The sequence below is a fragment of the Psammomys obesus genome, unplaced genomic scaffold (genome assembly GCF_907164565.1).
Source record: "Psammomys obesus unplaced genomic scaffold, mPsaObe1.curated_primary_1811, whole genome shotgun sequence".
In the NCBI taxonomy this organism is placed as follows: Eukaryota; Metazoa; Chordata; class Mammalia; order Rodentia; family Muridae; genus Psammomys; species Psammomys obesus.
Window position 1 is genome coordinate 329,518 of NW_026594354.1, and position 60,848 is coordinate 390,365.

General features: G+C 37.8%; 1 pseudogene; it reads left to right on the forward strand.

Annotated features, from left to right (window-relative positions):
• Positions 1 to 18,422: 18,422 nt before the first annotated feature.
• Positions 18,423 to 51,094, forward strand: LOC129685228 (protein DENND6A-like; annotated as a pseudogene).
• The last annotated feature ends 9,754 nt before the right edge of the window (positions 51,095 to 60,848 follow it).

A 60,848-nucleotide genomic window follows, 5' to 3' on the forward strand; every position in this document is an offset into this window, starting at 1 on the left:
ATATATATATATATATATATATATATATATATATATATATATATATATACTCACTTATAAGAGCATATTAGACATATAATATGTGATGAATGCACTAAAATCTGTACAGGTAAATAAGCTAAATAATATGCAGGACACTAGGTAAGATGATCAATGCTCATTCAGAAAAGCCAAAGGGATAGAGATAGAGGGAGAAAACAGCGAGTAGGACAGGAGTCTACTACAGAGGGCCTTTGAAAGACACCTAGCCAGAAAGGTATCAAAGCAGATGCTGAATCTCATAGTCAAAATTTCAGTAGAGTGCGGGGAATCTTATGAAAGAAGGGGGAGATAGAAAGACCTGGAAGGGACAGGAGTTCCACAAGGAGAGCAACAGAATAAAAGTAAATAAATAAATAAATAAATAAACAAACAAACGAACGAACAAATAAATAAATAAATAACTAAATAAATAAATGAATGAATGAATGACTAAGTGAATAAATGAATAAATAAAAAGAAAAACAAAATCTGGGTGCACGGGTCTTTTTTGATACTGATACTCCAACCAAGTATGGAGATAACCTAGAACCCTGCACAGAAGTAGCCCATGGTAGCTCAGTCCCCAAGTGGGTTCCCTAGTAATGGGAACAGGGACTGTCTCTGACATGAACTCAGTGGCTGGCTCTTTGATCACTTCCTTCTGGAGTGGAGGGAGCAGCCTTACCAGGCTGCAGAGGAAGACAATATACAGCCAGTCTTCATGAGACCTGATAGTCTAGGGTCAGAGAGAATGGGAGGAGGACCTCCCCTATCAGTGAACTTGGGGAAGGTCATGGGAGGAGATGAGGGAAGGAGAATAGGATTGGGAGGGAATGAGAGAGGGTGCTACAGCTTGGATACAAAGTGAATAAATTCTAATTTATTTAAAAAATAAAGAAATAATTGAGAAACAAAAAAGAAGAACATACAAAAAGATAAGTCAGGAGAGAAAAAAAGAAACAAAAATAAATTGACAGAAAATTTGTTAAAATGAGGATAAATAACTTGAAATATGTCCCTTAATGAAACATTTTTATAATTTTTATTCATTATACTAGTAAAAACAGTCTTGCAGCCTATTAAACAGATCAAGTTCAAGTCAACAGAATTTTTTTTCAATAAATACCTTGAACATTTTTCAGGAGAATATATTCTTTATTTTTTCATTAATTAGTTAATTCATTTCATTTACATCCCAATGGTAGCCCCATCCCACACTCACTTCCTCTTTTTCCTTCCCCTCTCCTATTCCTCAGAAAATGAGAATCTTCCTACTCACCCACTGCAGCTCATCAAGTTGTCATATCATGCCTGAGCTCATCCTCTTCCCCTGTGGCCTGGCAAGGTAACCCTGCCAGGGGAAGTGATCAAAGAGCAGGCAACAGAGTCCAGGTCAGAGATAGCCTCTGCTTCCCTTACTAGTGTAATGACATGAAGCTTGAACTGCCTGTTGGCTACCTCTCTGTAGTGGGTCTACGCACAGTCCATGCATGGTCCCTGGTTGGTGATTCAGTCTCCTCAAGCCCCTCTGTGCCCTGGTTAGTTGGCTCTGTTTGTCTTCTTGGAGCCCTATCACCTCCAGGTCCTTCTACACTTCTACCCATGTTTTCACAAGATTCTCTATACTTTGTCCAATGGTTGGCTGTGAGTCTCAACATCTGTTTCATTCCCTGGCTGGGAGGAGTCTCTCAGAGGACAGCTCTGTTAGGCCCTTGTCTATGAGCATAGCAGAAAATCATCAATAGTATAAAGAACTGGCTCTGAATCATGGGTTGTGTCTCAGGTTGGGCAAAACGTTGGTTGGACATTCCCTTAATCTCTGTTCTGGCTTTATCCCTGCATACCTTTTAAGCAGAGTAAATTTGGGCTGGAAAGATGGCTCAGCCATTAAAAGCTAGGCTCACAACCAAACTGTAGGAGAATATATTCTAATGATCTTTTCCACGTGAGTTAAGAATTTAAGGAACAAAGTCCCTGAGGATAAAGCATTCTAAATTAGTGCATTAACTATAGAAAAATGTATCTAAGGTCTTCACATTTTTTAATAGAGCTACCATATGATCTAGCAAAATTCTGTATAAATCCAAATTCATAAGACCAGAGTCTGGATGAGTCTATTGAAGCCCTAGTCACAACAAACAAAATGCTGAAACCTGTGTTCATCGATTGGTACATAAATAATACAATAAATAAACTGTGGTATAGATATACAATTTTGTTCAGCCATTATAAAGGAATGAAATTTTGTCATATGTGACAATATGGATGGACTGGAGACTAAACCATTACATTTGTAGTACACAAATATGTACTATCTATCCTAAAGCTATAAGAAAGGGTTATGGAAAGTTTTCACCACAAATAAAGCATATATTCTTGATAAGATAATATATATTTAATGAGATTTAAATAAAGGCATACATCAATCATGTGCATTCCTTGGACATTATATAGTAGTCTATTCATATGAGTATGACTTTTATATCTCCGTGTATTAGTTAACACTTAGAAAAGTAAAGCACCAGGATATATTACCAACCATCATATTTAAATTCAGAATTCACAATAGACTATATTTCATATAATAGAGTGTTATAACTGAAAAAAAAAAAGTGGTAGTGGAGCTGAAATAATGTTTCTAGCAAGCGTTAAGCCAGAAGTCTACCACTATGCAACATTCCCTCCCTCATTCATTTTATTTTTTTTATTTCAGAGACAAGGACTTGCTACACTGATCAGGCCAAGCTGAACTCATTGTGTGGCCAGGCAGGTTGTGAACCTGCATTCTTTCTGCACTGGCCTCCTAGTAAGTAAGACATGAGTCACCATACACAGCAAGACTTTTAATTTTCGTTGTTGACTTGGTTTTACTCTTTACAAGGTGCATGTTTGTGGTAGTACATGTATTTGATGGAAAATATGCTAAAATTTTGAGGGGGTATTCAGCACTAAGATTTTCACAGTGATTTTTATGGGAGGAATAAGCTATCAGTAAACTGGGGGAGTTGTAAGGTTGAACATTGCCACTTGATACATAAATTATTTCTGCCTAGTATTACTCTAATGAGCAATTTAATATTGCTATCATTGTACTTTAGCTGAAAATCTATAAATAGAAAAGTAAGAAAAACTTAAGAGGTAAGAAGGGAATAAATGTAAACTATTTGCCCACTCTATGCCATTTTTCCTTCTGAAATTGCTTCCCCATGCATAAGAACTTAGATTTTTATTCTTCTCTATTGGAACCTACTTTTCTGTAACATAAGCTATGTAAGGCCCAATTACTATCATAAAGACACATGATACAGGAAGATTTATTGATAGTGACCTTCCTAAGAAAACTGAACTGACTTTGTAGAGGACTATAGATTTGAATTAACTGTGTCACATATTTAAAGGTGGTATCTTGATATGATATAAATAGATCAGTACGTTTGGACTATTCATTGTGTTGTGGACTTTGAAATACTAGGTTACCCACTCTTCTGAGCTGGAGGACATGACATGCTTTTTGTGAGATGGTAGGGTCATTAGAAAAAAAAAAGAATAATTTCTCAAGTGTTACAGGTGGACATATGGTTTCATTGATCTGAAAATGCTTTACTGACTTAGACATCAGAAAGTGCAAAAATAATTATTCTGGGCAAAGGTTAATTTGTTGTACTGCAGTGTTTGGCACCAAAGGTACACTGTTATCATTCTCTGTTGCTGCAACTGTGCATCGTTTCCAGCACTGGGTGTGCATTTGATTGTCCACCAGCGGCAGGCTGCTGAGATGCTAGTTTAGCTGGGGCCAGCTTGTAGCTATTACAATAATTTGACACTTTAGCCCAAATTCAGTGTCAGGAGAGTTGAAGCCTCATTAGTTAGGAATAGTATCAAGGGGATAGGGCTGCGCATTCAAAATTGTCATTTGTTGTTATTTAATCTTAAAAACCAAAGCCACATAGATGTATCAATTCAATCTGAATACTTTTGAAGTGGTCATGGAAAATTTGGGAAAAAATTGGACATTTATTTTTTTCATGGTGGCCTACCTTGGAAAAGTTTTGAGAAAAAAAAGTTTTCTTCATTTGTCTAGATTTTATATTATGCCACTGTTTAGTTCCTTTCTGAAAATTGCCATTTGAGCTTCATATTTTGTTCTGTAACTCATTGAACCTATACATCTTCTAAGATATACCTTCTCAATGAAATTTCCATTTCTTTCTTTGTGAACTATTTGGCTTTAGAATTAAATCAGTATGAACATCCATCTTTTCTGATTCTTCAGCAGTCTTCCACATCCACTTTCTAATTGTTGGTTAGGATATTCAGATGTTATAATGCTAAGGATATTCTAATTCCTGAAATTGACTACACTTACTTTTCTTCCAAAGCACTGAAGTTTTTCTTCTTTAGATTGAGACTGGGAAGAAAGATGGCCTTTGTCTGATAGCTAATTGGAAAATTTTAAGAGGTGATTTCAAGCTTTAACTAGGTCTTTGTGCTGCTAACAGAGTGGTCATTAAAAGGTATATGGCTTAGTAATGGGCCATTTCTTATTCTTGGCAGGCTCAAAGAGGTACAATTTGATAGAAGGGGGTTAAAGAAAGTAAGTAACGTTGTTTTACATAACAATACGATGTATTAACTCCTTTGTAAGAAGGCTGACCGTGTAAATTATGGAATACTGGAAAAGTATTCACATTTTCCTCATTACTGGGATCATTTTTATCCTCTCTGTGAACAAGTACACACATAGGTATATGTTGGAGTAGTTAACCGTTGAGCAATCAGAAGAGAAGATTTAACCATAACCCATAACAGACAAAAGGCTCAGATTACAATATAAGAGCAGTTCCAATATAGACTAGGATGCTTCCATGGGACAAGTATCATGCCTTTTTGACCCTGAGCCACAATTTCAGAGTTATTAATAAATGAGAAAGCAGAGAAATATACCCTAGGCAGAAACAAGACCTGTGTGTAACACCATTCTGAAAGGTGAGTAAAGATTTTCATAAGCATTAGTATGGAATTTGAACATTCTACCTCCCCACCCCCCGTATATACTTGGTCTTTTCATTCTGGGCAAGCATATTTTGCTGTTTTTTGTTTTGTTTATTATTGGAGGTAATGGTTTTCTTTTTTCTTTTCTTTTCTCTTCTCTTCTTTTCTTTCTCTTTTTCTCCCCTTGGGATTGTTTCTTTTGGCATCTCAACTGTAATTCTCAACCATTCAAGAAATTCAAATATGTGAATAGCCTTAAAGCATCTAACACCTAGAAAAACAGAAGAAGCAACTGTCCTATCTTAGATTTTCTGTTCTCTGTGGTGCAGTCCATTAGAAATTACCGTCCAAAGTTCATGCAAGGACTGTAGTGGATCATCCAGAAGGGCAACACAGAGAGGTTGGCAGTGGAATATAACACAATAGACACATTGCTGTGGACAACAGGTTGGAGAAAGTGGGTACTTCTTCAAGATATGGCTTGCCACTTTCAGTAATGTTTGTGTTGTAAACTTATTAGATCTATTGATAGCTTTCTATTTCCCTCAGGAAAATAAACGCACAGTTTAGAATAAAAACTCTAAAATACAGCACTTCAGTGACTGAAAAATACAAAGACTAAGGTAGCTCTGACTTTTAAGCTTTTTTTCCTATGGAGTGGGGTGATAAGAGAATTCTTTGAAAGTAAGTCAACCAAGAGTCAGTTGTGAGTCACGATGTGGGGAGTAGTATTTGAACCCGGGTACTATGCAAGAGTGGTTTTAACCACATAACCATCACTCCAGGCCTCCAAAAGAACATAGTCAAAGACCATTTATTCCCCAAAACATATTAAGAATGTTTTATTATTACATTATCATTATTATGTTTACCATTAAATATAATTGACAGTGTCAAATGTTGTAAAGGTTTTATGATATTTTCCTGCCCATTTGTTTCAAGGTCTACTACAATTTTGATTCTGCCCCCATTGCTTTAATTTTATTTAATGTCTTCTTAAATCTTTATTCTATGTGAACACTGCCAAAGTGAAAATATTAAAGGTATCATTTACAGCATCTCTTGCACAAACTGCTAAAATAGCACTATGAGTTGAGAAAGGACTGACCTGAAAGTTGTAGAAGGAATCTTTCTAGTGTTATTAAAATATATACTTGTATATTTTTGTTAATTATATATTACATAGGTTTTTCTCCCACCAAATATATTATAGCTACTTCTTGCCAAGCACCACTGATTTAATTCCTTCCATTCTGTTCTGTGATTTCTATTTGTCTTTCTCACTACTTTATAATTTGAAGTTAAATTTACAAATTCTTATTAAGTGTATATTTCAACCTGTTTTAACACACACAGAGCCATACCACTTATGATATAAAATAACAATTATCCATTCCTCATAACTGTTTTAATATCTACAGTATTATTATGATAATACACTTTCTGTTTCCTCACCTTTTTCTCAAGAAATTTGATAAAGTATGCCCATTATAATATTTGTTATTATTTGTTCAAATTACCAAGATACTGCATATATAATTCCTTAGTAGTGCTTTTGTATTTCAAAAATTTCCTTCTTTTCTTAATGTTTTTTCTCATTTATTTATTTTATTCCCTTTACATTCTTGTGGCCCCTTAAGATTCACTGGAGAGGACAATTGCTCCAAAAGGAGAGCAACAAAACCAAAAAAAAATCTGGGCACAGGGGTCTTTTCTGAGACTGATACTCTAACCAAGGACCATTCGTGGTGATAACCTAGAACCCCTGCTCAGATGTAGCCCATGGCAGCTCAGTGTCCAAGTGGGTTCCATAGTAATAGGAACAGGAATTATCTCTGACATGAACTCAGTGGCTGGCTTGGCTCTTTGATCACCTCCCCCTGAGGGGAGAGCAGCCTTACCAGGTCACAGAGGAAGACAATGCAGCCACTCCTGATGAGACCTGATAGACTAGGATCAGAAGGAAGGCAAGGAAGACCTCCCTTATCAGTGGACTTGGGGAGGGGCATGTGTGGAGGAGGAGGAGGGAGGATGGGATTGGGAGGTAAGAAGGGAGGGAGCTGCAGGGGGGATACAAAGTGAATAAACTGTAATTAATAAAAATAAAAAAGAAAGTAAAAATAAATAAAAAAAGATTTCTTTCTTTAAATTTAAAATTTCTCCTGTTTTTTAGAAAGCTGTTCTTTTAATCCCCCTTCTGTTTTCTAAGATACAAACTGTTGACACAAAATCCACTACTCTCATCTTTTTTATTTGTTATTTTACTTCATGTATTCACTTTACATTGTGGTTGTAGCCCTGTCCCTCCTCACTTCCCATTCCCACCCTCCATTCCCCCTTTCCCCTCCCACTCCCCTATTGCTCAGGAAAGGGGAGCTCCTCCCTTTTCCATCCAACCCAGGTAATCAAGTCACATTAGGACTGAGCATTTAAAGAAGCCCTGCCAGGGAGAAATGATCAAAAAGCTAGCAAGTGAGTCTATGTCCAATGCAGTCCCCTCTTCCATTACTAGAGGACCCACATGAGCCTAAGCTGTACATCTGCTACATCTTTGCAGGGGCTTAGGTCCATTTCGTGCATGGTCCCTGGTTGATGCTTTAGTCTCAGCAAGCTCCTTTGGTCCCTGGTTAGTTGGTTCTGTTGGTCTTCTTGTGTAGCTCCTGTATCTCCGAGTCCTGTTATCCTTTCCCTTGCTTTTTCACAAGATTCCCTACACTTTGTCCAATGTTTGGCTGTGGCTGAGTCTCAGCATTTTTTTTTTTTGAGGCTTTGTGGAGTAGGGCCTCTCAGACAACAACTTTGATTGGTCCCCTTCTTCAAGCTTAGCAGAGTCTCATTCATAGTGTTAGAACCTGGCACTCTCCCATAGAGTGGTCTTTGGGCCAGCCTTTGGTTGGACATTCCCTCAATCTCTGCTTTATCGGTTCTATCTTTATCCCTGCACATCTTGAAGGCAGGGTGAATTTTGAGTCGTAGTTTTTATGGGTAGATTGGTGTTCCCTACCCTCTACTAGGAGACTTGTCTAGTTAGTGGGTGTCCTCTTCAGTTTCTATGGTCTCTGCTACTAGGAGTCTCTGTTTGACTCTCCCTCATATCCTCCCCAGGAGCCTACCCTGACTTAGGTCTCCCAGATTGTCACAGAGATATCCCCACCCTCAGTTTCTCTTTTCTTTACAGGCCTTCTGCCCTCTTGCCCTTGCTCTCCTCAGGTCTGATCGCTACCCTCTTAACTCTCTGTGCTCCCTCTCTTACCTTGTTCCCTCTCTTCAGGTACTACCTCTGTCTATTCTATCTCCCCTTCTGAGTAAGATTTATACATCCTCCCTTGGATCCTCCTTGTTACTTATTTTCTTTGGTTCTGTTTTTTCAGCTATAGGAGTTCAGCTGTAGGTGTTCTCTGGTGGAATATTTAGTGTCACTTAAGTATACTATCATATCACCTACAAATAGCAATACTTTGACCTCTTCCTTCCTAATTTATATTCCCCTGCTCCCCTTTAGTTTTCTTATTGCTTTAGCTGTATTGAAGAGATCTGATTGAGAGTGAGCAACCCTGTCTTGTCCTTGATTTAGTGGAATTGCTTTGAGTTTCTGGCCATTAATTTGATGTTGGCTATTGGCCTCCTGAATATAGCCTTTATTACGTTTATGTATGGGCCTTGTATCCCTGATCTATCCATGACTTTCATCATGAAGTGCTGTTGGATTTTGTCAAAGGCTTTTTCTGCATCTAATGAGATGATCATGTGTTGTTGTTTTATCTTTTAGTTTTTCATATGGTGGATATTGACATATTTTCGTATGTTGAACTTGTTTCTCTCATAGGCTTGCATGGCAGGTTCCCAGGGAATGTTTGTTGGAGTTGGGAGCTGGGATAATAGGATGAGAGGGGAGGAAAGTTGGAAGATAAGATCTGTGTGATCCAATGGAGATTGTGGGATAGAAGAGGAAAGAAAGGGAGGTCCTAGCAGGTGATCTGTTGAAGAGTTAAGGTGAGACTTTGTGTTGGATTTAGAGGAGAGAAGGGAGAGGTGAATATATCCAGTTAGGCTACATGTTTCTCTGGCCAGAGTGACTTGTGTGTTCCTAGAGAACGCCTGCTGGAGTCAGAGGATAAGCTCATGGATTGTGGAAAGAAAGTTTGGAGAGGAAGGTCTGAGTGGCCCACTAGAGATGAGGGCAAGAGGGAAAACAGAATATAAAGTTGTGGATGCAACTAGGGGATTGGGTTTGGAGGCTAGGAGGAAGAAGTGAAGATCTCCACTTAGCCTACATATTTACCTGCAATTCTTAGTCTTTCTAATGTCCATAACTATTTGCTAGGGTTTTATAGAGACTGTATGTAAAAATGCACCAATTTGAGGATCATTACCAAAATTAATGCTTTAAGTTTTATGATCCACAAAAGTGATAATTTTTTATATTTTGTTTTATTATTCTTTCAATTTTTTTTTACTTTTCAGAGTACATGTATTGATCTTTTCTATCATAAGTATTTTATTGCTTTGCTGTCATTGTAATGGAATTGTTTTCTTAATTACATTTCATCGCAAGTGTTAGAAAAACAATTTATTTTTATATATTGATATGTAGCTTGTTCAACCCTGTCAGTTTATTATTAATTTTAGCAGGTTTTGGTGATTCCTTATGGTTTTATACATACTAGATTATGTCATCAGTATGTATAATATTATTTCTTCACTTAACAGTCTGGAATGGCTTTATTGGTTAGTCCCATAAAATTTCCTAGCTAGAACCTCCAGCACAACAGTGACTATAAAGCACTAAGAAAAGTTATCCTTAACTTACTTTTCAGGTTATAAGGAAATTATTAACCCTTATGATTAATTTCAATGTTCATTTTGGCGTTTTGTAGATACTTGTTATTGAGTGGACAAGTTTTCCTTTTATTCCAATTTTAATGTATAAATCATGAGAAGAGGTTAAATATCAATTTTTTAGGAATAGGCGATTTTTTGTTCTTATTTTAATGATACAGAATATATCTGAATTGATTTTCAGCTGTTAAAACAAAGCTTGCATTGTTGAAATGAATCCCTTTTGAGCCCAGTGTACCATTATTTTTCAAGTGTTGTTGGATACAGTTTGCTGATGTTTTTTTTTTTGAGGATTTTTGTGCTGAATTTATAAAAGTTATTGTTCTCTAGTCTCTTATAATATGCTTGCCTTAGTTTCACATAAGTGTAATAGCAGTCTTATAGAAAGACAAAAAGAATTATTATCTTATAAAGAGTGGTTCTTATTTATTTTCTTTTAAATGTTTGTTAAAATTCACCCATCAAGCCATCTTGGTTTGAAAAAATAAGTAGGCACTTAAAATGTTTTATTCATTATCATTGTTGTATGTGCATGAAATGTATGTACGTGGCAAGCAGGCACACATGTCACAGTGCATATGTGGTATAAAGACCACTTTAAGGAGCTTGTTCTTTTCCTCCACTGTAGGTTCCAGTGATTGATCTTAGGATGTCCAATTTGTGTACAAGTCCTTTTGCTTGCACCCAGGTTCTTTAACCAGGTGTTTTATCAACTCCCTTAGGCATTATTTATTACTAATATAATTCATCTACTGTGACCTTTTTATAATTTTCAGGATTTCTCTTTTGCTGCTTTTAGGTGTAGTATTAGACTAAGTGCTATTGTATATTTTCCCCTACTCCTAAGTTTACATATTGAAACCTCATCACCAAAACAATTCAAAAGTGAAGCTTGTGGGAAGCGAGAGCTCACGAAAGCTCAATCTTTATGAATGCCTTAACACCCTCATAAAAAATATACTTGAAATGTCTTGTTGGTTTCTTTGACCTTCTACCACACAAAGACACAGAAAAATGTGACCATCTGTGAAGCATTAAACTCAGTATGTATTGCATTTGCTAATATTGGAATACCTACCCTCCAGAATTGCAATAAAAGTGTATGTGTTACCAGTTTAACATTTTATAGTAGTTCTACTAGACAACGATTTCAAGTGTCTACAGTGAGTATTTTAAAGACTTTTTCATTTTAACTTTTCATTTCTAATTTAGTTATTTTAAATAAGTTTCTTAAATATTTAAACTCTGAGTATATATTATGTGTGTCTTTCTGCTCCTGGGACAGCTCACTCAGGATGATCTTTTCTAGTTCCCACCATATGCCTGCAAATTTCATGATTTCCTTGTTTTTAATTGCCAAGTAGTATTCCATTGTGTAAATATAACACACCTCCTGTATCCATCCTTCCACTGAGGGACATCTTGGTTGTTTCTTGATTCTGGCTATTATGAATAAAGCTGCTACAAACATGGTGGAGAAAATGTCCTTGTTGTATACTTGAGCATATTTTGGATATATGCCTAGGAGTGGTATAGCTGGATCTTGAGGAAGCACTGTTCTTAATTGTCTGAGAAAATGCCAGATTGATTTTCAAAGTGGTTGTACAAGTTTACATTTCCACCAGCAATGGAGAAGAGTTCCCCTTTCTCCACATCCTCTCCAGTATGTGTTGTCACTTGAGTTTTTCATCTTAGCCATTCTGATGGGTGTAAGGTGAAATCTCAGGGTAGTTTTGATTTGCATTTCCCTGATAACTAAGGACATTGATCATTTATTTAAGTGTTTTTCTGCCATTCAAAATTCCTCTACAGAGAATTTTCTGTTTACCCCATATTTTAAAATGGATTACTTGATTTGTTGCTTTTTAACTTTCTGAGTTCTTTATATATTCTGGATATTAGCCCTCTGTAAGATAAAAGGTTGGTAGAGATCCTTTTCCAGTCTGTAGGCTGTTTTTTATTTTTATTTTTTTGTTTGATGACAGTGTCCTATACTTTACAGAAACTTTTCCATTTAATGAAGTCCCATTTATTGATTGTTGATCTCAAATATGGTATATAGTCACTTATAAGTGGGTATTAGACAAATAATATAGGATATACTTACTAAAATCTGTACTCCTAAAGACCTAAGCAAGAAGGGACCCTGGCTAAATGATTAATCCTCACTCAGAAAGGCAAACAGGATGGACATTGGAAGAGGCAGTAAACAGGGAACAGGACAGGAGCCACCATGAAGGGCCTCTGAAATACTCTACCCAGAAGGGTATCAAAGCAGATGCTGAGACTCATCGCCAAACTTTGGGCAGAGTACAGGGAATCTTATGAAAGAAGGAGGAGAGGGAAAGACCTGGAGAGGACAGTAGCTCCACAAGGAAAGCAATAAAACCAATAAATCTGGGCACAGAGATCTTTTCTGAGACTGACCATACATGGAGATAACCTAGAACTCCTGCACAGATGTAGCCCAAGATAGTTCAGTCTGTAGGTGGGTTCCCTAGTAATGAGAGCAGGGACTGTCTCTGACATGAACTTAGTGGTTGGGTCTTTGATTACCTCCCCATGAGGGAGGAGCAGCCTTACCAGGCCACAGAGGAAGACAATGCAGCCACTCCTGATGAGAGAGACCTAATAAGCTAGGGTCAGATGGAAGGGGAGGAGGACCTCCCCTATCAGTGGACTTGGGGAGGGTCATGGGAGGAGATGAGGGAGGGAGGGTGGGATAGGGAAGGTATGAGGGAGGGGACTACAGCTGGGATACAAAGTGAATAAAATGTAATTAATAAAAAAGAAAAAAATTAAACTCTGATTATGTACTTTGGCATTTTACCCTTTAGTTTTTAAGTTTTCTCTTTCCTCTTACAGACTTCATATTAGTTGGCTATACATTTTGGGTTATGTTATCTAAGTACATAGGAAGCTGGGATAGGACTGGAGAGATGGTTTAATTGGCAAAACCTTTGCTCTACAATTAGGGAGACTAGAGTTGAGGTTCTTAAAATCCTTCATAAAAGCTGAGTGGTAGTAGTGGCCTGCATATGTAAACCTAGCTTATACAAAGCAGAGAAAGAAATCCATGAATCAAGCTGGATATTTAGAAAACCTGAAATTATGACCTCCGGGTTGAGAAAGAAACCCTGCCTCAGTATGTAATATAGAGAGCAATCAAAGAAGCCACCCATAATCAACAATTGTATTTTGAAAAAGGCTGGAAAATATAGCTTAGTGGTTCAATCCCAAACACTTGAAAATGGAGCAAGCTCTAAGTACATAGACTTTTTTTTTTTCCTCTTAGAACAAAATGACCCCTTCATCTCTGGTGAAAACTTAAAATATACTTTGTCTCGAAAAATCTCCTTTGTCTGCTATCAGTATAACTATATCATCTTTTTATGCTTTCTCTCACATTTTTTCTTATTATTTCTTATTTTTCATGGCCAAAATTCCTAGAAGAGATGCTTTGATTGCTTCATAAAATTTGTTGAGCAGTAATGTGTATTGAGTACTATTTTATATGGTACTTGTGAGGTTTTTGGAGGTCTGTAGAATATCTTTTATGGAGGAATAAGCTTTCTAGTCACTACTTCTCTTAAGCTATGATGATTCTTAAAATGCTGACTGGAGATAGTAACTAAATTGTGTTTAATCAATAGGTAAATTAATCTTCTTTTAAATATACAAAGAAAATACATAAGGATAATGTACAGAATATTTGTGATGAAACAGCGCACATTAAAATAAGGGATGATGACATGGATTTTTTTATTACTATATATATATATATATGTTTTTGTTTGTTTTTTTCCTGGGGAAAACATGAAGTGTATTGCCAGATATTTTTAACAATGAACTGTTGTCATAACTTCAGGGGGAAAGGATTTTGTTGTTTGGTTGATTGGTTTGGGTTTTGGTTCATGTATTGTTTTTATATGTTATTTACCTCATTATGTACATGAATGTGAATATGATGGCCACTTGTACAAGAGGAACGCTTTACAAAAAGGCAAACTAATGGAATGATGCACTTAACAGTTATAGGCTAAACAACTGATGTTTTCTAGAAGCAGAATTTCCAAAGGCAATTTCTCAGTTTGTTAAGGTTTCTGGTATTTTCTTTGGGGAAAAAAAGGGTAGAAAATATTTATTTTAGAAATGCAACACATTGTAACTGGAATTTCTGCTCAAACTTTGAAAAGTGGAAATTATTTATTCGGTTTTCCTTGTAAATGTTTTCCCTTCGTTTTATTGACAAAAATTTCATACACTATATTCTTATGATGTTTTCCCCTCCCTACAACTCCTCTCCCTTTTTCCAATCTTTCTTCAGAAAACAAAGAAAAAAAACATACAAACACAAATATAGGCACACACACACACACACACACACACACCCCACCAAACAGAAACCATCATGTACAAGCAAAAGACCAGTAAGAGAAAAAAAAATACTAAACAAAGAAATATGAGACCAAAATTCTACAAAAATACCATTGAGTTCATTTTGTATTGGCCACTACTGCTGAGCATGGGACCTACATTTAAATGTAGTTTATATAACCAGTGAGACTCCATGGAGGAAAAAAAAAATTTTTTTCCTTTGTCAGCAAATCACATTTGTGAGTAGATTCTTGGTTAGGGGTGGGACTCTATGTCCACTTCCCCCTTTCAGTGCTCGGTTGACAATCTGTGCAGGCCCTTTGCATGCTGTCACAGTCTCTATGAGTTCATATGTGCATCAGTCCTGTCATATCTTGAAGATACTGTTTCTTTGGTGTCACTCATCCACTTTGGCTCCTGCAATTTTTCTGTATTAATTCTTCTTCATCATAGTTCCCTCAGCCCTGAGGGAAAGGATTTCATGAAGACATCTCATTTAAGACTGTGATCCAAAATCTCTCACTTTATGCATATTGTCCAGTTATGGTTCTCTGATAGTCACCAACTACTATAAATAGTAAGCTTCTCTGGTGATGGCTAAGTGAGAAAGTGATCTGTGGGTATAGCAGAAAGTCATTAGGAATCAGTTTATTGCTACTTTTTTTAAAAGCAGAACAATAGCATTTGCTTTTTCCCTAAGTTCTTAGCCTATCTAGTCTCACATTCTTGGCCATCTAAGGAGTTTCAGGCATAGGTTCTACTTCATGGAGTGGGCCTTAAATCCAATCACATATTGGCTGGGTATTTCAACAACTTTTGTGGCAATATTGCACCAACATATGGTGCAATACAGGCAGGTCACCAATGTAGATAAAAAGGGTTTGTATATAGCGAACATTACTCAGTTGGGTAAAGGTTCTTGGTAGGCATCAGCTACACTTCTACATTTTCAATGAATTATATAGGCATTTTCTTCAACAATAGGGCCTTGCCATCAGTTTCTGGAGTGCAGCCCATAGTCTTGGCAACATCCTGGGTTGTTTGGAGATTCCACAGTGCCTCTTTAGCCAACAACTCAATTTAATATAACTCATTCCTGGCACTAGAGGTTTTATTATATTTGGTGGTAATATATGTCTCTCATTGTTTGGTGATTCCATTTAGGTTTCATATATATATGAAGTTTCTGCTATATGGGGTTTCAATATGATGCTTCAAAAGTCCCTTAGTTTAAGCTGTCCCTCTCTGTGTTCTTTATGTTACTGCTCTTTTCCATCTCCTTTCATATCCATTCACCTGTGAATTATACGATTTTATAGTTTATGGCTGAGTAATATTCCATTGTGCCAATATACATTTTTATTATTTATTCATCAGTTGGTGGCAGACTTCTAGGTTATTTTCAATTTCTGACTGTGTGAATAGAGCAGCGATGACTGTGGATGAGCGAGTATCTCTTTAGGGGAATGGAGAGTCCTTTGGGTAAATGTCCAAGAGTTGTATAGCTAAGGAACTGTCACAATGCTTTCTATAATATCTGTACAAGTTTGTAGTCCCACCAGAAATGGATAACTACTCCCCCTTTCCTACATCCTCATCAGTGTAAGCTATTATTTGCTTTATTGAACTTGGCCATTCTGACAGGTGTAAGTAGTTTTGATTTGCAATTCACTGATGACTAAGGATATTGAATATTTCTTTAAGTGTTTTTCAGCCATTTGTGTTTTCTCTATTAAGAATTCTCTGTATGGAACAGGACAGGGGCCTCTGAAAGGCTCTACCCTGCAGGGTATCAAGGCAGATGCTGAGACTTATAACCAAACTTTGGGCAGAGTGTAGTGAATCTTATGAAAGAAGGGGGAGATAGAAAAACCTGGAGGTGACAGCAGCTCCACAAGGAGAGCAACAGAACCAAAATATCTGGGCCCAGGGGTCTTTTCTAAGACTGATACTCCAACCAGGGAACATGCATGGAGATAACCTCAATCTCCGCACAGATGTAGCCCATGGCAGTTCAGTGTCCAAGTGGGTTCCATAGTAATGGGAACAGGGACTGTCTCTGACATGAACTGATTGGCGTGCTCTTTGATCATCTCCCCCCTAAGGGGGTATAAGTCTTACCAGGCCACAGAGGAAGATAATGCAGCCACTCCTGATGAGACCTGATAGACTAGGAACAGAAGGAAGGAGAAGAAGACCTCCACTATCAGTGGACTTGGGAGGGCCATGTGTGAAGAAGGGGAACGGTGGGATTGGAAGAGAAGAAGGGAGGGAGCCTAACTCACCATCCCAGACAGAACTGTGGGACCCAGGGCACTAGAAACTGGTTTTCCCCGTTGGGAGGAAAACATATGGTGAGGGAAACATCAGGTCTGACCTCAGGGCACTCTGCCAGTCCCCCCCCAAAAAAAGTTCTCAGGGAAAGTTCCTGGGTTCCAGCAGGCTCCCAGGCACCAGCACAGAGCTACTCCCCTGTGCCTGCATGCTTTATTCACCATCACAGACTGAACAATGGACCCCAAAACACCACAGACTGGGTCTCTGTGTTAGGAGGAAACTCCATGGTGGGGGAAACATCAGGTCTGACCTCAGGACACCCAGCTCCAGAAAAGTTTCTGGGTTCCCTCAGGCTCCACACTCTAGCCTTCTGCTGCATGCATGAGTGCTGCGGTCACCTGCTACTGATTACTACTTGGGTACTGAGGCAGAGAGCTCCAACCTCAGACCTACAGAAGCCTGGATCCACTAAATCAGCCCCCAGATACTGTTCCAAGGTGCAACCAGTTATCCCTGGCTAAACTGTTTGAACCACAGAGCTCCCTGGTTCATCAAGAGGGCTGCACCCACCAAACATAGTGTAAGAGCAACAGCTACAGTTTATTAAATTCAGAACAAGAAACCCAGTGGCAGGGCAGCTATCTCCAGGACTTCTGGTGAGAGGGCAGATCCCCCGACTACCAATGACCATAGTTACCACACAGGTCCATATGCCTGAGGTGAGCTGGGTCAATTCCTGAGAAGTACCACCATTCTATTGATCATACCCAAAAAGCTGAGGAGGCCTCCTTCAGGAAAAAACATCTTCCTGCTAAGGGGATTTCCCCACCCCAGGATTCCAGCAGGCACCAGAAAATAACAGCCAACACCTAAGACAACCAGATGGGTAGAGGCCAGTGTAAAAGCACAACCAAGAGTAGCCAAAGCAATATGGCATCTCCAGAACCCAGTTATCCAGGGGCAAGCAGCCCTGGACACGCTAACATAAGTGAAATCCAAGAAGATGACTTACATCTATGCTTATGAAGAGGATAATGAAGTAAACAAATAAAATAAGTGAAGAAATAGAGGAAGATAAAGTCAAACAGATTATGGCCATTCATAAAGAAATACAGGAAAATGCAGCCAAACAATTTGTGGCTTTCAGATAGGAAATGATTAAATCACTGAAAGAAATAAAAGAAACAGAAGAATGTTCAAACAAATAGGTGAAGCAATTGAAGGAAAAACAGGAAAATACAGTCAGACAGGTGAAGGATATCAACAAAACGGTTCAAGATCTGAAGATAGAATTGGAAAAATTAAAGAAAACACAAATGGAGGAAATCATGGAGAGGAGGAACTTAGGGAAGAAAACAGGAAATATAGAGGTAAGCATAACCAACAGACTACAAGAGATGGAAGAATCTCAAAGCCAGACTTGGCAACTAAATGCGATTCTGTCTCAAAGCAAAAAGAAACAAACAGAATTTCTTCAAAAGTGGATTAGAGATATAGGTCAGTTGCAGAGATTTTTACTACCAATTATTAATCACCAAAATATGAGAATATTTCACAAAACTTGTTAGAATATGAAATAAAGAGAAATTATTTTTGCTTTTGTTTTGTTTTATAACAGGAAGAGTCCTAAATTTGTAAATATTAATAACTCCATGAAATATAATCTCCTTGACAAATCTGCTCTGAACCCTTTATTGAGTCAAGTCACTGTTATTTTGCAGTAGGGTTAGTAACTAAGCTATCCTAACATAATTCAAATAGCTCAAACCACTCTCTGTCCTGATATAGGGTTTCTATTACTGTGATAAAACACCATGACTAAAGCAACTTGGGGAAGAAAGAGTTTATTTGGCTTATGCTTCCATATCACAGTTCCTCATCAAAAGCAGTGAGGGTAGGTACTCAATGGCAGGAACATGGAGGTAAGTGCTGATGCGGAGGCCATGGAGGGATGCTGCTTACTGACTTGCTCCCCTTGGATTGCTCAGCCTGCTTTCTTATAGCACCCAGGACCACCAGCCCAGGGATGGCACCCTCCACAATGAGCTGGGCCCTCTCCCATCAACCACTAAGAAAATGCCCTACAGGCTTGCTTACAACCCAGTTTTTTTGGAGGTATTTTCTCAAATGAGGTTTTCTTCTCTCCTTGTTGACATAAAATTAGTCAGCAACTGGTTGACTTTTCCTTCAGTCCTGTGGTAGGAATTCCTTAGGGAGATAATCACCTCTATCTTATGAGTTATAAAATGGTGACATGCAAAAGCTGGAAGCCGTTTTAAGCATAGCTCCACCAGACACTCCTTAAACTTTTCTATAAATATTTTGCAGTTTTAGTTTATTTGCTGGTCTTTCCCATCTAGTTATCCACAGTTGTACTTTGAGTCTCTAGAAATGTAATTTAAGAATAATTTTGACTAAGTTCCTTTATTGTCATCTAGTAGTCTCTTGAAATGAATAAGCAATAAGACAAAGAAATGTAATGTAGAAGAAAGAATAGTGAGTATTTGGGGCCACATTTGTTTTGTTTCTTTGCTTTTATGGCATTTTGCTTTGGGCAAATCCTCTCTAAGATTCAATTACATTAATTCAGAATGAATATAATAATAACATCTAACGGTACTTTGTGATAATAATAACATCTAATGGTACTGAGAATGAAAAGAGATAAGTATGACATGTTTTGTACATCTTTAAAGGACAATGCAAATACAGGAAGTTATAGTAAACACAGATCATTATTACTCCTGATTCCACTCAAGTGTAACTCCTCACGTTATGTAGATGGGGTTTGGGTGAAGGTAGTGAACTAATGGGAAATAGAAAAATAAAACACAAGAAGTCATAATGATTCTTATTCTTTGCTGGCTGTTCAAAATACCTGTGATATCTTGTGAAAGTTCACACAGGTGTATATTCTAATGCAGGGCTATGAATTGTTCAGGTTGCTGCATGTAGACCGTATGAAGGGGCATAAATCTATGTGCAGCATAGCAAAATGTTTTCTAACTTCAATGTGTCAGATTTACCCAGGAACTTTGAGAAAATAAGAGGTCTGCTGTCATCCTATTATATCCACTCTGAAAATCCCAGTTTAGCATGTGTAGATGAGGCCCAGATGGATCAGAAAAAATAAAAAAAGAAATTAGAGACTTTCTAAAATTCAATGAAAATGAAGGTATAACTTTCCCTAACTTATGGGACACAATGTAAGCAGTGCTAAGAGGAAAGTTCATAGCACTAAGTGCCTTCATAAAGAAATTTGAGGCATCTCATACAAGCAAGTTAATGGCACACCTGAAAGCACTAGAAAAAAGCAGACATACCCAAGAGGAATAGACAGCTGAATATAATCAAACTCAGGGTTGAAATCAATACATTAGAAACAAAGAGAACAATTCAAAGACTCAAGGAAACCAAGAGCTGACTCTTTGAGAAAATTAAGATAGACAAACTCTTAGCCAAACTAACTAAAAGGTGAAGGGACACCATCCAAGTCAACGAAATCAGAAATGAAAAGGGGGACATAGCAACAAACACTGAGGAAATCCAAACAATCATTAGGACTTACTTCAAAAGCCTATATGCAACAAAATTTGAAAGTGTAAATGAAGTGGATAATATTTTGATAGATTCTCTAAGTTTTTAAACAGTGTTTTAGAGTGTAAATTTTAGACCACTTTTTAAATTTGTTTTAATTGGTATCTCACTATACATCCCTGTACAACATAGAACTCACTACATAGACTTGTCTACACTCAGACTTACAGAGATCTGTATGCCTCTGCCTCCTGAATGCTGTGCTTAAAGGCCATCATGCCTGCCATAATTTTATATTTTGTTAAACTTTATCCTGTTTTTTATGATGTTTTAAATGAAGTTATTTTTTTATGCAGTCTTATTTTTATTTAGAATTTCATGAATGGCCTTTTGTTTGAATTTCATTTTGGAAATGATTACAAACACATAAAATGTCCTAATTCCCTTTTAGGGTATTGTTCAGACAGGGAATGAATGTCCTTTCACATCTAAACACTAAGAATGTGGCTAACAGTTATATTGTGTGATAACTAATCCACAGATGCAGAAAGTAGGTAAGGTCTGTTTTCAGAGCCTCATCAGAGCTCACCAGAATTGTCTTCAGGCATGTCAGCCTATCTGAGGCATTGGCAATCAATGGGTAGGAATCATGGTATTATCAATAAACAAGATAGTTTGTAGCTTGAAGTAAGGAAAGAAGTTAGCCCTAGAGTCAGGAAAATGTCAATAGAAAGAGAACAGAAATTAACTGAAATCTGACATGTTTTCTTGGTTGCCATCAGTTCAACTTCTTCCTCCTCTTAAGGAGACTGTCCAGTTTTTTGAGGGATCCAAGCTTCTAGTATTCGATGAGGAAAGTAGAATCATTAGGTGATACTTATCCCTATCTATACTTATTACCTTTCTTTTTTGCCATGGCTCTTTTTATCTCTAGCTACATCAGTACGTTTATAATATAAACAATTTACAATACATTATATTGTGTTTCTATTATATTATTTATTGTATTCATATTATATTATATTTATAATAGTTTAAATAACTATACTAAAGAATTACAGGAATTTGACATCATATAATTTGTGGAAAAGAATTAAATAGTACATGTGTGACTGTTGCTTTTGAGTCTGGTGCTAGAACTTGAACTTTAGAGACTGGAAGTCAGCAATCAAAGAACACAAACAAGAAAAATAAATAAAATTATAAACTGAAAAGATTAAACTGGAATCATAAAGATGAACTGTAACCATTCAGAGCTTCCTTTAACAACTTTACACTTCCAATATTGATGGAAGGGGATTCCTGCAAAAGCTGTTATTGTTTGTCTTAGGGATAAATGCTAATTGAGGGTTATAGGAGTTGAATCTGTTATACTTCCACTACCAAGATGAGGCAACATATAGAGGTAAAATTTAAGTAATGTCTTTTGTGCCCTGTATGAATAAATCATGAAGAAGATGAATATACTTTATTCACATTGTCCTTTCTATTAAAACATATCTTGTGATCAAAAACTATACAGGGAAGGTAATTCTAAGGAAATGTAGTTCCATTTTAGCTAAGTTGACCTAGAACAAATCTATGATGCCTGCAGATTAGTTTTCCATTTCTATAATAACGTGTCTGGACTAATTAGCTTATAAATAGAAATGGCATATTTTGGTGGATCCATTTCATGATCCCACTGTTTAGAGGCCTATGGTAAAGCATCATATTACGTCAGGAGCATGCAGTGGCTTCAAAACAAGACATCTCCTTTCAGTGAATGAAAGTAAAAGAATGTGGTGGTTTGAATGAAAAAAATGCTTCCCATAGTCCCATAGGCTTGGGGATCTGCACACTTGGTCCTCAGTTGGTGGCGTTATTTGGGGAGGTTTAGGAGGTATAAACTTGGGGGAGAAATTTTGTCACTCAGGATGGGATTTGAGAGTTTATATCGCCATCCTACTTCTAGTTTGCTCTCTTGGCTTGCTGTTTTTATTTAAAGATGTGAGCATTCAGCTTCCTGTTCCTCCTGCCATGCCTGCCACTTGGAACTCTGCTTTCCTTCCATAACGAACTCATCCCTCTGGAAACATGAGCCAAAATAAATTCTTCTTCCATAGGTTGATTATGGTTGTGGTATTCTATTATAGCCACAGAATATAATACAAATAATAATAGTACATGGGAGTTGAGTAAGGGACCAGGATCCAACAGCTCTCTAGAGCACGAGTTTAATGACTTTCCACCAGCCGCTCCTCTTAAAGTGTCCATCTCTGCTTAATAACACAACCTAGGGACAATGCAAGATACAAAGAGGCTAGCTTGCCAAAACAAATCATAATTCTCAATGAACAGATTACTGTCAAGTAGCAATCAATATAATCATTTCAGACAAGAACCCCTATTCTGTAGGGCTCATGTATCCCAATCAATGAGTAAGAGCAACTTTTAAGCCTTTCTCACTTATACATGCTTCTTGGTAGCTGAGATCTCAACTGGAGCACTGAGATGCATTTTTAAGTTAATGAGACACCTTAAATAATTATAGAACTAAAGCTGAAAGAATGGAATTTCTCAGTCCATAGACTTAAAATAGGTCTATAACTCATGAGGCCAACCCTTTATATTTTCATGGATTGTGGTACAGATTCATACATTTTTACTACAAACTGATCTCCTGTGAAAATTTTCTCTTATATAGTGGGAAAGAGAGAAATTAAATCAGAAAATAATTGCTTTGTGAAAAACAGGTCTTCCCTAATATGTATAACCATAACTTTCTAAATTGGGCTAACAGAACAAGCAAACATGGGATTACCTATACTCATCTTAAGGCAAATGAAGCACTTTTCTTAATTTAGAGAATATGTACACTGTAAAAATGAATCCACTAAATATTACCTATGTCATTTCCTTGTAGATTGTGTTCATGGTCATTGACAATGAATAAAAATAGATACACACCACCACAGAAAAATATTAAACAAACAAAAATACTAGTTCCAGGTTTTAAAAAAATCCATGAATGAAAAGGATTACAGATTAGCCATAGAATTTGTCAGCTGCCTTAGGGTAAACATGATTTATAAGTACAACAGATGATTCATTTTGTTTCTTATTCTACCCCAGGATTCCAACTCTTTTCTAGTAACTTTGACATACTCCTTCCATACATACAAACTCATCTCTGTCACCAAGTTTGACAGAGAAAAGGAGAATTTTACAAAATTTAAAATAAAAAAAATTGTCAGTTTATTTTCAAGATATAGATAGCCTGGATGAGTTTACTCAACAAGCAAACCAAGCCCTTTTTTTTATTTTTATTTTTGCCAAAGTGAAAAACACAAGTAAAATTGTAATCTATTTATTTAAAAAAATATGTATTACTTACTAAAATCTATAAGATACTAATTCAATACCCTTAGATAAAATTAATGCAACAGCTTAGTGGTATGAACTAAGCTTCCCCTTAGCACTACTTAGATCAACAGAGCCAAAAAAAAAACCTGAGCCCTGGAGGGACCTGCAGAGACTGATACCCCAACCAAGGACAATGCATGGAGAGGACCTAAAACACTTGCTCAGATGCAGCTGATAGTCTCAGTCTCCAAGTGGGTATCCTAGTAAGGGGAACAGTGACTGTCTCTGGCATGAACTCAGTGGCTGGCTCTTTGATCACCTCCCCCTGTGGGGTGCAGCCTTATCTGGCTACAGAGGAAAACAATGCAACCAGTCTTGAAGAGACCTGATAGGCTAGGGTCAGATAGAAGGGGAGAAGGACCTCCCCTATCAGTGGACTAGGGGAGGGGCATAGGGGGAGAAGAGGGAAGGTGGGTGGGATTAGGAGGAGAAGAGGGAGGGGGCCACATCTGGGATGCAAATTAAATAAATTGTAATAAATGACAATAATAAATAATAATTTAAAAAATTAATACAACAATAGTTTCTTAAGTATTTTCTTTGATTTGTTCTTAGGTAATGTTTACCTAAAAAAAAAAAAATAATAATAATACAATGAAAACTGTTTTACCTTTTTACTAAATGGTCATTTAAAATCTGTGGTTAAATTTTAGTTTTATATGTTTCCCATTGGACAAAGCTTCTGCTTTTTGGATAATCATTGTTTTAACTATTTAAAAATCTTTATAGAAAGTTATGCCTATTTCTAGAATATTTTTATAAATTGTAAAACTTGTTTTAATGGACAGCTGTTTAAACATGTTTACAGAATTTGATCTACTAGATAAAAATACATAACATTGTAAAAGACTTTTAACTTTGATAACTAAAATCCAAAATTAGTTGCAAAGACTTTCTTAAAGGATAAAGAACCAGAAATTTCATCAACTAAACAAACAAAACTTGAGACAGCGAACTTTCTTACATTATCTGACACATACATGTTTACTGTTTTGTTTTGTTTTTTACCATGTACTATTTATGCCACTAAGGGCTACATACTTATTTTTATTAATTTTTTATTTTTATATTAATTACCATTTATTCACTTTGTATATCAGCTGTAGCCCCTCTCTCATTCCCTCCCAATCCCATCCTCTCTTCCTTATCTCCTCCCATGCCCCTCTCCAAGTCCACTGATAGAGGAGGTCCTCCTTCCCTTCCATCTAACCCTAGCTTATCAGGTCTCATCAGGACTGGCTACATTGTCCTCTTCTGTGGCCTGGCATGTGTACTTTGAAAATGCTCAATGATTCTTATCTTCAATGCGACTGGCATCAAGTAACCTGTAAAAATTTCTCTCAATGTTTGTTTCCTAAATAATTTTTGTAATTAGATTTAAATTTTTGCTTAATATATTCAATATTTTATATTAAATATTTATTATTAAATATCTAATTAAAATTTTAATTGACTACTTCAAATATTTAATTATTTATTAATTGTTTAATTATTAATTATTTAATTGATTATTAATTAAATATTTATTTAAATTGATTTAATTATTAAATGTTTAATTAGATCTTTAAAATATTTAATTAAATATATATTTTTAAAAATTTTTTTTTAATTTCATTTTTTTCTTATCAGTTACATTTTATTAACTCTGTATCCCAGCCGTGTCCTTCTCCCTCATTCCCTCCCAATCCCACCCTCCCTCCCTCATCTCCACCATGCCCCTTGCCAAGTCCACTGATGGAGGGGACCTCCTCCCCATTCATCCGATCCTGTTTTATCAGGTATCTTCAGGACTGGCTGCAAAGCCCTCCTCTGTGGCCTAACAGGACTGCTCCTCCCTTGGGGGGTGGGGAGGCCAAAGAGCCAGTCATTGAGTTCCTGTTAGAAATAGTCCTTGTTCCCCTCACTATGGGAAACCAATTGGTTACTGAGTTACCACAGGCTACATCTGAGCAGAGGTTCTAGGTTATATCCATACATGGTCCTTGGTTGAATGACAGTCTCTGAGAAGACCCTGTGCCCAGATATATTTGGTCCTTGTGGAGCTCCTATCCTTTCCCCATCATACTAAGTCCCCTTCTTTCATACGATTCCCTGTACTCTGCCGAAGGTTTGGTCATGAGTCTTTGTATCTGCTTTGAAAACACTGCTAGTTAGAGTCTTTCAGATGCACTCAGTAGACTCCTGTCATATGTTCAATGCACTTCCCATCTGTCTTTCTAAACGAGGATTGATCATCTTACCCCATTGTCCACTCTCTTGATAATCTTTTTTAGGTGTATAGATTTCATTATGTTTGTCATATCTTATAGGTCTATATAAGTGTGTATATACCATGTTTGTCTTTCTCCTTCTGGGATATTTCACTCAGAATGATCTTTTCTAGATCATTCTGAGTGAAATTCTAAGTGATCATTTCTAAGTGATAAAATATACTATTTTTGTGTTTTTCAGTTTTTTTGGGGGGGTTATTTTTTGTTTTTTGTTTTGTTTTGTTTTTTGTTTTTTTCATGCAACAGGATTTCTTTTGTGTAGCCCTGGCTGTCCTGGAACTCACTCTGTAGACCAGGCTGGCCTCGAACTTAAGAGATCTGCCTGCTTCCCTGTGTCCTAAGATTAAAGCCGTGTGCTATCACTGCCCTGTTTTTTATTTTTATTTTTATTTTTTGTTACTAATCTTGGTTTTAATGAACAAAGAAATACAGTTTTAAAATAACCAAAGATTTGAGACTGATACTCCAACCAAGGACCATTCATGGTGATAACCTAGAACCCCTGCACAGATGAAGCCCATGGCAGCTTAGTGTCCAAGTGGGTCCCCAGTAAAGGGAACAAGGGACTGTCTCTGACATGAACTCAGTGCCTGGCTCTTTGATCACCTCCCCTTGAGGGGGGTGCAGCCTTGCCAGGCCACAGAAGAAGACATTGCAGCCAGTCCTGATGAGACCTGATAGGCTAGGGTCAGAGGGAAGGGGAGGAAGACCTCCCCTATTAGTGGACCTAGGGAGGGGCATGGGAGGAGGTGAAGGAGGGAGGGCGGGATTGGGAGAAGAAGACGGAAGGAGCTACAGCTGAGATACAAAGTGTATAAACTGTAATTAATTAAAAAAATAATTAATTAAAATAAAACCAAAGATTTGAGTTAACTCTTACCCAAAGACTACAAAACACAACAACCTTCACAATATTTTGTACCTTAAGTATTGATGTTTCTTAACTAATTTGTATGTAAAATGTCCCATAGTTCAACTAGAATGGATTAAAAATTAACTAATCGGTATTTGTATTTTACTAACAGAAGAGGGGAATACTAAAGTGATTCCCCTTAACATCCCACTTCAAAACATTTAAAACTAGCATAATTCCTAGAGTACAAATAACTGTAAATACTTGGAGAAACTATATAGCTAATCTAGTTAAAATGCATAAATTTTTTTTAAATACATCTTTTTTTCATCTATTACCTTCATTCCATTGAGCCACACTGTGTTCCTGATTACTTAATTTTAGGTATAGTAGTTCTGTTGTGTGTTACATGTAAATGCTATGTCAGATATGTGAGAGATTAAAAAATCAGACCTAGGTGATGATGGGTAGTAGTTTTGGTATGATCCAGGAGTTTCATTTTTAATGGCCTTTACCAGTTATACTTCTCTCCTGACAACAGCTGTCCTGACTAGTACTCATCTACATCAGATCCTACAAAATGAGCCTTTTCTACCCATGAGAGAACTTACCATATTTTATAAATAATATATTCCACTCTCATGCACAAAATGTGATGCTTATCCTCCTGGAGAAAAAAGTAAAGAGTAATTCCTGTAAAGACACTGTGCTTGGAGAGACTGACTGACTAGAACTTCCAAACTCTGGAAAGGTTGGAATGTTGCAGGTCCTGATGCTATTTATCTTTTCTTGGGTTAGTTCTAGCCCTCATAGAGTCATTTCTTGCCCATCTCTGTGTCAGAACTAACATCCTGTAGCTAGTAGATAAAAACCTTTGGAATCTTTTAACTTAGTGAATCTACCGGCTTTCACCAATCTAATCGCTAGTAATGTCATTGGCTAGTATCTTAGGCTATAGAAAAGCCTTCTTCATCTTGCTGTAACCACTTCTCTGATGGACCCGCCATTGTATTCGAAACTTGCCTTGCTTTATTACTTTCGTTGTTCAGTAAAAAGATAACACTTCATGAACGTGTTTCTACATTAGAACATGGAATTTGGGATCACTTAATTCCTAACCATGGTCATTCAAAATGGCTCCCAGATGAACTATTATTCCCTTTAAAAAAACGTGATAGCATACATTTATCAGGGGTAAATAGAGTTGCCCCTATGAAGACCAGATTAGAAACATGTAATCTGTAGTAACCACAACAAACTCAATCTAATTTCTTGTTGGTACCCTTGGAGATCTACTTTACAATACTCAACGCATTTATATTTTATATCTCAGTTGTTGTATATCATGATGCATTCTTCTACATTATAAGTTGCCTTTATGTTACAAATCTAGTTTTGCTACAACCAAAATTCATTTTCTTATAAATAACAGGGAAGCTACGTATGTTTATGTATATACATTACAATGGCCTGCTCTCTGATCATCTACCCCTGATGGGGGAGCAGCCTTACCAGGCCACAGAGGAAGACAGTGTAGCCACTATTGATGAGACCTAATAGACTAGGGTCAGAAGGAAGAAGAGGAGCATGAGAGGAGATGAGGGAGGGAGGGTAGGATTGGGAGGGAATGAGAGAGGGATATACAGCTGGGATACAAAGTGAATAAACTATAATTTATAAAAAATTAATTTAAAAAATCTTGAAAAAAACCCAATCATCTGACTTTCCCTTAATAGTCCCTCTAGGACTATTTATTTTTATCCCTTCATTGGAAAACATACTTGTGATTTTATTTTATTTGGTTTGGAAAAAAGGTAGCCTTGTAGGACTTGTAGGATTTTGCCTAACAAAGCCAAACTTTGCCTTGTCTGTATTTTAATGATTAGAATCAGTGGCTCATGGCATCTGTAATCTTTTCAGCCTTGTCTGATATCCTGAAAAATGAGTACATCTCTCTTCTGTCTATGCTATATCAAGAGTCAGGTTTTAGTCAGATAATAATAATAAAAACTTGATCAAATTCCTTCCAAAGAACCATTTGTGTCCTTTTTTGTACAATTTGGAAGTTTCAGTTTTCTGTTTAAAGATCAAATTTGAGTCAGAAATAAAAGTAGTCTGCTAATCACATTGCTGGAATAATATTACTAACATTTGTCCATATTCATGTCATTACCATCAAGATCAGAAGTTGCTGGCTTTGAATTTTCTTGTGGCTGTAGATCATTTTTTAAAACTTCAGTGTAAAGAAAGTTTCAGTTAATAAGACAGATTTTTTTGTTTTAGAATTTTATATTGAGAAAGAGCAAGAGTAAGACAGAGAGAGGAGGGAAGGAGAGGAGGGAGAGAGGTAAGGGAACAAGAGAGAGTGAGAGAGGAAGAGAGAGAGACAGAGAAAGAGAGAGAGAAAATTTGTGCTCAGATCCCAATTTAGCATATTTCTCATGTGTCCAAATGCTCACGGAGGCCAGATGAGTTCATTGGATACCCTGAAGCTGGAGTTCCAGGCAGTTGTGTGTCATTTGACGTGAGTGCAAAAAACCTAAGTCCGGTCCTCTGCAGATGCAGCACGTGGTCCTATATAGCCCTGTAGATATTTATTATTAATTGTAATTTATTCACTTTGTATCCTGGCTCTAGCTCCCTCCCTTGGCCCCTCCCAATCTTGCTTTCCCTCCCTCTTCACCTCCTATGCCCCTCCCCTAGTCCACTGATAGGGGAGGTCCCCCTCTCCTTCTATCTGACCCTAGTCTATCAGGTCTCATCAGGACTGGCTGCATTGTCTTCCTCTGTGGGCTGGTAAGTAAGGCTGCTCCTCCCTCAGGGGGAAATGATCAAAGAGCCAACCACTGAGTTCATGTCAGAGACAACTTCTGTTCCCCTTACTAGGGAACCCATTTAGAAACTGAGTTGCCTATGGGCTATATCTGAGCAGGTGGTCCAAAATATGCTCAACTACACATCAAGGACATTTGGTCAACCATGTTCTTAGCAGCTTTATTTGTAATAGCCAGAATTTGGAAACAACCTAGATGTCCCTCAACCGAGGAATGGATGCAGAAATTGTTTTACGTTTACACAACGGAATACTACTCAGCAATTAAAACAAGGAAATCATAAAATTTGCAGGCAAATGAGTGTAATTAGAAAATATCATCCTGAGTGAGGTAACCCAGAAGCAGAAAAACACAGATGGTATATACTCACTTATAAGTGGATATTAGCCATATAATATAGGATAAACATAGTAAAATATATAGTCCTAAATAAGCTAAACAATAAGGAGGACCTTAGGGAAGATGCTTAATCCTCATTCAGAAGGGCAAATGGGATAGACCTCAGAAGCTGGAGAAAACAGCGAACAGGACAAGAACCTATCACAGAAGGCCTCAGAAATAATCTACCCATCAGGGTAGCGAAGCAGATGCTGAGACTCATAGCCAAACTTTGGGCAGAGTTCAGAGAATCTTTTGGAAGAAGGGGTAGATAGAAAGACCGGAGGGGACAGGAGCTCTTCAAGGAGAATAACAGAGACAAAAACCTGGGCCCCAGGAGGCCTGCAGAGACTGATACTCCAGCCAAGGACCATGTATGGAGAGGACTGAGATACCCTGTAGATATTTTTAAATAATTTTAAGGAATTAATGTGAGAACAACAAGGTAATGCTCCTTTTCTCTTTGAAAATGAAAGGAAGAGAAATATGCTAAATTGAGGTCTGAGCACAAATTTAATCCTAGATTCAAGTTTTCAGGTTTGGTTGTGTGACTAACTAGTCACAACTTTGTGAGCAAGTGTGAATTTCCTTATCTGGAAAATGGGATATGGATTGCTTTCTTATCAAAATTTCTGTGTTCTGATGGCCTAGAGAAGGATGAGAATGTGCTTTGCCAGCAACCAAGCATTGTTTGAAGAGAAAGCTTTAAGATATGAGCCTGCCTATGGGTGGCAAAGCCATGGAAAATGGAGCATATCATGGTGAACAACTCTCCTAGCACTGATTCTCTCTACAAATGGTTCTTAGTCGCAGTTGCTTAGTGTAGAGCTCTGAGAAGACTAGTAACCTAACCCCCATAAAAGTTTACTCTCAAGTCATTTATCTAGGCATATGCAACCTGTAACACACACCTATATGAATCTCAGGATAGCTGTGAATGCAGCTACGAATCATTCTTGTGAGGGTTTTGATCATGTCTTGTTATCACACAGCTGATATTTTCATTTCCAGATGGCATCATATTATAGTGTCAAAATGCTACATTCTCTTGACAAAGTGTTGTTTGGGCATCTGCATGTCTAAATTCTTCATGTGTCTCTAAACACTACAGTGTATCATGAGTAAGGATCTTTGCATGTGTGCCTCCTGCTTACATCTTGGCATAGATGTTTAAGTTAAATGCTGGCCAGTAGAGACATCACCCCAAAACTTCAGGGGACCCAATGACAAATGGTAAAATATTGGAATAGGACTGGATAACCTGCATACAAATCCAAGGTGTATCATCCTTCTGCCATGTGACTTTAAGCAATTCATATCTTTCTCAATGTCCATAACAACATAAGAGCCATCATTTTTAAATACTTTTTTTAAACTAATAACTATACATTTTAAAGCCATCTAGTACATAATAACAACCTAAGGTAGACATAATTATCCTGTTTCACAGCAAAGAAAACAATACTGTGGAGAAACTATGAGATTTGGCTTTGGATAGAATTAAATTTCCACCTCAATTTTATCCTCCTAACAGCATGGTCACCTTAAGCAGTTTACGTAGGATCATATTAAGCCATGTAATGGAAATATTATCATCCTTTTGTGTAGGATTGTTGCGGATTGCAGATAATGCACTTGAAGAGTAGAACATAACTCCTGACACTATAGCGTAATAAAAGCAACAATTGCTATTTTCAGCTATTCACTATTAAGATTAAGCGCTGTTGAACTTAGAATGCATTATTATATGTTCAGGATTCAGTGTAAGGCCTGTCTTATTAAAAAATGCAATTCTCACCTTAAAGTCTATTGAAAAACATCCTGGGCAGGATTCAGGCAACCTCCTCCTGGGCACTGGCTCAGCAACTAGCATGGACAGGTCAATTAACTTTTTTGGGTTTCTGTGGTCTGCAAATGCAAGATTTGAAAAATATGATGTGTAAATTCTTCTCTGGCTCAGACATGTGATAATTGTATAAAGCCTGACTCTGAAAAGAAGATTGTTGTATTTTCCATTATAGAAAACAGCATTTTTGTTCTGTCTTGGGTACTTTATTCCGGCTTAATAAAATCAACACAGACTTTCTCAAAAGAACAAGTCATGAAAGCACTGGAAGAAGGTTCTGGTACAGAGGACCTTAAAACAGGAGATAAAGAGTCAAGGTAGAAAGTGAGGTTTGTGACTCCTTTCTTTTCTCTTGCTGTCTTCCTACTGTCCTTTTTGGGGGCAAGAGATGAAAGTAGGTTGGACTAGGAGTGGATGGGCAAAGGATATCTTGTAGCTGCAGTTTCCTTTCATGTCCCCCTTAAACCTAGTGACAAAATGAAGGAAAAGCTGATGGAAATGGGATGACTTCCTCTGTGCCTGAGGATCTTAAGTCCTTTCATCTTCTCAAAATCTGCATACTGACAAACACCAAGACTACAATCTTGACAGGGCTGTGCTGAGTATTTTATGCTCAAAATGGATGATTTTTAGACTCTCGGGCATGAAAGGGTTTTTGATGGAGAGATTGAGGAGTTTGCTGTTTATCTCTAGTCCATCTCCAGCACCATTTCTCTCTGTGGGGGCTCTTTGGATTAGTGAGTTGTCTTCCAAGTCTCTTTACATGCCCTGACCACCTTTCCCCAATTTTTATCATTTCATTTTTTAAATTTTACACAGATACTAAATTCACATGTTAACAGCATAGAAAGGTTATAAGCGTATTTGCTGTAAAGTCTACCTTTTATTCTTAACTTCTAGCCTATTTATGTTCCCCTCTAGGCGTTAGCAATGACACTGGCTTCTTATAAATTCTCCTAAATATGCCACCCACTTACACAAGCAAGTATGTATATAAGTTGTTTTACTCCTCCATAAACCTCAAAGGCAGCTTATTTTACATAGTTGGACCTGGAGTTGATTGATTTATGTGTCTCAGAACATTTTTCCCCAATCGTCAATCATTCAGAATTTATTGTTTTTTATATCTTCACAGTATTTTGTGTCACAGATGTGCCATATTTTATTTATACTATGTTTAACCAGCTATGAAGAAGGACATCTATAAGTTTTAGAAATTCCCATATAAGACATCACTGCAAGGAGAAGCATCATTGCAGTTTTCTCTTCCCCTGTTCAGGTAATTAACATGATATCTGTGCCATATCCCAGAGGTACTAAATTTGGTGCTGACCTCACCGTAGCCTGAATCCTGCACATTCCTCACTTCTCTGCCACCAAACTCATGTTGTCTGAATTTATTTTATTTTCTCTGTTGAGAAGGCTATATTTCTAACCTCTTAACCTAGATTATTTTTTTAAACAATGTTACCATTACATAGTTCGAGAACTATGCTCTGGGAATGATACAAATTTATTTTACCATTTCTAGGTCACTAAAACTGTGGCACTTCATTACGTTGTAATAGCAAATAATTGTCATGTTATCTTATTTCCCAGTGTCATAGATGTGTGTCATTGTGTATCTGTGCCAAACCAGAAACACATTACAGATTATAGAAAAATCCTGATTAGAGAATATATATTTATTCTAGGACCTAGATAATGCCATTTTGTATGCAAAAGTGAACATTGGTAGCTCAGCATTTTTACTGAGGCCCAGACTGAGCTTCACAGGGTAGGAACCATCTGTCTTATTTATTTGGTTTTCTTCAGTGCCTTCCACAGTGATTGGCATCTGGTAAACATTCATTGGACACCAGAAGATTAGAATCTTTGAAAAAATATTATATTCGGTTTTACATAATGTCTTTATATCTATAACAGTTTGTTCAAAGAAGCAAAATCATAAGCAATTATGTAAAATAATGGGTATATTACAGAAATTTAACCTTACACAATCCAGGAAACTTTTTTTAACTTTTATTAATTATACTTTATTCACTTTGTATCCCCCCATAAACCCCTTCCTCCTCCCCTCATAACTACACCTTCCCTCCTCCTTCTTCACGCATGCCTCTCCCCAAGTCCACTGATAGGGGAGGTCCTCCTCTCCTTCCTTCTGATCCTAGTCTATCAGGTCTCATCAGGAGTGGCTGCATTGTCATCTTCTGTGGCCTGGTAATGGTTCTCCCCCCTCAGGGGGAGGTGATCAAAGAGCCAGCCACTAAGTTCATGTCAGAGACAGCCCCTGTTTCCATTACTATGGAACCCACTTGGACACTGAACTGCCATGGGCTGCATCTGTGCAGGGGTTCTAGGTTATCTCCATGCATGGTCCTTGGTTGGAGTATGAGTCTCTGTAAAGACCCTTGTGTTCAGATTTTCTGGTTCTGTTGCTCTCCTTGTGGAGTTTCCAGGAAACTTTTTAAGCAGTTTTTGTATTGCTATTTATAGCTGGTAATAGGTCTGAGGTCATCAGAAAAGGCAGTTGGAGAAGAAAGATACATGAGAAGTAGGAGAACAGAGACAAACTGGAAATTAAAAATAGCACTTAGTGGTCTCATATGCATCTCAACTGCTCCAAAGCCCTCAACTTCATTTTTCTTTGTGATACTGAAAGTTGAAACTAGGACTTGGAGTCTGCTAGGCAAGTGCTCAGCCACTGATCCACATTTCCACTCCTTCCAAAGAATTCCATTTCAGGGCTAGTGACACTGAGGATAACCTGGGGACATTCATCACAAAGCTCAACTTGAAAGGGGAGACACAATTGCAGCCAAGGGACTGCAGATCTCACTGCTGTTCCAGAAGCTACCCACGGTTGTCTAAGAGTTAGAAAACCCTTAAAGAATTGAGAAGGAGACAGAGGAAGCCTGGGCTTACCCGACACATGAGTATGAGCTCCTGTATTGTCCTTCCGTGAGTACTCTTTTGCTTCCACTGCCACATTTTATCAATACCTATAATGATTCAACTTAACAAAATAGTATGTAGAGGAGAGAATTCTGAGAAACACAGGTCCAGGTTAGCTAAGTTGACACCTGTCTACTATTGGGTAATGTTAGCTCTCTTTAGCTATCACTCAAAATTGGGTTCTTTAAAAGGAAACATTCACTGACAGGCTGTAAATTAGCCTCCCAAATAATCTTTAGTATCTACAGGTACTCAAAGAAGATTACTATCTTTTTCTACTAGTCCTCAAACATAGTATTTTTAGTCTCACGGGAAACCTGTGAATTTTCTCAGAATATGATAAAATACTTCCCCTGAAAGAATAATTTTCACATAGCACAAGTATTTGCTTCAAGACTCTACCACAGAGTTCAGTTTGTGCATTAAAAAAAAAAAAAATAAAAGACATTATTCTCGAAAAAGCTGTTTCTTCTCAGTTCAGAACTTTTCCCCAGCCTCAATGATCAAAGTGAATAAACAAATGCTTTACATGCATTATTTTCTAAATTTACATTTCTTTTAATCTTAAATATTCTAAATGCTGTAAAATATTCTATTAATAGGTCTCAGAGAATCTATTAATGATTTGAAATGGAGCTATTTCTCATCTATTCCAAAATTACTTGGTTCTATTCAATGTTGACAGAAGCAACAATACCTACTACTGAGTCCAGGCTGCTATCTTTTATTTGCCAACTGACACTCTGCTCTCCTATGAAAAGAACTACTTCTGTGTAGTGTGCCCCTTCCTCTGGGCTCTCCACTAATTATACATGGGATAGAAAAGGTTCAAATAAACTGAAGTTGTACACAGGATATTAAAACAAATGAATTCATTAATTTATTTCTTTATTACAATTTATTCACTTTGTATCCCACCTATAGCCTCCTCCCTCATCCCCTACCAATTTTGCCTTCCCTCCTTCTTCTCCTCCCATGCCCCTCCCTAATTCCATGGATAGGGGAAGTCCTCCTTCCCTTCCATCTGACCCTAGCCTATCAGGTCTCAACAGGACTGGATGCATTATCTTCCTCTGTGGCCCCAGGGGAAGATGATCAAAGAGCCAGTCACTGAGTTCATGTCAGAGACAGCCCTTGTTCCTCTTACTACAGAGCCCATTTGGAGACTGAGCTGCCATGGGCTACATCTGTACAAGGGTTCTAGGTTATCTCCATGAATGGTCCTTGGTTGGAGTATCAGACTCAGAAAAGACAACAGGGCCTAGATTTTTTGGTTCTGTTGGTCTCCTTGTGGAGCTCCTGTCGCCTCCAGGTCTTTCTATCTCCCTCTTCTTTCATAAGATTCCCTGTACTCTGCTATGAGTCTCAGCATCTGCTTCAATAAACTACTGGGTAGAGTCATTCAGAGGCCCTCTGTGGTAGGCTTCTGTCCTGTTACCTGTTTTCTCCCTCTTCTGATCTCTATCTCTTTGGCCTTTCTGACTGAGCATTGATCATCTTACCTAGTGTCCTGCATATTATTTAGCTTATTTACCTGTACAGATTTTAGTGTGTTTATCACATATTATATGTCTAATATGCTCTTATAAGTGAGTATATATATGTGAGTGTGTCTCTGTTTCTGGGATACCTCACTCAAGATGATCTTTTCTAGTTCTTCACCATTTGTGGCAAATCTCATGATTTCCTTGTTTTTAATTGCTGAGTAGTATTCCATTGTGTAAATGTACCACAATTTCTGTATCCATTACTCTGTTGAGGGACATCCGGGTTGTTTCCAGATTCTGGCCACCATAAATAAAGCTGTGAGGAACATGGTTGAGCAAATGCCCTTGTTGTATACTTGGACATATTTTGGATATATGCTTAGGTGTGGTATAGCTGGGTCTTGAGGTAATATTATTTCTAATTGTCTGAGAAAGTGCCATATTGATTTCCAAAATGGTTGTACAAGTTTACATTCCCACCAGAAATGGAAAATGGTTCCCCTCTCTCTACATCCTCCCCACCATGTATTCTCATTTGAGTTTTTGATCTTAGCTCTTCTGATATGTGTAAGGTGGACTCTCAGTGTCATTTTGATTTGCATTTCCCTGATGACTAAGGATGCTGAGCATATCTTTAAGTATTTTGCTGCCACTCTATATTTCTCTGTTGAAGATTCTCTGTTTAGCTCTGTTTCCCATTTTTTTAATTGGACTGCTTGGCTTGTATGTATTTAACTTCTTCAGTATTCTGGATTTTAGCCCTCTGTCAGATATAGGGTTGGTGAAGATCCTTTTCCTTCTCTGTAGGCAGTTGTTTTGTTCTGATATCAGTGTCCTTTTCTTCACAGAAGCTATTCAGTTTCATGAGGCCCCATTTATTGATTGTTGATCTTAGAGCCCGTGCTGTTGGTATTCTGTTCAGAAGCTTATCTCATGCACCAATGAGTTCAAGGCTCTTCCCCAATTTTTCTTCTAACATTTTTAGTGTGTGTAGTTTTATGTTGAGGTCTTTGATCCACTAGGACTTTAGCTTTATGCAGGGTGATAAGTATGGATTCATTTGCATTTTTCTACATGTAGACATCCAGTTAGACCAGCACAATTTGTTGATGATACTATCTTTTTTCCATTGTATGGTTTTAGCATCTTTGTCAAAAATCACATGACACCGGTGTGTGAGTTTATTTCTGGGTCTTCTATTTGATCCCATTGATCCATCAGTCTGTTTTAATGCCAGTACCATGCAGTTTTAGTACAGCTAGAGATAAGGGATGGGGATACCTTGGAAGATCTTTTATTGTAGAGGATTATTATAGCAAGTTTGGGTTTCTTGTTATTCCCTATGAAGTTGAGAAATTTTCTTTCCAGATCTGTAAAGAATTGTGTTGGTAATTTGATGGGAATTGCATTGAATATTTAGACTGCTTTTGGTAAGATAGCCATTTTTACTATTTTAATCTACCAAGCCATGTGCATGGGAGATCTTTCTATCTTCTGATTTCTTCTTCTATTTCTTTCTTCAAATACTTGTAGTTTTGTCTGTTTGTTTGTTTTGTTTTGTTTTTTCATACAAGCCTTTGAATTGCTTGGTTAGAGTTATACCAAATTAGTTTATGTCTTTTGTGGCTACTGTGAAAGGTGGTTTTTTTTTCCCCTTAATTTCTTTCTCTGCCAATTTGTCTTTTGTATACAGGAGGGGTACTGATATTTTTGAGTTAATTTTGTATCCAGCCACTTGGCTGAAGGTGTTTATCAACTGCAGGAGTTCCCTGGTAGAATTTTTCGGGTCACTCATGTATACTATCATATCACCTGCAAATAATGATACTTTGACTTCTTCCTGTCCTAACTGAATCCCCTTGATCTCCTTAAATCCTTGATCCCTTATTGCTCTAGGAAGGACTTCAAGAACTATGTTGAAGAGATATGGAGAGAGTGGGCAGCCTTACCTCATCCCTGATTTCAATGGTATTGATTTAAGTCCTAGAGACAGCTACCCTGCCACTGAGTTTCTTGCTCTGAATTTTGTCTGCAGCTGCTGCTGCTCTCACAGTGTTTTTGCTGGGTGCAGCTCCCTTGAAGAACCAGGGATCTCCTAGGTTTGGTCATTTTAGCTATGGAGACAGGTTGATGCAGTGTCTGGGAGCTGATCTCATGGATCCCAGATTTCTGTAGGTCTGAGGTTGGAGCTCTGTGCCCCAGTACTCAAGTGGTAAACAGTGGCAGGTGAGCCCAGCACTCAGTCATATGGCAGGAGCCTGGAACCTGAATTCTGCTGGAACCCAGGAACTTTTCTGGAGATTAGCTGTGTGTCCAGAGGCCATACCTGATGTTTCCCCCACTGTGGGTTTTCTTCCAGAGAGGGAGACCCAGTCTGTGGTGTTTTGGAGTTCATAGTTCAGTCTGGGATGGTGAGTATAACATGCAGGCACACGTGGGTGGCTCTGCTATGACAACTGGGCACCCGCAGCAACCTGGGAGCTTTTCATGGGTGGGGGAGTTTGGCTGGGTACCCTCAGGTTAGACCTTATGTTTTCTTCCACATGAGTTTTCCTCCCTATAGGGAAACCCAGTCTCTGGCATAGTGGGGCCACAGTTCTGTCTGGAATGGTGATCAGAGCACATAGGTTTGTGGCTCTGGGCTGGCGACTAAGTGCCTGCCAGGACTCAGGAACTCTTCCGGAGTTTAACTTGGTGACCAGAGAATGGACAGGATTGTTCCTACACCATGAGGTTTCCTCTCACTTGGGAAACACAATTACTGGTGTTTGGGGGCCCAGAATTTGGTTTGTTGGTCACTGTGCAATCACTGCTGTCCTGCTTGTCAGACAGTGTCCTCTTGGCACAGCCATCTTTGATCAGTCACAAATAAATTTTTGCAGCTTGTTGCATAACATTATCGTGTTACATTTTGTTATGTATAATTGGTAAAAGGGAACTAAGCAGCATGCATTTCTCCATCTTTGTTTCTTGATTATGGATGTGACCTGTTTAGGTGTTTCAATATCTTGCAGCCTTGACTTCCTTGCCACAGAGGACTTTACTTTGAGCTGTGAGCTAAAATACACCCTTTCTCCATTGAGTTACATTTGTCAGGGTATTTTATCACAATGTCAGGGAAAAAAAACTAAGTCAATAACTACCACCCTTAAGAAAAAAAAAAAAGGCAAAACAACATTTTATCACTTGCAACATGCATTTGTTTTGCACATTCCAGTAATTTGAAGAAGCTCAATAGGGAAGACTCATCTCTCCTCTACATGAGACAGATGAAATAGTGCTGGAAGTTTCAATTCCAAGACCGCACACTCATTTGACTGGCAATTTGCCTTTGGCTGCCAGCTGGAGCTCACTGGGATCTTTCTATAGAGACAGCTCCTAGGCTTGCTAACTGGTTTTCAAGATTGAACATCTTTTAAAAATCAGGAAATAGGAACTCACTTTTGTTTCACCATAAAAAAAAAAATCTTCTTGGAGACCATGTTCCCAAACGGTTACAAGTACTTAACTTATACAGACACATGTACGGTCTAAAACTTTCTTCCAGGTATGTGAAACATGTTTCCAGCGGTAAGAAATGAAAACAATAAGGGTAGAGAAAGGTATAGCAAGTTGAAGAAATACTACTGCCTTAGTTACTTCTCTGTTGGTGTAACAAAACAGTACAAGTAAAGGCAACATATAAAAAGAAGGGTTTAGCTGGGGCTTAAGGTTTCAGGGATTTTTGACTTCATGATGGTAAAACAAAGACTGAGTCTTTTAAAACCTCAAAGCCCACCCCAAGTGACATACCTCCTCTCACAAGGTCACACTTCCTAACCTTTCCTCAACAGTTCCACAAACTGAGAACCATGTATTCAAACAGATTAGCCTATAGGGGCACTTTCATTTGAACTACCACAATTACCAATCTCACTCCATCTTCTTCAAATTTTCCCACTTTCTAATCCAGGAACAAAGGAAGAACAGTACTTTTGGCTTCACTTGGCCATATGAAACATGAGAAGAACTTTGGAGGTAAGAAAGTAGAAAATTGATAGTCTGGGTCACTGTGATGTCATGGACGGAAAAAAAAATAACTTTAATCAGGTAATCTATGTCCCTATTCATCACTGCCTTAGTGTGTTTTAGCATATTTCTCAATTTCTCTGGTTCTAAAGTCTCTCATCAGTAAAATAAAGTGAACAGGGTGGTACTTAAGATTTCATTTTGTTCTGACAGTTTATGAATCTTTTTTTTTTTTTAACTCTGACATCTAGATGATAACCTGGACGTTCCCAGAATCTATTTTTGCTGCATGTCCTCTATAATGAATGGGATTCCTTAGTAACACTAGACCTTACAAGGTCTGAACAATAGTGAGTTTCAGAATAATAGCAATGACCAAGCTGAATGGGATAGCGACCCTAAGTGACTAAATATTCAATTCTTCGTGTGATTGGAAGAAAACGAAAACCTTTTACTTCTACTTGAGCCTAGAAAAAGCACCTAATATTTTCAAAGGGAATTTTATTAAAATCAGAGAAACAAAAGAGACAAAAGTACCCCTCCTCAAAGCAGTCTAACTAAACACTCCACTTCCAAAATTACAGGAAACAAAAACATATCTTATTTTCCTGGTGCAGAAATCTCCTATGCTAAGTAACTATCTCCTGTCCCTGTGGTACAGCACATTCCGTGATACAAATCTAAGTTCAGATTCCATCGCTGCCTTTTCAACCTATGATGTGGGCTAACTTATCTAAGCACTTAATTCTTTTAATTTTAAAAGATAACAATAATGATACCCATTATTCATAGTTGTTGGGTTAAGTTAAATGCTATAGGCAAGACAGCAGGCCACTAAGCCTGTGGATTTTTCTAAAGTGGACCCACGATTGTTGAGGGAGTACAGGAAATACAGGGAGGAAACGGAGGGAGTAAGAAAAGACAAAGCGGACAATACAGTGTGAGACCATGATGACTTCTGCTGGAGTGATGAGAGTTTAATGTTATTAGGCAACTCTGGAAACTGTTACCAACAATCCCAATCCAGTATTAAGTCAGCAAGAATCTAGACCCCTTTCTGCCTGTCATGGATCAAGGGCTACTCTTGGCCTTAAAAATTTCCCAGTCATTATAACCCATTATTGGAAGGTAGTAGGGCTCTCTGCACAAAGTTATCAGGTTGAAGTTGTCCAGAGCATAGTAATTTACAAAGTATGAGTAGCAAGGGTGATGCATGGACAGAATCTGTAGGAAAAAATTGTCACCAAAATTAATTATTTTGTTGCCGTTGCCCAGTTATTAATACAAGTTCGTAGCACTAAGCTTGATTTCTATTATTGCATTATTTGTGTGCTTTCTGCTCAGAGTTTCTTTTCACAATTTAAATGTCAATGGTGACTAATATAAATTTGTTGGCCTTGAGTTTATTTAATGCCCCAGTCCCAAGGCCATTAGCCTGACACAGCTGAGCTTAAAGCCTGATATCTATGAATCAACACAGAGCACTCCAAGGTATACTACCGGTGAATATTCGAGAGTTCCATGTCCTTTTCCATCAGTTTGGTTCTAAAACAGCTATTGCCATGTAGCCCAGGCTGGTCTGAAACTCACAATTCTATTGCCTCAACCTCCTGAGTACTATGTTCAGCACACCTGCCTAAGAACTCAATGTTTGATACTAAGCAGTGTGAACTGTACCATGGCAGCTATCTTGTCTATGTTAATTCTTAAATTCCAGACTCTGTAGACCCCCATTCTTATTTGTGCTTCCATATACATTCTTCTCTGCTCCACTCCTCCTGGCCTAGTTCTATCTGTTCGTTTTGAATCGTTTATGGGTGCTATTCAGAGATGACCTGTAGCCTCTGACTTGTCACTGAGTACAGTAATTCAAAACATGGCAAAATGTCATTTCCAGTTCTCTTCATCAGAACCCTTTAAACCTAAGCTTCATCACTGCAGTCATCAAAAAGCCACGCATAGTAGTGTTAGTAAAAACTCCCGGTGACCAATGTTCAAATACCAGAGGTCTAGAGGGCTGGTAGGATGACTCAGTGGATCAAAATGTTTGGCATACAAGCTTGGCAACCCAAGTTTGATCCCCAGCCCCACATAAAATTAGATGGGGAGAATTACCTCCACAAAATTGTCCTCCACCTCCATATGCACTCCAATGCATGACACCCCAACCTTACTATGTGTGTGTGTGTATAATAGAGCCTTAGCTTAATGCTACCGGTTTGCTGGGTCTTTTTGATTCATGGTAATTTTTTCCAAGAATGTTAATTGTTTTCATGCTTCTTACTTTGTCCTGGACCATTATTCTCAGCAAATAATTCAATTTTCAATTAAAAAATAGGTCACTGATCAAAACTTGTACATATGTCTTGTCTTCAATTCAGTCTTCATCCTTTTTTCTGATGTACTGAAGGAGGCTATCAGTTTTGTTGTCGTTCTGTGCAGATTCATCCTTTCTGACCTTCTCAAGAATCTTGCCGTCTTAACTTTGTCTTTTTTCTCCAGACTTGAAGCTTTCCTTTACCATTTGTCATGCAAGCATGCCTAAGCCTAAATCATTCAAAGATAAATAAATACAAAATCAAAAGACATCTCAATACAAAACAAAAACGGTATCTCAGTCCCACTGCTTGGTATTTGGCCTTTTAATACAGAAGCCTGGCCTTTGTCCCTGCCTTTCTGGGAGGTAAGCGCTAAGCCATTGGAATTTCTGGAGTGGTAGGAATGCCTTTGCTGTACAAGGTAGGTCCCTGGAAACAACTTCTAGGGAGGGGGAAACTGGAAATGATTTCAACCTTGTGGGCAATCAATCAACAAATCATGCCTCCCTCTGTAACAAAGCACCAATACAAACTCTGAGCAACACAGCTTGTTTAGCTTCCCAGGTGGGCAATACTCTGAATATTTTTACACATAAATGCTGGGAAGGTAACATACCTAAAGCAGTTGTAACTTTATGATTGGAAATTGCCTTTCCTTTACTCTGCCAGGTGTGTGTGACTTTGTTTTTTCTAAATTTAAATTCTTTCTAGATAATGAGCCATAACCGAATATAATAGGTGTCTGTGAGTTTTGTCAGCATTCTAGTGAATATTTAAAACTCTAGGATGCTTTTAGGAAACATCCAAACTTGCAGTTGGCATTAGGAATAAATCATTTATGGACTCTTATCATGAAATTTGCAGTTCAGGAGAGTCTACTCTTTCCATTCAGACTCAACAGCTTCTTCACATCTACCTGAACTGTTTCCTTCCATTAATTTTCTTTCCTTTTATGTAATTTTGGTTTCTTCTCTAGTAATCTGTTTTTCTTCTATGCTCTTGAAGAAGACTTACTGCCTCCAAATACAAGTTTGTGCTCCTCCAAACACAGAAAAGCTTCATTGAACTTATCAAAGCAGCTTGAGTTCCTTCACTTTTAAACTTCAAGTGAAGTGAAATTCTCTGGGTGAAGGCTGTATTAGTTTTTGCTGAACTTTTGAGTATCCAGTGTTTATACTCTGTTACTTTCAACCCATTTCTCATCAATACTGTAGTCTATCCCTCAGTATCTCTCTTCTGCAGTTATCCTGATCAATGCAGACTCCTCATAACTCTTACTGTCTTTATAACAATAAAATTATTCTTTCAACATTTGCCCCCATATTCAGTTATCAATTACTGCTACGTTGGCATCAGCATCTTTCTTTTCTTTTCTTTTTCCCCCACGCACTTGTATATTGCTGCTTCCCTGACTTGACTGTTTACTGTTTCTCAGATAGAGATTACAAGTCTTAAGACTGTCTTCTAGCTTCCAATATTCCTGCACTGAAAATACACTTATCCTTCCACCACACTCGAAAGAATTATCATAAGGGCTAACTAAAATCTCAAGTATCTCCCTTTGCCTGGAGAATAAGGTGAGCTTCTGAGTATGACATCTAAAGCCCTCTATGATCCAAGCCTTGCCTGGCATAAAACCCTCCACCATTTCCAAGTTCATATGCTTTTCAAAGAAAGAAACAAACAAAGAAAGAAAAGAATTGAAAAAAAGGAAAAGAAAAGAAAAAAAATCACTAAATAGTTTGAAAACACATGCACACAAATTGTACAGCTACTCGTTTTTTACCTTTTTGTTTTTTGGGGGGAGTGGGTAGTTCATTTGTTCGTTCATTAGTTTATTGAGACAGGCTTTCTCTGTGTAGCTTTGGCTGTCCTGGACTCACTTTGTAGATCAGTCTGGCCTCAAATTCACAGAGATCTGCCTGGTTCTGCTTTCTTGAGTGCTGGGATTATAGCCGTGCACCACTGGACTTGGCTTATACCTTTGATCTCCAATAATGCTGTTTCACCTGTCATTGATATTTTTCTCTCTTTTTTTTTGTCTCCAGGTATTATAATGTACCATCATATTAAAATTACCTATTTATTTCCCTATGCCCCTACTAGATTATAAAATCCTTAAGGAGAGGGATTGCATCTGAGTAATTAGAAAAGTACCTGAAGTCGTCTGAGGCTGCAAGTTTTAGAAAGATGATTATGGAAAATTACATCATTAATAGTCATTTAGATATTCTTAAGCAGTGACTCTTAACCACACAAAAAGCCTTCTACAATAAGACCTGAGATAATGCAGTTAACTGTGATGATTGATTATTGCAATATTAAAGGATTTTATTTTGAAGTGCCTTATAGGGCTATTTATAAAAAATTGATATTATTTTGGAAGGAATGGATTTAAGGATATATATTTATAAGTATTTAAATTTTATTCTTAAAATGTTAATACTTTTATTCCTAGAACTGCTTCAATGAGAAGTTTCTCAAATACATAAGCAAAAATAGGAAAAACAATTTATTACATACTAATAGTCACCATGGAAATATTCACAATATAAGAAAGCTAGGATGTTTAAATCATTGTTAGGTAAACTATAGTGCACACATAAAACGTTTTAGATTGTACCATTTTCAGTAAAAGAAAAATTAAGATATATAATTTTTTGCATGTAAATTTTTGGTCGAAGTTTTGTGGATGGGTTGGTGGTCCCTTCCCTTTACTAGAAGACTTGTCTAGTTAGAGGGTGTCCTTTTCAGCCTCTATGGTCTCTGCTACTGGGAATATCTGCTTGAGTCCCTCCTTGTCACAGAGATGTCCCCACCCTCAGTTTCTCTTTTCTCTACAGGCCTTCTGTCTTCTGGACCTTGCTCTCCTCAGGTCTGATCTACACCCTCTTAATTCACTGTGTTCCCCCTCCTGCCTTGTTCCTTCTCTTCAGCTGTTACTTCTGTCTGTTCTCTCTGATTCTGAGTGAAATTTATGCATCCTCACCTGGATAAAGATAGAGCAGATGGAGCAGAGATTGAGGGAATGCCCAACCAATGCCTGCCCAACTAAAGATCCACCCTATCAGAGAGTGCCAACTCACTATGAAAGATACTCTGCTAAGTTTGCAGACAGGAGCCTGTCAGAGTTGTCCTCTGAGAGACTCTACTCAGCAGTGCCTCAAAGCAAATGCTAAGACACACAGCCAAGCATTGGTCAATGTATATAGAGTCTTGGGGAATAGCAGGAGGAAAGAGAAAAGGACCTAGAGGTGACAGGAGCTCCACAAGAAAAACAACAGAGCCAACTAACCTGGGCCCAGAGGGGCTTGCTGAGACTGAAGCATCAACCAAGATGCATACAAGAACGAGAGCTAGGCCCCTACAAAGATGTAGCAGATGGGCAGCTTAGGCTTCACATGGGTCCTCTAGTAAAGGAAGTGGGGACTGCATTGGACACAGACTCACTTGCCAGCTTTTAGATCACTTTCTCCTGGCAGGACTGCCTTGACAGGCCACAGGCAGTGGAAGAGAAAATGTTCAGTCTTGATACAACTTGATAAACTGGGTTGGATGAGAAAGAGAGCTCCTCTTTTCTGAGGAAAAGGGGAGGGGGCCACAGAGAGGGTAGGATTGGAAGGGGAGGAAGGAATGTGCTACAAAGATGTAAAGTGAATAAAATAAATAGATGAGAAAAGAAGAATATTATGTTTACAGGCTTAAATATTTATTTTTTCTGCAAATTCAGTATAATCTTAACTATAGAACAATGTTTCAGTAAAAGCACAGAAAAGTAATGGTGGTAAACTATAGTTATAATCTTATCATTTTATTATCCAAATTTTCTACAGTTAACATGCATGAAATTTTTTTTTATTGATAATTGTAGTTTTTGGTTTTTCTGCTTTTTGTTTAGGTTTTTAAGGACACATTACCTTTCTCATGTGAAATAAAAAAGTGAGATAAATTTAGTTAACTTCAGGCAGAATAAATCAGATTCAAACACTTATGTACGGAGTTCTATCTGAGACTAAGTTGCAGATGTGATGAATCTCCTGAAGCCTCTACCAAGGCACACAGATATCACAGAAAAGACACAGAAGAATCCAAACCCTAGAAACTAGTTTATTTGAAAGTCTTCCCATCTAAGCGTACTTACACTACTTCACTCTAGGGGTGATAGCAGGGACACAAAACTCACTCCATCTTTAACCATTTCGGTTTCTCACAGTAACCTTTATTTTTACCATTAGCTTTTTAGTCCTTGACTTTTACATTCCTTGATTTACAATGACTTGCCTCTATTACTTACCATTTATTTCATCTCTCTGGTAAGCACAATTCAGTGGGCCCAAACTAGATTTTTTTTTCTTAAAACCAGTAAATGTGAGTGTGTGAGTATGTACGTGTGGGCATGTGCTTGTGGTTGCCCATGGAGTCCAGAAGAGTGTCAGATGCCCTGGAGCAGGAGTTATGGAGTTATAGATAGTCTTGAGTCATGAACCCAGTGTAGATTTATATGTATTCCATTATTTCCCCTCCCCTTTCTCTTCTCTTTCCATCTCCTTAATGATAAGTATGTGCATGTTCTTGTGCGAGGGTGGGAACATGGGTGAGAAGGATTGCAGATGAAATCAGGGAACAACCTCAAGTTTTTCTTCTTGATATTCACCTTGTTTGAATCTGTCTCTTTTCACTGCTATGAACACGAGACCCGAAGGCCTACAAGCTTCTGGTATTCTGCCATCTATGCTTCCCTAGGAGCATTAGGATGGAAAATAAGCACTAGCATGCTCAGTTTTACATGATTCTGGGAGTTAGAACTCATGTCTTTAGGCTTTACAAAATAACCCACTTCCCAGCTCTTTAGTCTCATCACTTTGTCATACCTCATTGGAATTTGGAATTTTTCCGCCTCACCTTCAAATGGAAAAGGAGTTTTTGTTGTTTTTACCTAACAGATACGAGTAAATTACAGCCCTTTTTCTAAAGGTTCATAATAAAAAGCTACTCAGTATAGATTAAGGATATATCCAAGATAAGAAAATTGTAGAGCTTAAAGTTCTTCTGGGGAATCAGAAAGGCTTCTTTGTAAAATTAGGAACAGGGTGCATCATGGCATGGTTTACGGGAGTCTACTTTATAGCTAATATAGAATTATGAGAAGTTAAGAGAACATTTTTAACGCAACATCTTAATTTACAGGTGGGAACATGGAGATACTCGGAAATACCATGATACAATCAAGATTTCATAATGGATAAGTCAGATACTAGGAACTAGAACTCTGACCTTAGTGAAACCATAGCAACAATTTCTAGCACCTGCAACTCAACTAAAGAGATGGCAGCTGCTTTAAGTGTTTTAGAATAAGAGGCCTTACAAGATCTTCAGCTTCAACTAATAAAAACAGGTTCTGTTTTGGAGAAAGATTTAGGACTCTGAGAACTATTTTGACCCTGAGGTTATTCCCAGAAGGATGTGTTGGGAAAGCAAATAAGAGTCAATTACTAGTTTGACTTCAATTAGCTGGGGAAAAATTGAAACCATTGCCTCCTTTCATCTCTTGAATGCTGTTGACTAAAGAAGTGATTAGAGCTCTTAGTCTGGAATGCTGGGCAGCTCTGGGCAAGAATCCTACATTCCAAGTTGACCCTGCCCCATAGGAACAACAGGGTGAAAATAGGCATTGATCACACATTCCCAACTCTTTACTACCCATTTGTAAATAGTGTGTGTTTACTAAGATTGCTATAAAAAGTATTTATCTAATTAGAGAGTGTTTCCCCCTTTTACTAGTGAGCAATTAGACTATACTTTAGTACATTAAGGAGTTTTTGTAAATCCAAGTGCAAGCATATAAATTCTGTAATTGTGTAATTGTACATTGGGCACAAAACTGTGTTTTCTCTTCTATTTTGGCTTGACCATTTTTAAAAGCAATTTAAGGTTTTCTAAGCTAATGCTTATGTAGTGAGTGTTTTTAAAGCTTAGGGTAATAAATATAATTCTTTGATCTTAAATAGGAACCAGAAAATGACACAAAATCTATGCAAACATCAACTACTTATTCTGTCCTTTTTCATCTCAAAGCCCATGGAAAATTCTTTTGTTTTGTAATATGTTTAGGTATAGTATTGACATCATACTATTCTTTACTATAGAAAGCATAAAACTATTATGGCCAAATGTTATACACCTTCATTTAAGCTCCCTGGAACTCATACATACAAACAATTGAGCTTATCTTAATTAAATTATGTTTGCACTACTGGAATAATGAAGAAAAGTAAATATCATGAAGAATTCTATTTTCAAAGAAAAAATAAAAATAGAATAAAAGAAAATATAAAAATTCTAATATGAATCAGAGCAAATAAATGAAGAATGTAAAATTTGAAAAGTAAAGATCATATCAGATTGAATATCAGATTAAATATCAGGGTAAATGATAGGTCAAAACAGAAATTGCCAATATTTGATTTCTTTTTTACTTAGTTAAAGGTGAAATTGTAGGCATGTGGAAGGGCAAAGAAGGGAGGGAAAAAAGAGTTTAATAAGAAACAGTAATTGAGGTAATGAACACCGTCAAAGTATATTAGTTGCATGTTGTAATGAAATTCTTTTAATTTTTTATATTAATTACAGTTTATTTACTTTGTATCCCAGCTGTAGCCTCCTCCCTCATTCCTTCCCAATCCCACCCACCCCCATCTCCTCCTTGTCCCTCTCTAAGTCCACTGATAGGGGAGGTCCTCCTCCTGTTCCTTAGCTTATCAGACATCTTCAGGAGTGGCTGCAGTATCCTCCTCTGTGGCCTAGCAAGGCTGTTCTTCCCTGGGGGTGAGGGGAGGTCAAAGAGCCAGCCACTGAGTTCATGTCAGAGATAGTCCCTATTCCCCTTACTAGGAAAACCCACTTGGATGCTGAGCTGCCATGGGCTACATCCGAGCAGGGGTTCTAGGTTATATCTATGAATGGTCCTTGGTGGAGTGTCAGTCTCAGAAAAGAGCCCTGTGTCCAGATATATTTGGTCCTTGTGAAGCTCCTGTCCTCTCCAGATCTTAGTAACTCCCCTTCTTTCATATGATTCCCTGCTCTCTGCCCAAGGTTTGGTTATGAGTCTCAGCATCTGCTTTGATACACTACTAAGTAGAGTGTTTCAGAGGCCCTGAAATTCTTTACTTCATACAAGTAACATGTCCTAATAAAAAGTAATGGCTAGTTAAAAAAAAATAGTAACACAATGAAATCCTCCTAAATCGAATCATACATGAAAGGTGCCAGGAAACTTTATCCATTACATAGTTGACATGCTTTTATTAGTTTTATTACTTATGCCAATATCTTTAACTAACTCTCTTTTTCCTTCTGGGACAAATTCTGGAGGCAGCTTAACAGGACAGAGAGTGCCTAGTTCTCTTTCAGCCAGTTCCTGTAGTTGGACAAGGCCAGATCCCAGGGGCATAAGAAGATGGCCCTTACAGTGGCAGCAGGAGTCCTGCTGGAGGACTATGAAGAGGATGATGGCCGCCAGGGCCAGCTCCAATGGGATGGCTTCTCAGCCTGGCTACATTGCATTTGTGTGGTGGGCTTCGACCTGGAACTGGGCAGGGCGGTGGATGTAATTTATCCACGCCAAACTTACTGATAAAGAAAAAAAATTAATATTTGCTATTTGTCTTTTGCAGACTTAAATTCAGGTTGTCTTGTTTTGTTTTAGATTCCGCCAGTCTTCTGGGAGGAGACTTCTTATTCAATCCGACAAAGATTTACCAGTTTATGTAAAGAAAGCTCCTGCATATTTTTATGGATCTATTGTAGGTGACTATTCATATTTACTATTGATGTATCTTCTGGTAATTTGGTGTTAATCCTAAACAGCTGTATACCGAAATCACCACACAGACACTGGGATTTGTTTAATTAACCTAGAACACAATGCAGTGCAATAGTTGTTCCATCCTAAACCTCCAAGCCCTCATAGTTTCCTAACATTTAGATTTCCCACATTATACTTGCTTTTAGTGATATATTAGGTCCAGTCCATCTCTCCATGTCATTCCAAGATCTCTCTCCTGCCTCTGTTCCCAGCTCCTTTTGCCCTTTGCCTCTCACTCTTTCGTGTCCTCTGGCTCCCCCCCTCTCCCGCCTACTCCTTCCTCTCTATTGTTCAACATTGTGGCTGTTTGTTCTATTTTGTCATGTTTACACAAAGTTGAGACAGGTGATGCTTAGATAAATTATCACAATGCAATGTCCGGATTGAAACCAGAGAGTAGGGGAAAGAAATCAGCATTTGAATGAACAAGGGTAAATTGTGTACATTTCAAAAGAACATTATACCAACAAGGATTTATACATATATTTTCAACAAGTTGGAAATAAGACTTTTAAAAGAGGCTACTTTTAGAAATCATCAGCAAATTACCTTATATTCATTTTTTTTTCACACCGTACTCAAACAGATAGCACCAGAGTATTTTGAAAAAAAAAAATGAACCTTACTTGGAAGCAGCTTGTAATGATGTTGACCAATGGCCAGCCCTAATGCAAGGGAAAACATTGCATCTGCCTATCATGGGAGTAGTAATGAAGGTACGAATTCCCACACGTCATGACAAGTTTGATGCCTTTACAGAAAAGTATTTCTCTATGGAAGTTTCCATTCCAGTTAAGACAGTTCTGCCCAAAAGAATTTATGAAAACACATGAGAAAATGAGGCCTCAGCTCACATCTGGAATAAAAGGCAATAGGATTGGGTCTTACCAGCAGTTTCTAAAATCTCCGAATTTTTGATAGCTAGTTCAAGACCTGATGGAAATAAATGACACAAAAATTGGATGCATTTCATCTAGAAGCTCTTTTAGAAGAGGACTTCCTTCTCTGGATTCATAAACATACAGAAGTAGAAACAGTAGATCTTGTATTGAGACTGAAAAATAAGTTGTTGCAGATTGACCAAGAGAATTTACCTGTGAAACCTTACACTATGGAGAAGTTAAGGACACGTATAGATTCAATTATCCTAGCATTGCAAGAGGACCTGCAAGGGATGCTGCTCTAGACTGGCGTGACATGACATACCAGGCTTTCCAGCCAAAAAGGACTGTGAGCCAGGAAGCATACTGACATTTCATGTAGACACACCGTGGCAGTAGCATAGAAAACAACAGCAAGCGCTAGCTACAGGTGGAAAAACTGAGTGTACAAACAGACATTTTCAGTGCATTCTGTGGTTGGCTCCACAGCAGTGAAATACCAAAAGGCATTTACATATTTGTAATCATGTTCTAAAGTGCTCTTATGAGAGACTTGTGGACCATCAATATAAGTGACTCCAAACTGCTGTGCTGGCATTGCAGATATATATATATATATATATATATATATATTAGTTGGTGCTGTTTTGTCCAGCATGTTGAAACTCAGGGGAATATCAAAATATTTGCCCACACTGGCTGTCTTCTTACGATAGAAAAACTGAAATTTCCAGCTATCGTTAGATATAACTGAGGCTTATGTAGCACCTTCCATTATCCTATATGTTTCACAGGATCCAGCTGCTAATTGTGAAGCTTTTTTAATTTAATTCTGATACATAACTTTAAAGGCATTATGTCAAGTTAACATTTGCTGAAAAGTGTCTCTTGTTTCACATTGTGTTTATTGGCTGGTATTTGAAATTATCATGTAGGTTTTCATTTCACAATTTTTTTCACCATTTTCAAAATTAAGTTTTACAAATTTCTCCAAAACAAGGCGGCACATGTAGTTCTAGCTATGGAAGAGCTGATTTTTCTCTTTGCTTTTATTAACTGGGCCTGCATAAATTAATTAGCTTTAAGGTCTTTCGAAGACATTATCACTATCAACATCACAGTCAGCTTTTTAAAAAAATAATTTTTTTATGTCATTCATAAGCTATTCAGGAAATAATTACTTTAGGACTTTAAGTTTAATTTTCTTTCTTTTTTTCCTCTAAGACAGGGTTTCTCTGTTTAGAGTTGGCTGTCCTAGGCTCACTTTTGTAGATGATGCTGTCTACAAATTCACAGAGGTCAGACTGTTTCTGTGTTCTTTGAGTGCTGGGATTACAGGTATGGGCCATCATGCCCAGCTTTTAAGTTTAACTTTCAACATTATTTGCAGAGTGATACTTTCCCCTAAATTAATGATTTTCAGTATACTTTTTCTGTTATTGTTTGACATAGGAACTTTTGTTTAAGTCAACATTAAGGTTTTGTGTGTTTGTTTTCATTTTGTTTGTACAACCTTGCCAAAATGGAATATTGTTTGGTGTGGAAAAAAAAATACAGGATTAAGCATCTGCCCTACGGTCCTCCTTTTTGTTTATCTTTTTTAGGACTGTAGCTTTTAGTATGTTTATTCTTTATTTTATGGCTCATATCTGATTATTTCTACCCACCAGGGTATTGAAGGAGATACTAAGGCTCATAGCCAAACTTTGGGCAGAGTGCCAGAATACTTTTTTTTTTAATATTACACATTATTCGCTTTGTATCCCAGCTGTAGCACCCTCCCTCATCCCCTCCTAATTCCACCCTCTCTCCCTCATCTCCTTCCATGCCTCTTCCCCAGTCCACTGATAGGGGAGGTCCTGCTTCCCTTCCATCTGAGCCTAGCCTAACAGGTCTCATCAAAACTGGATGCATCTTCTTCCCCTGTGTCCAGGTAAGGCTGCTCCCCCATCAAAAGGAGGTGATCAAAGAGCCTTCCATTGAGTTCATGTCAGAGACAGTCCCTGTTCACCTTATTAGGGAACACACTTAGAGACTGAGCTGCCATGAGCTACACCTGTGCAGGGGTTCTAGGTTATCTCCATGCATGGTCCTTGATTGGAGTGTCTGTCTCTGAAAAGACCCCTGGGTCTAGATTTTTTGGTTCTGCTGCTCTCCTTGTGGAGCTCCTATCCCCTCCAGATCGTTCTATCTCTGCTTCCTTCGTAAGATTCCCAGCACTCTGCCCAAAGTTTGGCTATGAGTCTCAGCATCTGATTTGATATCTTGCTAGGTAGAGTCTTTCAAAGGCCCACTGTTGTATGATCTGGCTCTGTTCCCTGTTTTCTCCCTCTTCCGATGTGATGTCTATACCATTTGCCTTTCCATTGTGTAAATGTAATGCAATTTTTGTATCCATTCTTCAGTTGAGGGACATCTGGGGTGTTTCCAGGTTCTGGCAATTCAGTAGAGGGACATCTGGGGTGTTCCCAGGTTCTGGTTATTACAAATAAAGCTGCTACAAACATGGTTGAGCAAATGTCCTTGTTGTATACTTGAGCATCTTTTGGATATATGCTTAGGACTGGTATAGCTGAATCTTGAGGAAGCACTATTCCTAATTGTCTGAGAAAGCACCAGATTAATTTCCAAAGTGGTTGTACATGTTTACATTCCCACCAGCAATGGAAGAAAGTTCCTCTTTCTTCACATCCTCTCCAGCATGTGTTGTAGCCATTAATAACATAAAGTACCTTGGTATGACTCTAACCAAGCAAGTGAAAGAGCTCTTTGAAAAAAAAAAAAAAAACAACTTTCAAGTCTCTGATGCAAGAAATTAAAAAAGTTATCAGAAGATGGAAGATCTCCCATGCTCATGGATCAGTAGGATTTATATAGTGAAAATGGCCATCCTGTCAAAAGCAATCAACAGAATCAATGCAAGTCCCATCAAATTACAAACATAATTCTTTACAGACCTTTAAAGAACAATTCTCAATTTCATATGGAAAAACAATAAAAACCAGAATTGCTAAAACAATCCTGTACAGTAACATATTATCTGGAGGTATCTCCATCACTGATCTGAAGCTGTACTATAGAGCAATAATAATAAAACTACATAGTACTGGCATAGAAACAGAATGGTGGATCAATGGAATTGAATATAAGACCCAGAAATAAACAGACACACCTATGGATACTTGATTTTTGACAAAGAAGCCAAAACCATAAAATAAAAAAAAAATAGAATCTTCAACAAATGGTGCTGGTGTAACTGGATGTCTACATATAGAACAATGCAAATAGATCGATGTTTATCACCCTGCCCAAAATTAAAGTCCAAGTGGATCAAAGATCTCCACATCAAACCAGACACAATAAACCTGTTAGAAGAAAAAGTGGGGAAGAGCCTTAAACTCAACTGGTACAGGAGACAACTTCATGAACAGAACACCAAGAGCATATGCTCTAAGAGCAACAATCAATAAATGGGACCTCATGAAACTGAAAAGCTTCTGTAAAGCTTTGTTGTCTGTCAACAACAAAATGACAGTCTACAGATTGGGAAAGGGTCTTCACCAACCCTATATCTGACAGAGGGCTAGTATCCAGAATATATAAAGAACTCAAGAAGTTAAAAAGCAACAAATCAATTAATCCAATTAAAAAATTGGTACAGAGCTAAACAGAGAATTCACAATAGAGAAATATCGAATGACAGAGAAACACTTAAAGAAATGCTCAACATCCTTAGTCATCAAGGAAATGCAAATCCATAGGACCCTGAGATTTCATCTTACATCTACCAGAATGGCTAAGATCAAAAACTCAATTGAGAACACATGTTGGAGAGGATGTGGAGAAAGGGGAACTCTCCTCCATTGCTGGAATCCTTAGAGAAGAAGAGGCTTATAGAAAGACCTGGAGGGGACCGGAACTCCACAAAGAGAAAATCAGACCCAAAATAGCTGGGCCCGGGGGGGGGGGGCTTCAAAGACCAATACTCCAACCAAGAATTATGCATAGAGAAGACCCAGAACCCCTGTTCAAAGAAAGCCCATTGGCTGCTCAGTTTCCAAGTGGTTTCCTGTCTCTGACATGAACTCAATTACTGGCTCTTTGATCACTTCCCCCTAGGAGTTGCAGCCTTGCCAGGCCGCAGAGGAAGATGATGAAGCCAGCCTTGATGAGACCTGATAAGCTTGGGTCAGACAGAAGGGATGTCCTCCCTTACCAGGATACTAAGGAAAGGGCATAAAGGGAGAAGGAAGAGGATGGGTAGGACTGGGAGTAGATGAGGGAGGGAGCTGTAGCTGGGATACAAAGTGAATAAAATATAATAAATAAATATACAAATAAAATTAAATTTACAATTAAAAATTTGAATTCAATTTTTTAAAAATAGAACTATATAATACTACTAAATTTTCATATACTCTAAGAAATATTTAAGTGCATTGAAGTGGACAATAGTGAACACATTTGATCAAATGATAATAATACCACCCCGAACAATTACTCTTTATTGAATACATATTATGAGTCACACACTTAACACATTTCACACATACATTATTTCACTTTATTTGTACACCACCAACAAGCAGTGGTGTGCCAGTCCACGCTTCATACACAGCCATTTTAGAAGGCAAATTCTCCTTACTTGTGTTCTCTGATCTCCATGGTGTCAATATTTTTGCCTGGGTTGAATTCCAACTACTACTTTGACTTTACACACATGGTAAAACAAGGAAGAGATGTACAATAGCCTGCTATTATATAGCGCTCTCATTGTATCAGCTACCAGAGACATAAATAATTCCTAAGGCCAGATTATGGAAAAAATAATTCAAAAAAGTATTGGGTGTTTATTATTTCATTTTCATATGCTGTATTTCAGTGGAATTTGTAGAATTATATTTGTAATGATGGCTAGGTTTAAAAGTATGTGGCTGCCTTTGCTCTTCATTTTTACTGAAAATAAGGAAGAGCAATACACAAACATTAAGTAACTTGTAAAAGTTATACACTAGTAAATTCAAATTCTGATTGGTTACACTAGAAATCTTAGTCCTTAATTGTTGTGGTAACTTTCATATAATTTAAGAAGTGCATTTTAATTGTAGATAAATTGATTCTAAGCAAGATTAAAAGTAAAAAGCAATTTGTGAATTTGAAGTTATGAGTTCTAGGAGAAAAGACTCTAGTCATTGGTGACAAATTTCTGTTTCATGACATTGTATAAGATTAGTCAGAAGGAACTGGTAATTGAAAAGGGAGAAGTCAGAACAGTGAACAATCCAATCTATTCTTAGACAACAGCAAGGGGCACTGAGGCGTGAAAACCCCATGGGAGGGGCTTACCAGTCTGGAACATTCAAGACATCTGTCTTCTTGATTTGTCTGCAGTGGGGTTCCTGTAGATTGTGACAGGTATCACCATACATTCTCCCAATATTTTTTTTCAGAAAAATGTATGAAAACTCTTCAGGATCCCTAGGTAATTTCCATTAAATTCTTTATTTCAGCCACAGCATGTGCAAATGAACAACTTCCAAGAGTCGTTTCTTGCCTTCTACCTTGATGAGCCATAGTATGTCTTGTTTCTGTTGCTCTCTGTACTCCAGGCTAGCAGATTCTCAGCAATATTTCTTTCTCCAATTCCCATCTCCTCGTAGAAGTTCCGGGATTACAGATCCACACCACTGCATCAAGTCTTTAATGGAGGTCCTGGGGATTGAGAATTGAACTTAGGTCTTCAGGTTTTTATAGCGAGGGCTTTTACTCACTGAGCCTTCTTCCTGAACCAACAGCTACGGTTTTTAAAACAGTACAGCTAGTGTGTCTGTTCCCCAGAGCTGAGTTTAAAGAAATATTTTTCTGAAAAATGACTTTCTCTGGAAATAACTTCTCTGATTATCAATTCTTATTTTAGAATGGAATTCAAAAATTAATTGTGTCTATAGACTACATCTGAGCATGGGTTTTAAGTCCACTCCACGCATGGTCCTTGGTTGGGTTATAAGTCTCTGCAAGGCCTGCAGGGCCCCCAGGGACCAGTTTTATTTTTTTTTTCTTTTGTCTTGTCTCTGTTGCTCTCCTTGTGGAGCTCCTGTCCCCTCCAGGTCTTCCTATCTCCCCCTTCTTTCATAAAATTCCCTGCACTCTGCTCAAAGTTTGGCTATGAGTCTCAGCCTCTGCTTCCATACCTCATATCTTGATCAGTAGAGTCTTAACTCGGTGCCAGGCTCTCTGATCACCTTCCCCTGAGAGGAAAGCAGCCTTACCAGGCCACAGAGGAAGATAATGCAGCCAGTCCTGGTGAGACTTAATAGACTAGGGTCAGAAGGAAGGCTAGGAAGACCTCCCCTATCAGAGGATTTGGGGAGGGGCATAGGAGCAGAAAAGGGATGGACGGAGGGAGGGATTGAGAGGAGAAGAAAGAGGGCCCCCCTGCCAGGATACAAAGTAAATAAATTACAATAAATAAATTAATAAAAAATTAAAAAATTATTTTGGACCATAAAATTATTTTCATTGCTACTTGATACCTATAATTTTGCTACTGTTATGAATCATAATGTAAATATCTGTGGTTCTCGATGGTCTTATGAGACCTCTGTGAAAGTTAATTTGACCCCAAAAGAGTCACAAGCCACAGATTGAAAACTGCTGCTCTAAACATTTTTTTTTTAATTGTGGGACATGTAAACAAAATTAAGTAGCATTTTTTCAGTATTTACATCAAACTATAAGTTAAACTCATAAACTATTTTCGAATTGAGAAATAGGCATGTACTTTTTGCATAACAGACAATGAAAACTGTGAGCAGTTGTTCCTAGAGATTTTGCATCAAGCTGAGAAAAAAAATATATATATATATAATTTTACTTTTGTTTTATGTTTTTTATAACTTTTTATTATATACAAGAGTATATTATGGTTTGATAATTCTATCAAATTCATGTTACTAACTTTGCAATTCCCTCACTAGAAATACTAGTTTCCTCCATATGTTGTTTTTTTTTTCTTATTGTATGTCATATGCTTATGTACTCATAGGTAGGTGTGTGCTGGTGCTCATAGCTGTGTATGGTTATGGATGCCAGGGATTGTTGACAGGTATCTTTCTGAATTTCTTCCCACCTTATTTTTGAGACAGTCTCTCCATTGAACTTAGACCTTACTGCATCAGTAAGGCTGGTAGGCCGGTAAGTTCCAGAGCCCCCTCCTATCTTTGCTTCTCCACCCTAGAGTTATAGCTGCAGGTGGCGTGCTGAGTTTTTACATGGGTGCTGGAATCTAAGCTCAGGTCTTTCTACTTGCACAACAGGCACTTTACTTGGTGAATTGCCTTCCCAGCCCTCACAATTTGTTTTTTGCAAGCATATACTTCATAATCTTTATAGCAGTATAGTTGCCATTTCAAGACACATCCTTTCTTGAGTTCACTTAGTATAAACTGCAGAGGAATCCAAGGTCTACTGAGGATAATAAGTTACAGATAAACATCTTACTAATTTTGAATATGACATTTATGTGATATGTTCAACGTCACCTATTTATAACATAAACAAACTTCTTGTTGGCAATTTAAGCTTCCTGGAAATAGCTTTTCAACTTTGCAAAATTGACAGCAGTGAAATAATCACATTATCTTGATAGGCATCAAAGCCTTGGGTGAGTGGTGACCCACTAAGGCTGCAATATTAGAAAGCACAGTAGCAGCTGTCTACACACACACACACACACAAACACACACACACACACACACACACACACACACACACACACACTTTACAGTTTCGATATCTTAAAAATCGAGTTAAAAGTCATTTCTTTAATCAGGATTTTTATATTCCACGTTTTCAATAGCCATATGTGACTACCAGATTAGATAGCAGAGAATACTTAGATACAATATTGCCATCATCTCAGGTAGTTTTTAGAATATGACCGGGAGATAACTTTTTTTTTTGTTTGTTTGTTTTTGTGTTTGTTTTTTAAGATTTATTTATTATTTATACAGTGTTCTGACTGCATGACAGAAGAGGGCACCAGATCTCACTATAGATGTTTGTGAGCCACCATGTGGTTGCTGGGAATTGAACTCAGGACCTTTGGAAGAACAGCCAGTGTTCTTAACCTCTGAGTCATCTCTCTAGCCCTTGTTTTGGTTTTTTGATGCTGAAATCAAACCCTCAGCCTGGTAAATGATGGACAAGCTTTTCTCTACTGTAGCTCAACATCCAGAGTCAGAGAGTGGTTTTCCCCTCCACTGAGCTTCTAGTTTTGTTAAGTCTTCTCAACTATGGAGATCTTTCACTCTTGATAACACATGGGTATTTCAAGGACAAATAAAAGCTTTCTTCACTAACAGTTTGCTTAGTTCTTAAATTATATGACCACATCCTTATAGAGTTTATTTGTCTCATGGTCCTAACCTATATCACTTTTGCCCTGTTTGGAGAGTTAATACACAGTAAAAGCATGAAAGAGAAAAATCTCTGGATTTTGCATTTTAGTAGCAATATCCTAAACTTTCAGAATCCTGCTTCACTTTCAATGTGTAAACCTTATTTTTATCTCCAACCTCCAAATTCTCCCATTCTTAAGATGGGAGGCATGATGAGGCTGAGCTCTTTTCATTCCTTAACACCCCAGCGGAGCTGATTTGAAAAATTCAGGAACGGTATATGAAGTCAGGAGGCTCCTTCAGGTTTGATGATGTCCTTAGTATATTCATCTTAACCAACTGGGAACAACAATAACCATAACTTTACAGGGTTTTATTCTCTGATAGACCTTTTCATTTTTGACTTCTTTGATGTGAAGGAACAAGACTGGGCCTGGCCATCTAAATACCTAAGGACCCACTTCATAGTAGTTAACTCTGTACCACTCTAACCTTCCCCAACTCTATGCTGAAAACACTAACAGAGTTTACAAGATGGGACTAATGACTTAGTATGCCAATCTTACCACAAGCATTTATATTTCGAAAATCACCTCTATGTCTCCATTCTCCCACCCACCTTTCCTCCTCCTGGCTGTTTGTTGTGTAGTACGATTGAAAAGCTTGAATCAATTGATTTATAAGTTCCTTCCCAGTGCTGATTCTAGGGGTTGATAATACTTTTAGCTCAAAGGAAAGAGGACCTAGGCACTTAGCAGGGTCAAAAGGTATCCCTTGGTAGTAAAAGTATCTTGTTACTTTGAACCACACTTGCCCTCAAATTGCAGTATTGTTGATTGTCTTTCCTTCCGTGTTTGTGTAGCTTCTAGAGTTAACAGAAGCAAAAAGCGGGTTTTGTTTGTTAAAACTAGAGCCCCGGGGATGCAGCTTGCTTAGTATCTCAGTATATATGAGGTCTTAGACTTGATCCCCAGCATAAGCAAACAAACAAGGATCTCGACAGCACTTGAGGAATTCAGAAGGGAAATAGAGGTTTTATTTTGTTGTAGTTTTGTGGTCATTATTGCACATAAAATAAACCATATTTCAACAGTGTGATCCTTTACAAACTTCCAGAACATTGAAATTTCATAGCAACACTTGAAACTGCAAATGTTTCCTTCAGTAATAACAATACTTGTCATTTACTGCACAACGATTCTTTGCCAGGCATGTCGACATGACTCATTATAGACATTATCTCACTTACTTCAACTCTTAACAACATCTTTTTTTTTTTTTTTTTTTTTTTTTTTTTTTTTTTTTTT